Consider the following 72,089-nt stretch of genomic DNA (forward strand, 5'->3'; position numbering starts at 1 on the left):
CTTTGAGGATGATGACATGGATAGGGAGAAGGTCTAGGAGAGTTAAAAATGAGAAGTACACTCAAGTGTTGTTCCCTTATACTCCCTGTTTCATTTTCCTCTGTGTTTTCTCTTGAAGACTGTGAATTTTTTTTGAAAAATGATTTTTTTTTTTTAATGATGGCTGCAGGGGTGATCATGGTGGAGAGAGTTATGGTAATGAAGTTATGATGTATGTTTTCAATTTTTTTGACATGGGCATGTCATTTTATTTCCCTAGGGTTACTCATTTTAGGATTTCGAAGCCACTATAATTTCCACAGGATCATCGTGTAGGTTCTCAGGGGATCGTGTAGGTTTACAGCGAATCCTATAGAAAACATAGTACCCTTGCAAAATGAGACAAACGAGTGAAGAAGATGAAAGGAATGGTGGAATGATGAAGGGAAATGGATGGGGAAAACATATGAGTGGAATACGTCCCTTTTTTATTCCCCTTTGCTCTTTGATTGTCCTCCTGCTGACCTGTAAAAAAAAATTCATGACGTTTTTTTTTCTTTTTTCATTTTTTTTTTTAAACAACTAGCCTACCTTCAAGAGGTTTTCATTCTAGCTGCTTGCTCTCGACACCTCAAGAGAGGTTTTCACCCAAAGATCTTTTTATTTCTCTTTTTTTTTGACACCATTGGGCTGCCCCAAAAGGTTTTTAGCCCAGTAGTAGGACTCAGGCGCTTCATGCAAGTTTTCACCTAAGACCTTTTTTTTCTCCTTTTTTATCAGTGATTTGATGAGGCAAGAGATGAAACTTGCACCACCACCATCACTGCCTTATTGATACCATCAACAAACCCTTCCTTTGACAGTGGCCTCTTGTATACTTTCAGTCTGTGCACATTAACAAGTAAAGGGATGGGCTATGCATCTATGGTTCTGATCTACACTAAACCATTATCATGACACCTCTCTATAACATAAGGCCCTAACCATCTTGTCCCTAACCTGCCCTTAAAGTATTTATATATGGAATCATATAACAAAACCCATTCACCTTATTGAAATTTATTGTCCTTGATGTTCTTATCATGCTAGATCTTACTGTGAAGTTGAGTTACCTCTATGTGTAGGAGGGCCTGCATTTTGAACTCATCTAAACCATTCAACTGGAAAAACCTCTCTTTTGGTGCACTTTTGTGATCTATATCTAGTTGCATTGCCATCCTCAATGTGTTATACTCAAATTCAATCGATGTTAGGGCCTTTTCCCCATAGACTAGCTCATAGGGTATGAATCTAGTGGTGGTCTTCCAAGCGGTATTATAGGTCCAAGTGGCCTCAACTAGTCTATCTCCCCAATATTTCCTACTGCTTCTAACCACTTTGGTCAATGTGTCCTCCAACACTCTGCTGGTTACCTCCACTTTCCCATTAGCTTGTGGGCGATAGGGAGTGGAGGTCCTATGATTGATGTTGTGCTAGCTGAGCAAGTATTCAATTAGAGGGAAACTGGATGCCTTGATCAGTGACTAGTTCTCTAGGGTACCCAAATTTGTGAAATACATTCTCCCTTAAGAACTCAACCACCTTCTCCTTTGCTGCTACCTTAATTGCCTTGGTTTCAGCCCACTTAGTCAGATAGCCATTGCACACAATTATATACTACTTTTTCTTAGAAGGAGGGTCAATAGGTCAAACGAATTCCATGCCCCACTTATCAAATGGCTCAAAAGTCACTTGAGGTTGTAGAGGAATTTCATCTCTTGAAGTAGGCTTTCCCATCCTTTGGCATCGATCACAATGACTAGTAAATCTTTTCACATCCTGATGAGGAGTGGGCTATTAATACCCAGCTTGTAACACTTTAAATGTTCTCATATTTTTTGCAAAGTGAACTCCACAAGGCCCATCATGATAGGTCAGAAGGATGTCAAAGACTTCCTCCTCCTTGAAACATTTTTTTCAGAACTTGATTTGAGCCAAGTTTTAAGAGGTTGCCCCCAATGCAAGTGAAGGGGGTTCTCTTCCTCACAGCATTTCTTTTCTCTTTGGAGGACAAATTCAATGGGAATTGCTTAGATACCAAATAGTTTTCTATGTCAGCAAACCATGGAGAGAGAACTGAGATGGCGAACAAGTTCTTGGATGGTAACTAATCATCAACCATTCCCTCCTCATCTGCAGGCAAAGTTAATCTGGACAAAATGTCTGCAACAACATTTTCCTTGATAGGCTTATCAATAATAGCTAGATCAAACTGATGTAATAAAAGTAACATCTAATAATCTAGGCATTCACATCAGGTTTATTCATTAAATATTTGATTGCAGCATGGTCAGTATGTACAAATGTTTGATAGCGTATAATAGAATGCCTAAATTTGTCCAATGAATGCACAACATCCTGGAGTTCCTTTCTGATCACTATGTAGTTCAGTTCAGCCTTTGAAAAATTCTTATTGATAAAGTAAATGGCATAAGAAAATTTCTCATCTATCTGGCCTAGGTCTGCTCCTATGGATTTGTTTGAGGCATTAGCATGAATATGAAAAAGGAGGGCCCAATTTGGGCCTCAGACAATTAGTATAGTGGTTAACTTGTCCTTCAGGGTGTCCAGGGCCTCTGGAAAACTTCTTGACCATAAAAACTCAGAGTCGTTGGCCAATAACCCAAATAAAGGAGAAGACAACTTGTCGAAGTCTTTTATAAACATTCGGTAGTATCCTGCTAGCCCTAGGAAACTTTTGAAATCTCTCTGCTTTTGTGGAGGTGGGACCCTTTGGTTGATAGCTATTTTGTTTGGGTCCACCTATAGTTCTTGTTCAAATATTGAATGACCTAGCATGGTTCCTGTCATCAAGATTTCACATTTCTCGGGACTGAGAGATAGGTTCATTTCAATGCACTTGTGCATAACCTTTTCTATGTTGGATAGAGCCTCCTCAAAATCACTCCTCCATAAGGTGAGAAATCATCCATATAGATTTCTACCGCATCATGGACTAACTTGGCAAAGATACTCAAGACTACTCTCTCAAAAGTGGCAGGAGCATTGCATAAGCCAAAAGGAAGGACCATATAGGTGAAAGCACCCAAAGGACAAGTGAAGGTGGTTTTATCCTGGTCTTTCGGCTAATCTAGATTTGATTGGACCCAATGAATCCATCTAGGAAAGAGAAAAAATATTCCCTGTCAGGCCATCTTTCACTTGGTCGATGAAAGGTAGAGGGAAATGGTCCTTCTTTATGGATTTTTTAAACTCCTTATAATCGACACAAATCCTCCACATACCATTTTTCTTTGGAACCAACACCAAAGGAGAGACCCACTCACTATCTGTGATAGGGTAAATGAATCCTGCATCTAATAGTTTTTGCAATTCTTCTTTGACTATATATTTAAAAGCTGGATTCATCCTCCTTTGGGGTTGTTAGCATGGCTTGCAACCTTTCTTGATATAAATATGGTGAATACACACTGAGGGGTGAACTCCCTTCATTTCTTTGTAACTCCAAGCAAAGGCATCCACATGTTCCCTTAGCATGTTGCACAACTTTTCTTCTTGGAGAACAGAAAGAGATGGATTGATTTTCAAACTTCTCTCGGGGCTGAATTCTATGGTTTTGACACGGATAGAATTGGAATCGGCTAAGCATAGATCAATTTGATGATTGTTTTGGGTTTCCTTTACTGCTTCTTCTAAGGACAATGTACTGGGAGTTGGACTTTGGAGTATCTGTTCGATCAAATCATCTTCATCCTAATGTCCCACTCCCATGGTTGTTTCTAAAGTATAGAGTTGGGTAGAACAAACTTCATCTTTCTCCTCCTCTTCTAGCCACAAAGGTAATTCATGTTTCAGAGATCTCTAAGAAGGAGGGTATAGGACTAATTGCTTGTAGGAATTTACAGGGTAAGTTCCTCAGACAGAACACCAAAGGACACCGCTCACAAATAGATCACAGATCAATACACCAGTATTTTGATGTGGTTAAAACCCTCAAAGAGGGAAACAGTCCACGGCCTGAGCCAACGCTGCCACTTCAGGCAATTTATTAATAAAATAATGAAAATTTACATATGCTTCTCTCATAGACAGATTACCCTACAAATGACCCTCCATGCGCTTTAAATAGAAATCATGGACCAATCCGGTGTTAAGGCACGAAGCAAGTGTCAGTAATACCGAGGAGAGAATGAACCGTCAGATCACTACATATCGTGACCGTTGGATTGTAAGTTACAAAATGTACATAGTAAAGAAACACACTTTACCTAACTCTATACCTAACTCTATACTAGACCAAGTTGTACTTAACTATTTCCTATGTGTTGGAATATCCTAACATGCCCCCTTAGGAACAACTTGGGATAGGATTGAAGGATTTACAAATATGACCTAATAGGAGAAGGAAGGAGGCACTAGAGCCTATCCCCCCTTAGTGACAACTTCCTAAACTCCAACCATAAATCAAAGTTTAGTGAACTTCGCCTCTGTGAGAGCCTTTGTAAAGATGTCTGGAACTTGATCATCTGTTGAACAATATTTCACTTCAAGAACATGGTCGTGAATGAGCTTTCTGATGAAGTGCATGTGCAGTTCAATGTGTTTGCTACGCTGATGTTGGACTGGATCTTTGCATAGTTGAATGGCACTTTGATTATCACACCAAAGTGTAGTTGGATGCTACTGCTGAAAGCCAAACTCTGACAGGATCTGACGAACCCACAAGGCTTCCTTACTAGCTTCTATGGCACCACGATATTCTTCTTCTGCTGAAGAAAGAGAAATGGCACCTTGCTTCTTGCAAGCCCATGTAATAGGTCCTGAACCAAGAGTGAAAACATAACCTGCAATAAACTTCCAATCATCAGGGTCACCAGACCAATCGGAATCAGTGAAACCAACCAATAGAGGAGATGCTTCAGCACTGTAATGAATCCCAAACTAAACTGTACCTCGAACATAACGAAGTATTCTTTTAGCTTCTTTCCAATGACTTTCACGTGGGTTTTGCATAAACCGAGCAACAAGGCCAACAGCAAAGGAAGGGTCAGGACGAGTTTGGGTTAGATACAAAAGTTTTCCTACAAGTTGACAGTATAAGGTAGCATCAACTTTAGGAGAAGTACAAGTGACTGAAAGTTTGACTCCAGACTGAAAGGGAGAAGGGGCTGGCTTGCAGTCTTCCATGTGAATATGGCGTAGAATATCACAGGCATACTTGGATTGAGAAAGGGAAATACCTTCCTTGGATTGCAAGACTTGAAGACCGAGAAAATAATGTAAGCGTCCTAAGTCTGTCATTTCAAACTTCCTTTTAAGGCTAGACTTCACATGGTTTATAAGGTTGGGATCACTACCAGTCAGGATAAGATCGCCAGCATAAAGAACAAGAATGATAAGAGACTTTCCCACTTTCTTGGTGTAGACAGTATTGTCAGAGTGACACCTAGAGAAGCCGGATTCTAAAAGAAAGTTATCCATTTTGGCATACCAATCTCGAGGAGCTTGATTGAGACCATAAAGGGATTTCTTAAGCCGACATACAAGGTTGGAGTCTGTTTGTATAAAACCAATAGGTTGTTCCATATAGATTTCTTCATGCAAGTCGCCATGCAAGAAGGTGGATTTAACATCCATTTGATTGACTTCCCATTTGGAAGAGGCAGCAAGGGAAAGAACAAGGCAGATAGATTTCATTTTGGCAATGGGGGAGAAGGTTTCAGTATAGTCAATGCCTTCAACTTGTGAAAAACCCTTAGCAACAAGACGAGCTTTATGTTTATCAACTTTCCCATCTGGTCCATACTTGGTTCTGTAAACCCATTTGCATCTAACAAGTTTTCGTCCCTTTGGTAGAGGAACAAGATCCCATGTATCATTTGCCAATAATGAATGATATTCTTCATTCATAGCTGCTTCCCAATCTGGATGGCCTGAAGCTTCTGCAAAGGTGTCAGGATCATAATTCACTGAAGCTTGAGCCAATAAAGAAGAGGCTCTCTCGAACTGAGAACGTGTACGTCCTTGATCTGTAGGATCACCGGCAAGATCACCTGCTGCATCCCGAGTAGCACGGACCCATTTTAGAAGCTGAGGAGCTGAAGGAGGATCCTGAGAAGGTGGGGGAGGATTTTCATCCTCGCTTTCATCATCTGAAGAAGAAATATTTTCAAAAGTAGAAGGGATAGGGAGAGGTGGCACATCTGCCGAACTAGGCTCACAAGCCGATATATTTTCATCAAACTTTACATCTCTTCTAATGATAACATTTTTGGACTTAAGTGGAATAAGTCTATATCCTTTGACATTTTTAGAATATCCAACAAAAATACACTTTTCACTCTTAGGTTCTAAAGCTTTATGTTTCTCATCTGGAATATGGGCCCATGCTTCACTTCCAAAAATACGAAAGTGACTTACATCTGGTTTGATTGAGCTCCATGCTTCTTCTGGAGTGATATTCTTTAAAACCTTAGTAGGAGTGCGATTTATTATGTAATTTTCACAGTTGATTGCTTCTGCCCAATAATTAAGACTAAGTTCTTTAGATTGAAGCATACAATTAGCCATTTCCTTTAAGGTGCGATTCTTCCTTTCAACTACACCATTTTGTTGTGGAGTATATGGAACAATATGTTGCATTTGAATTCCATTCTCAGTGTAAAAGTTGATGAATGTGTTTTTAACATATTCTCCGCCATTATCAGATCTTAACTTAAGAATTTGATGTCTAGATTGTTTTTCAAGAAAGGCCTTAAAGGCCAAGAACATGTTAAATACTTCACTCTTGAGTTTTAAGAAGTATACACAAGTGCGTCTTGAGAAATCATCAATGAATTTTAAGAAATACTTGTAGCCAGATAATGAAGCAACTGGAAGTGGACCACATAAATCACTATGCACGAGCTGTAAAGGGGTTGAGGTGTGCCAAGAGGAACGTTTTTCAAAACTGTCCTGATGATGTTTTCCGAGTACACATCCGGAACAAACAACATCTCTGCAAGATACCATTGGAAGAGCTGTCACCATATTTTCTTTACATAGATTCTGAAGAGAGTGATAGTTTAAGTGACTAAATCGCTCATGCCAAAGTTTTCTCACTTCATCATTATGGGCAACAAATACTGAGGGAATATTCGATGACCCAAAGTTGTGAAACTTATACAACCTTGTAGAATCATCAACATTGCCAGTAGCTAAAATCTGTCTAGGATCTCTTAGGTCCTTAATTACAACATCGTGAGGTGAAAATTCAACAATTTTACGTTCACCTGAATGGGTTGTCTGATATACAGATAGAAGGTTGCAGGATAAGGTTGGAACACATAATACATCATTAAACTAACCATTGTCTAGATGAACAGTTCCAGTCCTTACAACACTAAGAGATCTATCATCACCAGCATATATATTTTTGGTGTTATAATCATTTAAAGAAGAAAACATGGCATTGTTTTTGGCCATGTGATAAGAAGATCCAGAATCAATGAGCCACTCATGAGAATGAGAAGAAGAAGATACATTTAGTGCATAGCCAGACCGAGATGCTTGACAACCACATGCAGAAAGTTCCATTCCTGAAGATGAAGTTGAAGTTGAAGATTGCTCCAAATGGATGTTGTGCTTCTTCATTGCTGCTTCCAAGGCCTCCATCTTCTTAAAGCATTTGGATTCTAAGTGGCCATCTCGATTACAAAAGTTGCAATGCCTATCAGTCTTCTTCCCTTTGTTTTTATTTGTCTTATCATTTTGTTGAAATGATTTTTCATTTTGAGGCCGAAATTGCTTAGGACCCTTTTTTGGTTTAGGACCATTCTTTTCAGGATACAACTTCTTAGGATTCTTTGGATTTGGTTTCTGCTGGGCGGCTAACGCTTTCTTAGAAGAGTTTCCAAGATGAAGAAGACCAAGGTGTAAGAGTTTTTCTTGTTCTCTTATCAAAGAATCACAAAAGGAAACAAAGGAAGGGGACTTGTAGGTATGTCCTTGAGAAATGAAGGCTTCTCTTGTAGAATGGAAGGTGGAAACAAACACAGAATAGGCTGGTCCCAACTTAGTAAGAATGGAGTAGATAAGGCTACTATCTTCTTTCTTAACCTTAACACCTTCCAAGATAAGTCTAAGGTCTTGAAATTGGACAAAAAATCTTCAATGCAAGAAAAATTATTGGGGTCCAATGTAAGCAATTCATTTTCAAGTTGATGGGCTTTAAGTTCATTTTTAATTCCAAAGACTTTAGTAATTTGTTGTAGTGCTTCATCAGGAGTATCAATTTCTGCAATATGGAATCTAAGATCCGAAGAAATAGACATCCCTATCAACACACGCGCTTGGTCTTGCCTATTTTCCCATTTAGCTTCCTTATCTTCATCTTTCGGTTTGGTCTCTTGGCCTGTGGCTATTCTGTAAATACCTTTACTTCTAAGTAAATCCACAATGTAGGACCACCATTGGAAGTAGTTAGTGCTATCAAGAATGACTTGGCATGGACTTTCCATTTTTAACAGAAACTGAAGCTGTAGATGCTGAAACTAAGTGTACAAATGGAAAGATCTCGAAAAATTAGGCCGTTTAAAAAAAACGGTTCTGAAAACGGCTTCTGGATGAAGAAGTTATGGCTTTTTGAAAAAAAAAAAATGAGGAAGTCGCCAACGAAGTGCGGGAATGTGCGGAAATGAAAAAATCCGCCCCCACAAAATGGAGACTTGAACCCAAGACCTCTACTCTGATAAATTAGCTTTGCGCCAAGTGAGCTATACAAAAAGTTTGAGAGAGAGAGAGGGGGGGGGGTTGATGCTTTGGGTTGCGCGCTTGCTTTGAGAAAGCTCTTTTTCCCTACAAAACAAAAAACACAAAACCCAACATGGACATACAAAAAGAACGAACCTTGCGCCTCGAAGTTAGCTTTAGCTAGAAACTAAATATTTTCCTTAATGTTTCTGATTTTCCGAGATCACACTAAGGCGTAGCGGAAAAGATCATACGCATGAGAAAAATCCTTCCTTTTTGTTTCTGATTTGCCCAGATTGCATAGAGTCGCAGGGCAAAGAGCATATGCAGAAATGAAAGGTATAGATCTGGTAATAAAAAAAGCTAAATAAACCAAAACCGAAATAAACAGAGAGAAAATAATTGTAAACTGCAAATAAACACTATATACCTCCAGATCTTGAAAATGACGTAGCTAAGGCTACCGGAAAGCTTTTTGCGTGAAATGAAAGGGGTTCCTCACTGGAACAGATGCTCCCAACACAACAGAGCAGTCCTCTAGGCCCGAAAGCAGTCAGAAACATTAGATCTAGGAAACGGCAGTCGGATGGAGTTCTATCGGCTTCAGATTTGGATCACCAACGGACGCGACCCTCAAATAGCTCTGATACCATGTAGGAATTTACAGGGTAAGTTCCTCAGATAGAACACCAAAGGACAACGCTCACAAACAAATCACAGATCAATACACCGGTATTTTGACGTGGTTAAAACCCTCAAAGAGGGAAACAGTCCACGGCCTGAGCCAACGCGGCCACTTCAGGCAATTTATTAATAAAAGAATGAAAATTTACATATGATTCTGTCGTAGATGGATTACCCTACAAATGACCCTCCATGAGCTTTAAATAGAAATCATGGACCAATCGAGTGTTAAGCCACGGATCAAGTGTCGGTAATACCGAGGAGAGAATGAACCGTCGGATCACTACATATCGTGACCGTCGGATTGTAAGTTACAAAATGTACATAGTAAAGAAACACACTTTACCTAACTCTATACCTAACTGTATGCTAGACCAAGTTGTACTTAACTATTTCCTATGTGTCAGAATATCCTAACATTGCTTAGACATATGCCCATTCTTGATGGTGAAATTTCCATCTCTGCAGCTAATGTAAGCATTGACAGTGGCTAACCAAGGCCTCCCAAGGATGAGAGGGTAACCAGTAAGCTTAGCCTTAAGCTGGAGAACTAGGAAATCTGCATGGTATTCCCAAGAATTAATGGAGATGATCACATCCTCCACAATCCCCTTAGGGGTCACTACGGAGTGGTCTAGAATTTGCAGAACTATTGTGGTCTTCCTCAATGAACCTTAGAGGTTGAGGTTGAGCATGTTTTCCTTGGTCATCACATTAATGGAAACCCTGAGATCAATCAAAGTGTGTGGGACAATGGTGCCATTGATGTTCACATCTACTACAGGGCTTCAGGGGTCCAAATATTTTGGAGAGATTACCTGCGCTAGCATTAAGTTAGACAGTTGTCCAATGATATTAATGGTAGGGACATCTCTTCTTTGCCTCCATGGATGCTTGAAGCACGTCTCCTTAATCAAACTTTTGTAAATAGCTACAAATTTTAATATCTTGGAGAAGTGGAGATTTCACACATAGGTTTTTCAATTCTCCTAGAAGTTCAGTCTCTTCTAGGATAGGCTAGAGTGGTTGGGTTAGTCTCTTAGGAAAGTGTCATGGATTTAATTTAAGCACACTTTCCTCTCCTTCTTCCTTAACCTCCCTACGTGGAGGTATAGGTTGGTTGTCTGAGAGTACTCTCCCATATCTCAGGTTGATTTCTTGAATCTCGCAACATAAGCTAGATATGATGTCTCTCCACTGTATACTTGTTGTGCTTGTCTATCGTTCGAGTTTAGATTTTGCTGGTGTTATAGACACATTTGTGCATTGAAACCCCAAACTCATATGTCCATAAAATAGGGGCTCCTTAAGTCCCTAAAAGTGTTGTTTCACACCCTGAAAGATCATGGTCAACCGATTACATCATTTCCCAAAAGTTCCACCTGAAAAACTACTCAGAACCGACCAAAACTGTACCATATAGACTGCTCCATGGGCAAGGTATGATGCATACTAACTGGCTAACTGGCTAGTTGTGATTCATACTCAAATGGCGTTGTGTGGGGTGCGATGAGCGAGTATAGACAAATGGCAAAGACAGTTTGCAAGGTGGATGATCATGGAATCTTCCAAAAACTTCTCCCGTGACACTTGCCTCTCTGAATTCACCCAGGGATGAGTAAGAGATCATGAAATCTCCAAGTCAAACCAAGAACTATCAATGAAATGACACTAATGAAAAACCCAGAGCTGACTCACACACTCGCAAGACATCTATAAATGGATCCCTCATCTGAGATATCTAGAGGCTGGAATTTTGTATTTTGTAAAGAAGTGTTGTTGGTTTGGTGAGAAGAGACATTGCATTGTTAGTTGATTTGCATGTTAATGAGGTGAAGAGGGCTTCTACAATTGGAAGAATGATGCTAGATTAGATAGCTAGGTTGTAATCCTCTCTTACATTACTATTAGTAAAGTTCTTTGAGTTTTCCTCCATGTGATATTGTATTTGTGAATCATATTGTTTATAAATGCAATTCTATGGTCAATGTGTTTCTGATTCCACATTATTTATGATGTCTTAGATAGAGATGCTTTGATACTTTACTATTACTTTGACTCTACAGGTACTCTTGGAAGCAGGAAAAATAGGAGGGGAGTGGAAAATTCTCTCAAGGGAAGGAGAAATCAAGCTAGGATCAAAGCAGAAGATCCAGGTTGGTCCTCTTTTCTTCTCTTCCATCAATCACACTTAAAGGAATTTTTGAAAAGCTTTCATTGTTTGTTTCTAAGATAGCTACCTTTCTTAGTGGGACTAGCAGTTCTAATCGACACTAGTATTCCCTATAGCAAAATGGTGACTCCACTGGGGAATGAATAGTTTGTTTTGTTTGTTTATTTTTTGATTTATAAACTACAGACAGAACCTGAAGTTAGCTAGCTAGCCTTTGAAATTCCTTTGCTATGAAATTGTGAAGTAGATAAACGCAACTTCAGTCAATCTCCAGGTTTTTTTATGAACCAGACATTTGACTTACAAAGCATCCTAAGTTCCCTTATGGTAGCTTAGAACCTCATCAGATCCTACCCTTATGCTTTGTGTTTACTGTCCATCATTACTCAGCCTAAATCACTGAACTTAGCTGCAAGTTTTGAGCAAAAATCAAGCTCAGTTTCACTCCCTGGCCCATCACACTATCTGTAACTATGCAACCTGGATGCATCGCACCTCCCGTGTGTTGCAGGTGAGATGCATCCCTGTTTCCCTATGTTGCAGGTGCGATGATTAAGTGAATTGTTTTTCTTCTCTGAAATTTGGTTTTTTTCTCTTTGTTTTCAGCTTTATTCAGTAGTTTTTCTATTCATGATTAGTACCATCTTGCTAAAACCATCTTCATTCACATATTTCAACCTCCATCAGTTAGGAATTGTAAATGTGTATTTTTCAATCATTTGCAGTCTTCCTTTGTCGAAAGTAGCCTAATCGAACTGTCGTCTTTGATGCAAGTGTCGTAATTGTCATTCTGAATCAAAAGAAGGGAGTCGTAAAGTCTTCCTCTTCTAGATAGCTGATTGTACTTTTGTCATTTGTATTTGATTTTGAAATTATTAGTATTTCAAACGTTGAAAACAATTTTAAATTTTAAATCGAGAAGTGTCGTCTTAGTCTTCCTTTCATTTTTGAAAAGAAAAATTGTTAGTACTGTCGCTTTGAAAGAAAATAGTTTAGATCTATACTTAGCTTTCTTTTTGTCATTCACACATTAAGAAAGCAGAAAACAAACACATGCATGTGCATCTGCATTTTGACTACTTAAGAAATTTTATTTAGGAAAGTGCATTTAGTGTGTGCTCTATGATCTATGCTGAAAGAAAATTGTTATCTTCTTTCCTTTGTAGCCAGGATTTTCATTGCTAAAAGAACATAAATGACTGTTTATCATTTTAGATTGCATATTTAGGAATTTCACATCTACATCACGCGGTGAACCTTGAAATACAAACTTCTAAGCAAGATCAACCATAAAATAAATCTCAATGAACATAAAAACGCTTTGGAATCTAATGCAGCACATCTAGAAGTCTAGGCTAGAGACGTGTTCTGACATCATAAAACCTGGTAGCTATCGTTTTCATCATAGGTTGTGTGATTGCTCCTCTTTGATACGACAAGTGCTAGTATGGACTTGTGCTCCCTGTACCGTCGAGTATATATTGGGAGACCACAATAGGCTGATATCCTTTATCCTTAGGAAGCCATGTCTACCACCCTATCGATCGTAATGCACTGAACATAGCATTTGGGAAGATTGACTGCCATACATAAGTCCTTGGTAATTTCTCTATCATTTATCACCAAGGTGTATTTTGCAGTTTTATGATCGATTTGGTAAACCCTCTGTCTAGACTTCCAGAGCAGTCACTTTCATTCCTTTTTGACTCCTTAAAAGAAAAGTTCCATCTGAGCACTTGTCACTTCAGGCTCATTAAAAATCGAAGGTGACTAGAGTCACCTTTAGCTTTTTCTCGACTCTTAAAAATTTAAAAAACAAGTTGCGTTAAAGTGTCTTTAAAATTTATTTTAAACGGAATAACATCCCTGTTCCTACGTTGATCTGAGGTTGAGTTAATGGAGTCTACCAATCAAGGAATCCCCCTTGGAGGGAATCCTAGTCCTTTATCCTCTTGGGGAGATATTGGTTCTCCATATATGGCCACATTTTCCCTTCCAGGAATCACAATCGACATGCCAGTATGGATTTTCTCAACCTCTGTCATTCAAAACACCGTAATTCCTCAACAATCTAATCAGCATCTAGATGATACTGAAGTTACCCCTTCACCTTCTACTTCATTTGTTTCTCCTTTCCCTTCTCCCTCTTCGCTTGGTGAAACTAGTGACACTAAAAACCAAGTAACTGAGAAGAAAAAGAAAGGGAAGGAGAAGAAGAAGAAGCCAGCTAAATAAGGGAACACCAATGTATCATCTGGCGAAAATCTGCAAACTAAAGTTTCCAAACCAAAAACTCCATGCGCGATTTGAAAGGAGAACCATTACCATCGAGATTTCCCTTGCATCCCGCAGATCTTGAGAGAATGGTCTCCCCGGTTGAACCATTCGATGTCATCAACCCTTGACAGTCAGGTTGACAACACACATTCAACTAGTGAGAACGAGGTTAGTAGACAAAATGGAAAAGTTAGAGTTCCACGTAGGTTATGTGAAGGTGATCATACTATTCACCGCCATCCTTTTCTAGATGAAGCCAAAAGCATTTTGGATAACTGTCCTGCCTCACCGTGGAAACTTCCAGCTAGATACAAGAAACTGTTGTCAAGTCGTTTGGTAGTTGAAAACCTGATTGCCATAACTCAATTGTCGATCAAATCGCCTATCATTGAAAGTGAACCTTCTGAGTCCATACTGGATCGAGTCAACCAGTTGAGATGACAGTTGACCCAGTCTTGCCTTCAAAAAATCCACCTTCAGATGATATAGTTTCCAAAGAGGATGAGAATGACACCGTTCAAATTCTTTTGTTGATATAGAGTCTAATTAACTTGGGGACAATCCGCCCATCCCTTCACAATAGGAAGAGACCTGCCTAGTTCATGAAGCTTATCCGGACATTTATCTAGTACCTCCTCTGAGCAGTCTAGTTGTTTTCTTTGATTGGAATCAACTAGCGAAACCTCGCCTTCCATCTAATGTACCATTTCAAATCATAGTACAGGTTTACAAAATGATTGTGTTTGGCACAATCATAGATGAAGGGGCTTCAGTGAGTATCCTTTCCTCAACTTCTTGGAAAGCGTTTGGTTCGCCATCACTTTTGCCTGAAAAACAAAAATTTTCAGCCTTTAACAAAGGAACCAGTCAACCATTAGGGATCCTTCCAAAGTTACCAATAACTTTGAGAAAGAAAACCATTTATTTGAACGTAATGTCACTCCAAGGTCCACTAGATTACAATGTACTCCTTGGATGTGATTATATATATAGTATGGAAGCCATTGTCTCCACATTATTTTAAGTGGTGTGTTTTCCACATGAAGGCAGATTGGTACAGCTTGTCGACCAACTTTCATTTCCTGGTTCAAACACAACTATAAATCACCCATCATCCCTAAATGTTCTCCTCACATCAAAAATGTCTCTTCAACCTTCATCCCATCCACCTAATTACTGCGAGTAGTTTGGTGAATGTGATGAAGGTTAGGAGGCATGCACCCTAGTCTGCTTCAGCAGGCGAACCCAGAGGAAAAGAGAGATTTTCCTTAAAGGTTATAATACTTGGACCGAGTAACATTCTTGTATAGGTTATGTGATCAATCTGACACGATTATTTCCTTTTTACAATTTGGAAGCTCACATCATTCATCTTCATATGTTATGTGATTAGAAGCTCACAACAATCACCTTTGTCTATTTTGATGGACATCACAAAGGCAGATTTTTTTTCTTCCAATAGAAGTCATCCTGCCTAACCGCAAGGACTTCCATTTGATAACCTGGAAACTCTCCTTTTACTGAAAGACCTGGGGGCATGAAAACCTTTGCATGCAAGTGAAAAACGGCCTCTGATTTTCTTAGTTTGCAGGTTCTTAACTGTTTAACCTTGTAGCTCAGTCGTTTCTAGCTTAGATAAAAACGTCATGAGCACATGTTATAGTAGTGATCAAGCTCATTAAAAAATAAATCTACCAAGAGACATTATCAAAATATTCGGAAGAGCAATGTTCCCGTAAGGTTCAAACTCATTAAAAAATCAACCTACACTGAGCACATGTTGACACAAGGTTCAAGATCATTTAAAAATAAACCCACCTTTGGTAAATAACCTTTGTGATCGCTTTGCTATCTGCCCTTTTTACCTTTGGTTGTGTTCCTTTCATCACCTCTATTTCATTTGGCCGACCATACACTTCCACTTGATTATTTACCCTTTTGAGGAACATCTGAAACAAGTGATTTTGATTGCCACCCCCTTCACACTGCCATGTTTTCAGAAGTTACAAACTTACCTAGAACCAGCTGCTACCCAGAAATATCACTCGTTCCTAAAAAATGAGCCTCTTTTAAACTCTTTTTAGACTCGTTAAATATAAAAATATTGTTGAGCTATTGGCCTTCAGAGCTCATTAAAGTAAGTGGAACACCATCCCTCTATTTTAATCTTTTCAGACTTGAGGGATCATTAAACAAAAAGATTGAGCACTTGTCTTTGTCGGCTCGTTAAGACTATCGAAAAGTCATCCCTTTCGTATTATTTTACACTTTTTCGGACTTAAGGGATTATGCCACAAAAAAGGACTATTGGAGTCTCCTTTTCATCCATTTTCAGACTCTATAAACAAGAAAAGGACCGAGTTATCCTTGTCGTTAAACTCATTAAAAAAATAGTGACAAACTTTTCCGCCCAGATAAGAACAAGTCTCACTGACGCTAGGCTCGCTAAACACAAAGCGACAGGTTTTCACGAAGGGAAAATTATAGACCAAGCATATGTTATCCTCCTCAATCTTGTCAAAAATAAACAGGTACTAGTCAGCAATGACTGGGGAAAAATGGGAAGAAAACTTGAAATATATTGGTAGCAAGTTGCTCTTGAAAATGACACTTTCACTCTATCACCATGATTGAGTTGGGTTGGGTTTTTCCATTCACCGTCACCATTGGTCTGTCATGCCATCCATGGGGTTAATGCTACCAATGCATATCAGTATCATCAATATGTTCAAGAGAAGTCATTCAGAGAATTTACCATCTAGAAAATGCCTCATCCACTACATTACATCCACACTTCATTTTTCATGACCACCATTCCTGAGCCTCATATCATCAGATCGTTTTCACCTCCACAAAAAATCATTTTCTCTGTTTCACATCGTAGATGTGGGATACATCAAGGCCCTCTTACAACAGGTCACTTCTTGTCGACATGAACTCATTATCCAAGAAGTTGACTTAGAAACAGCCCTTTCAATACCTTGAAGCTTGCATCCTCAATGGCAAGTTTCTCACTTCCCACGACCTGTTTACATCAATGACCTTCGACCGAAATACTTTGTGTGGTGTTCGACATCGACTCATATATTCAGACCACGTGAATTGTATTCTAGTACCTTGAGGATCATCATCATTATCAGTGACTCCTCTTTCATCCGTTAACAACTCATATTATTGGCTGGTAATCAGGCAATGTATTTCCATGTTCGACTTCAGAACATCTTTTCAAATGGATCAACTTGTACATCGGGCGAAGATTGGATGAGGTTTGAAGACCCCGGATCTAGTTTCATCCATCCGAGCTGTGATATGTTCAGGAAAATAAAGACATCAATTGTACACAAAAGCTGAACAGATAGTCATCTAAGCCAAGGAAGATGACTCTTCATGCAGAGAATCACCAGTCTGCAATAGCAGATGATTGTCTGTCCTATGTACATGAAAATTAATGTATAGAGCTAAGCATGGGAATGCACACCTCAGCTAGATCATGAGAATAATATGATGATGATGTATTTTATTGTATCTTATATAGGTCACCTTCCAGTTCGAATCGCTCGGGTCCTCATGAATAAATCATTTCACCCGACATCAGAAGATTTACAACCTCATGCTTTAGGGGGCAGCTATTATAGACATATTTGGGCACTGCAAGCCCAAACTCATATGTCCATAAACTAAGGGCTCCTTAAGTCCCTAAAAGTGTTGTTTCGCACCCTAAAGGACCATGGTCAATAGATTACATCATTTCCCAGAAATTCCACCTGAAAAACTACTCAGAACTGGCCAAAACTAGACCATAGAGACTGCTCCATGGGAAAGGTGTGATGCATACTGATTGCCTAACTAACCAGGTGCGATGCATACTCAAATGGCCTTCTGTGGGGTACGATGAGCGAGAATAGACAAATGGTAGAGACTATTTGCAAGGTGGATGATCATGGAATCTTCCAGAAACTTCTCTTGTGACACTTTCCTCTCTGAATTTGCCCAGGGATGAGTAAAAGATCATGAAATCTTCAAGTGGAAACAAGAACTATTAGTGAAGTGACACTAATCAAAAACCCAGAGATGACTCACACCCTTGCAAGACATCTATAAATGGATCCCTCATCTGAGAGATCTAGAGGCTGGAATATTGTATTTTGTAAGTGTTGTAGGTTTGGTGAGAAGAGACATTGCATTGTTAGGTGATTTTCTTGTTCATGAGGTGAAGAGGGCTTCTACAACTGGGTTGTAATCCTCTCTTACATTACTATTAATAAAGTTCTTTGAGCTTTTCCTCCATATGATATTATATTTGTGAATCATATTGTTTATGAATGCAATTGTATGGTCAATGTGTTTCTAATTCCGCATAATTTATGATGTTTTAGATAGAGTTTCTTTGATAGTTTGCTATTACTTTGACTCTACAAGTACTCTTTGAAGCAAAACAAATAGGAGTGGAGTGTCAAATTCTATCAAGGGAAGGAGAAATCAAGCTAGGATCAAAGCGGAAGATCCAAGTTGGTCCTCTTTTCTTCTCTGCCATCTATCACACTTAATGAAATTATTGCAAAGCTTTCATTGTTTTTTTCTAAGATAGCTACCCGTCTTAGTGGGACTAGCAGTTCGAATTGACACTAGCTTTCCCTGTAATAGCTGGGCAAGCATCTGGGGTCTTTTAGGTTGAGCAGAGTGTGAAAATTGTGGTTAGGCAGGTGTTGAAGGCAATAAAGCTGGAACATTGTTGTATGGGGGCCTCCACCCCTCAGACAATGAATTCCATTGTGGTTGTGGCATATAATATACTTGAAATGACTAGCTGGTTGGCTAGGAATGATACTAAGGTGCAAATAACCAAGGAGGAGGTGTATACCAAGAAGGATGAGCAGGGGGTCCCCAATAAGGTATGGATGTGGTCTCGTTGGGTTGTAATATGCATGGGATGACCCTTTCATGCCTTGCTGGTATGGCCAGGCCCATGAGGTCTCCTTTGGTTTATGTAACAGAGCTTCTCAGTGACCCCTTTAGCTCCTTGATATACAACTTTGAGTCCAGGTAAAGAGGTGCACTTGTCTGTGGAGTAGTTTTCTTCACAGACTAAGAAAATTTCAATACAATTCAATGGACATTCATTCCTAGCATGCCTCTTGGTGCATCTAGGATATAAAATGGCCAAGGCTCTCTCTGCTTCCTCATGCTTTCTTTTAATGTACATAGTCTCCATCTTTAGGGAAAGGGTTTGCAGTATCTCACTTTTGAAATCCTCCAATATGTTTCCAATTTCACCATTGATGGATGAATTGGAAGAGGATGGGTTGACTAAAGGTTGACTACCCCTGCCCTTTTTCTTGGCTTCCCTATAATGGTTTCTATAGACACTCTTGATATCCTCATAGGGTAACTAGTAGATATCCCCTCTTGCTAAAAAGTGTAAGGTATCAAGAAGATCTTCCCTTACTCCTCTAAGCAGGACCAACTTTAGTGACTCAAGGTCAAGTGTGTACCTAGCCCTTTGTAGCTAAGCTAGAATATTTCTTCGTAATCCTGTAGGGATTCATCATTGCCTAAGGTCATCCTACAAATTTCCTCTTTAGTGTCTTTAGACCTAGAATAGTCCCGATACTTGTTGTTGAAGGCTTCTTACATCTGAGCCCAAGTTGAGATGCTATCTCTAGGTAAACCCTTCAACCAGCACAAAGGTACATCCCTGATAGTGGATGGAAATAGTTTCAGCTTATGCTCATCATTTGTATATTCATAGGTTTGACATATGAGAGTAAAAGAAAATAAGCAAGTGTCTAGGTCTTTTGTGCTCAGGCCATCAATGATGGTGGATGGTTGGGAGGTTTAGGAGATCGTTGGAAGGTTTGGGAGACCCTTGGGTGACCTGGTGTGGCTTCCTATAGGTTTTCCCTCAATTTGACATCAAAACATGCCACTACAGGAAAACCTACACGATGTACTAGAAGCCTATAGGATTCCCTAGATTTCTACATGATACAGTCGAGAAAAAATGACGGTTCCTGGAGGTGATGGAAGGCTTAGGGAAGGTGGTGGATGGGTGGAATGGAGTGATAAAATTCCTAAGATCACTCAGAACTCAAAACCAAGGTTAGGAGATGGTTGGATTCACTCAACATGCTTGGAAGGATTTATATGTAAAATGATGAGATTGGTGAAGATATTGGTGAAAGAAAGGAATGATTATGGATGGATGAAGTTGGAAGGTGGTTGCCTTCAATGAGATTTCTTTATATTTCTGAAGCACCTACTTTGCATCAAACATTTATAATTTCCAAAAAGTCATGTAAACAGTAAGAATTCTAACAAGCTAGAAAATTAGAATTTTATGAACTAGCTGTCTACTTCATGCATGAGGAAAATTGTTGAATGAAATGGAATTAAGGATGAGATCTACTGTAAGACTGAAGGTGGAAGAGATTGCAATTAAATCCTAAAATTTCAAAACCAAGCAAATGCTGGTTCTAGTACAATAAACTCTAAATCTTATGAGAAAATATAAATCTGTTTTTTTTGGGGCTGCATAAGGGTCTTTCCTCAAATAATGATCCCTGAGGGAAGAGGTGAGGCCAAGACACCTAGTAAGAGCTTTTTGGTGCTCCTTTTATCCCTTCAAACCTGATACTGAAATAAAGCACAAATGGAAGCAAATTATTAAACAACTAATCAAATATACATTACTTGTAATGAAAATACTTCTAAAGACAATTTAACCATGGATATATGAAACTAAGCAAAACATACATCTAAAAGAAAAGGATCCTTTACTACTAGCATTGGGCCTTAACCCAATAGCTTCAGCCCTCTGAGTTAACTCAGTGCTGGATCAAGAAAAAGCTCATTTTCATTATCAAAACAGAAAATTACATCAATGTAATCCACAAGTTTGGAGCTCGAAAATAACTAGTGTTTTTACAACAAAAATTCAAATTGTAATGAGGCTCTAGGCCTCTCTACTTATAAAACTGAAGTCCCCAACGAATTCTTTAAATCTAGGGAGGCGAGGCTCCCAAACTTGAGACGAACTAACTCTTTGACTATCACTTGCTCGACTACTCTTTGATCTTCTTGACTTGGCTAATTACACTCCGAGCTTGTGTAATTAATGGAGGAATATTTGAATGGGGGAGGAGTAAATGAGGAGGATTTACCTCCTACAATATATCTCCCTTGTTTCATTCAAGGTTCAAACCTTAGTCTTGCCAAAATTCCTTGATTTTCTCTTCCAACCCTGCATTCAGTGCATATTAGTCCCCTAAGCATAATATCTCACTTTAACTCATCTCATTAAACAAAATATAATCAAAACATGTAATAAATTGTGAGAAGAGTTGATTTCACTAGCTAGGAGGTGAATTAAGGCCCATATAACTACCCAATGATGAGCCTCATCAGAGACTAATAGTGCGCATGTGCCACAACTGAAAAAAAGTAACCATTCCTTTTATTATCGAAGTAGGTTACGTATGGAAGCCACATAAGTAAATACTTTTATGCTGATTTTGATAAATTATTTCGGATTAATCACATCATGAGTTTTTGGTCGACATTTTGAACCTTTGTCCTGATGATGAACCACATTAGATGGTTCAAAACATCGACCAAAAACTCATTACATGATTAATGTGAAAGAATTTATCAAAATCAATATGGATCACAAAAGTCTAAAATCAAGCATACTTTTATGCTTTTAATGAAATGAAAATTGGAAAAATAACTTTTGGAGCAATGTGAAAGCTACATACAAATGGAATAGAAATAGTCATAAATGTTGTACATTGAATGAACCCTGATACCAAAACAATAACAATGAAGTGATGAACGAAATTAAGAAAAATAATATTAACTCTCACAGAACAACAAAACAACAATATTAACTTTTATGAGAAGAAAATATAGAGCATAGTGCTCACAATTGGCACCTAGTGTAAATTAGTACATAAATTATACAGTCATAGTAGAGTTAAGCAGATGCCCAAAAGACAGAGGTATATGCTTCACGTAATAGGGCCCCTTGAATTAATCTATTAACACCCTAACATTACAAAGAAAATCCCATAATAAAGAAAACGAGGGTTGTACATTTGAAGAGGATAATTTTGAGATGGAATTTTTCTCAACCCAGGAGTTTGCCTCAAGAAGAAAAGTAAAGTTGGGGTTACTGTAAAACGCTAAATTATCATCCACTAACATAAATTCTTACTACTCAGAAAGGAAGCAGTATTAAAAACCCCAATTTCAAATAAATCAACATATTTGAAAACCCCAGTAGTGGAATTTTCTACCGACTTGTACCAAAAAGAATACAGAAACTTTAGACACAAGCTTTGAGTTTTGTCGTGCTTAAAAAGAACTGGATGCAGACCATAATTAACTCAATACTTGGAAAATAGTGGAAAGAGCATAAAATAATATCTAAACCAGTTAGAAGGACCATATTAAATATTTTGACTAATATAGTAGAAGAGAAGGTAATGTGTTGACCTGGTTAGGACTAGAAACCAAAAAGTGTAATGGTTCACACCCACCAAACCTGTAGTTGAATAAAAAGACACAACAAGGGTTGTACTTTGAATACAAAAGAAATACATTAGGGTGAGAAACAGAGGAACTTGAAATGTAATACAAAACCTCATCCACATTATCATGTGGAATAATGTTTTAAGGGTTCTTGTTATGAGTCAAAAATAAAGCATCGATCCTTTTTTAAAACCCTAGCCACAATTCAACAATCCATTTATTAATTCTAAAATCACTAGAATAATGAGGCGCATGCAATAGGAAAAATTATATCTCACAAGGGAAAGGTGAAGCCCTGGAAATCACATAACTATAGGTAAGTTCCAAGCTGGAGGAAGACAACACCCTCAGGAGTGCAGCCTCAAAAACATTCAGGAGAGCTGAATGGAGAATCCTGTAAAGAAAGGAATCCCTCTAGCATGAATGGAACTGAGAGATGGAATATTAAACAAATCACCTGTGTGACAATGAATACATTTAAGTCACCACAGATAATCAAAATTACAGAAAACTTCAACTGACCATAATCCATGTAGGAGCCAAGCGCAATCAGATAGTTCCAGAAGGAGGTTACAGGGCCACCTGGCAAGAAAGGTAGCGAGAAAATCATCAATTGATAAACCACCCATGGATTTGAGAGGTTAGGGTTTGAGGAGAAAATCGCGACTCTGGATCCTTTAGAAATTTTGGTAGCCATGGAAGAGGTGGTCACAGAGCACTTACATTCACGTGAAACTTACATATGTGGCAAGTGCAGTGTGGACGTCTCAAAACCCAAGGTGGAGTGTGACAATTGGAAATAAAATACATGCACAGAGATCGTATCATCATAATTATTATGGTTTGGGTGCTCAGAGTTGGTTAAAGGGGTCAAGAATATTAGTGTTGATACATTCTAGGTCGAGTGACCCCCAAGCACATCATCTCTAATCAAATACGCATTATACAATAGCTATATGATTAATAACATAAGAATTACAAGAATACTATATCATGTTTACTAATGTGTGACCATTTAGATATGAACATAAGGTTGGAGCCAAAATGATAATGGTGCTCCATTAAAATAACAAAATTTAAGACTGTAATGTGAAAAAAATACATTCGTATATCTATAGAAAAAAAGATTGTCATTAGGATTGAGTTCGTAGAGACATGACATCACAACCATTCATTGTGTGAATAACTAATCATTATGAAGAAAATGGATAGTTTTCCATTCACCAAAATAATGTATTAACATTGAACCAATATATATATAAGGACGACATGCTAGAGTATAATTATTATCTCGAAAAGAATGGAAAATTATAAAATAGTTGAGGGTTGAAGGTGTGGTCTCTAAAATAAATATTCACATGCAATGAAAACAACTCAACCTTTCCTAAAAAATTATAATTACCTACCCATATATTTTTTGTAAAACATAGAACGTGACTTCAATTCTCAATAGTACAACAGTATTAACTTTTATGAGAAGAAAATACAAACTATAGTATTCACAATTGGCACCTAGTGCAAATTAGCACATAAATTATACAGTCATAGTAGAGTTAAGCATATGCCCAAAATACAGAGGTATACGCTTCATGCACTAGGGCCTCTTGAATTAATATGTTAACACCATAAAATTACAAAGATATTCCCATTATAAAGAAAATGAGGATTGTACATTTGAGGAGGATAATTATGAGATGGATTTTTTCTCAACCCAGGAGTTTTCCTCAAGAAGAAAATTAAAGTTGGGGTTATTGTAAACCACTAAATTATCATCCACTAACATAAATTCTTACTACTCAGAATGAAAACAGTATTAAAAACCCCAATTTCAAATAAATCAACATATCTGGAATCCCCAACAGTGGAATTTTCTATCAACTTGTACCAAAAAGAATTGAGAAACTTTAGACACAAGCTTTGAGTCTTGTCATGCTTAGAAAGAACTGGAAGCAGACCATGATCAACTCAATACTTGGAAAATAGAGGAAAGAGCATAAAATAATATCTAAACTAGTTAGAAGAACCATATTCACTATTTTGACTAATATAATAGAAGAGAAGGTAATGTGTTGACCTAGTTAGGACTAGAAACAAAAAAGTGTAATGGTTCCTACCCACCAAGCCTGTAGCTCAATAAAAAGACACAACAAGGGTGCTATTTTTAATACATAAAAATACATTAGGGAGAGAAACAGAGGAACTTGAAATGTAATACAAAACCTCATCCACATTACCATGTGGAATAACGTTTTAAGGGTTATTGTTATCAGCCAGCGACAAAGCATCAATCCTTTTGCAAAACCCTAGCCACAATTCAACAATCCATTTATTAATTCTAAAATCACTAGAATAATGAGGTGCATGTAGTAGGAAAAAAAATATATCTCACAAGGGAAGGGTGAATCCCTGGAAATCATATACCTATAGGTAAGTTTTGAGCTGGAGGAAGACAACACCCTCAGGAGTGCAGCCTCAAAATCATTGGCAGAGAACAGAATGGAGAATCCTGTAAAGAAAGGAATCCCTCGAGCATGAATGGAACCAAAAGATGGAATATTAAAAAAATCACCTGTGTGACAAGGAAGACATTTAAGTCGCCATAGGTAATCAAAATTACGGAAACCTTCAACTGACCATAATCCATCTAGGAGCCAAGTGCAGTTGATGGTTCCAAAGGGAGGTTGCAGAGCCACCCAGCAAGAAAGGTAGCGAGAAAATCATCGATTGATAAACCAAACATGGATTTGAGAGGTTAGGGTTTTAGGATCAAATCGTGACTCTTAATCCTCTAGAACTTTTGGCAGCCATGGAAAAGGTGGTCATTAATCACCTACATTCACATGAAACTTACATATGTAGCAAGTGCAGAGTGGACCTCTCAAAACCTAAGGTTGAGTGTAACAGTTGGAAATAAAATACTTGCACAGAGATCGTAACATCATAATTATTATGGTTTGGGTACCCAGAGTTGGTTAAAGGCGTCAATAATATTAGTATTGATACATTTTAGGTCGAGTGACCCCAAAGCACATCATCTCTAATAAAATACACATTATACCATAGCGATATGATTAACATAAGCATTACAAGAATACTATATCATGTTTCCTAACGTGTGACCATTTAGATATGAACATAAGGTTAGAGCCAAAATGATAATGGTGCTCCATTTAAATAACAAAAGGTAAGACTGTAATGTGAAAAAAATACATTCGTATATCTATATAAAAAATAAAATAAAAAATTGTCATTAGGATTAAGTTCATAGAGACATGACATCAACAACCATTTGTTGTGTCAATAACTAATCATTATGAAGAAAATGGATAGTTTTCCATTCAGAAAAATAATGTACTAACATTGAACAAGTATATATAGCCATACAAGCTAAGGAAGACATGCTAGAGTATAATTATTATTTGCAAAAGAATGGAAAAATGTAAAATAGTTGAGGGTTAAAGGTGTGGTCTCTAAAATAAATATTCACATGCAATGAAAACAACTCGAACTTTCCTGAAAAATTATGATTAACCTACCCATGTATTTCTTGTAAAACATAGAACGTAACTTCGATTGTCAACAGTACAACAGTATTAACTTTTATGAGAAGAAAATACAAAGCATAGTATTCACAATTGGCACCTAGTGCAAATTAGCACATAAATTATACTGTCATAGTAGAGTTAAGAAGATGTCCAAGAGGCAGAGGTATACGCTTCACACAATAGGGCCTCTTGAGTTAATCTATTAACACCCTAACATTACAAAGAAAATCCCATTATAAAGAAAATGAGGGTTGTACATTTGAAGAGGATAATTATGAGATGGATTTTTTCTCAACCCAGGAGTTTTCCTCAAGAAGAAAATTAAAGTTGGGATTACTGTAAACCGCCAAATTATCATCCATTGAGATAAATTCTTACTACTCAGAAAGAAAGCAGTATTAAGAACCCCAATTTCAAGTAAATCAACATATATAGAAACCCCAGAAGTGGAATTTTCTACCAACTTGTACTAAAAAGAATCGAGAAACTTTAGACACAAGATTTGAGTCTTGTCATGCTTAGAAGGAACTGGAAGAAAACCATGATCAACTCAATACCTAGAAAATAGGAGAAAGAGCATAAAATAATATCTAAACCATTTAGAAGCACCATGTTCACTATTTTGACTAATATAGTAGAAGAGAAGGTAGTGTGTTGACCTGGTTAGGACTAGAAACCAAAAAGTGTAATGGTTCATACCCACGAAACCTATACCTCAATAAAAAGACACAACAAGGGTTGTATTTTGAATACAGAAAAATACATTAGGGTGAGAAACAGAGGAACTTGAAATGTAATACAAATCCTCATCCACATTACCATGTGGAATAACGTTTTAAGGGTTCTTGTTATGAGTGAGTGACAAAGCATTGATCCTTTTGCAAAACCCTAGCCACAATTCAACAATCCATTTATTAATTCTAAAATCACTAGAATAATGAGGTGCATGTAGTAGGAAAAAAATATATCTCACAAGGGAAGGGTGAAGCCATGGAAATCATATACCTATAGGTATGTTCCAAGTCGAGGAAAGACAACACCCTCAGGAGTGTGGCCTCAAAAACATTGACGGAGAACTGAATGGAGAATCCTGTAAATAAAGGAATCCCTCAAGCATGAATGGAACTGAGAGATGGAATATTAAACAAATCACCTATGTGACAAGGAAGACATGTAAGTCACCACAGATAATCAAAATTACAAAAACCTTCAACTGACCATAATCTGTCTAGGAGCCAAGCACAGTCAGATGGTTCCAGACGGAGGTTGCAGAGCCACCCAACAGGAAAGGTATCGAGAAAATAATAGATTGATATACCACACATGGATTTGAGAGGTTAGGGTTTGAGAAGCAAATCGTGATCCTTGTTCCTCTAGAACTTTTGGAAAAAATGGAAGAGGTGGTCATTGAGCACCTACATTCATGTGAAACCTACATATGTGGGAAGGGCAGAGTGGACCTCTCAAAACCCAAGGTGGAGTGCGACAATTGGAAATAAAATACATGCACAAAGATCGTATCATCATAATTATTATGGTTTGGGTGCCCAGATTTTGTTAAAGGGGTCAAGAATATTAGTTTGATACGTTCTCAGTAGAGTGACCCCAAGCGCATCATCTCTAATCAAATATGCATTATACCATAGCGATGTGATTAACATAAGCATTACAAGAATACTATATCATGTTTCCTAACATGTGACCTTTTAGATATGAACATAAGGTTAGAGCCAAAAGGATAATGGTGCTCTAGTTAGATAAGAAAACGTAAGACCGAAATGTGAAAAAAATACATTCGTATATCTATATATAAAAAAAGAAGCAAAATTGTCATTAGGATTGAGTTCGTAGAGACATGGCATCAACAACAATTCATTGTGTCAATAACTAATTATTATGAAGGAAATGGATACTTTTCCATTCACCAAAATAATGTATTAACATTGAACGAGTATATATAGCCATGCAAGCTAAGGAAGACACGCTAGAGTATAATTGTTATTTGCAAAAGAATGACAAACTGTAAAATAGTCGAGGGTTGAAGTTGTGGTCTCTAAAATAAATATTGACATGCAATGAAAACAACTCGAACTTTCGTGAAAAATTATAATTACCCTACCCATATATTTCAAGTAAAACATAGAACGTAGCTTTGATTCTTAGAGGGTTCTGAGTGTTTTCAAAAGAAGATAATAATTTATACATGGCCCGTCAAGGGAAAAATGTCATAGTTTATATTTAAAATGGAATCTATCAATAACTAGCTCCACAAGTTCATATCTGAACCTTGAACGAAAATCTAATGATGTGAACCTTTTGAACAGAAAAGGGGTAGAAACCCAATAACCTCGTGATTTTAATGATCAAACTACGTTTTGAATTATATGCAAAATACTAGTAACATAAATCCTTGAAGAAACCCAGAACCCTAACAAGAATATCAGAGTTGGCACTCGAGAAGATGTCTTGGAAAGTGACGACCATAGGAGAAATTGCTAGTGTTAGGATAAGGGTTAGTAGTATAAAGGAAAGATAATGAGATTATAAAAAAAGCGTATGAGGAATAAACCAATAAAACTCCATTATGTGGAAATGAGAGACCCCACCACATGTTGGTAAAGGAATGCGTGAGGAAAGGTAAGGGTTAAACAGAATTATCTTTTCAATTTGTACCATGGAGCGAAAACCTTAATAAACACTTGAACTATAGAGCATACATAAAGTGTGGACCAACGGTTTGAAAAGAAAAAAAATCATAAAAGTGTTAATTCTAGAAGTTAGATAATGATTCAAGTAGTAACTATAGTTATTGATCCATCTTGAATCTCATGTATGTCTAACCAAGATTAAATGATAACTATATAAAAAAAAATTACATATTGCCTAAGTAATATTTGATATATATATAACTTTTGGATAGTAAATGGGTGTTATATTGTATGCTTGAATTCTAAAAACAAAGCTCATACAAAAAAATTAAATCAATAATTTTCCATAAAAAATCCCATAATTACAAAGTAATAAAAATAAATAGAACTAAAAATAAGAAAAAATTCTTTTTTAAATTTTATTGAATTTTTATCGGTATTTATTTAATTAAATATTGAAGTGAAATAAAATTAAAAGTCAATTACATTACTTCCGAAAGTTAAATGAAATCCTCTCACATTTTTAATCATATTTAAAATATTCATTTAAATAAACGTACCATTTTAGATAATAAAAATAACATTGGCAAGTAGTCAATTACATTATTTTGAAAGTACGAAGTTAAGAGTTCATGACATTCGATAACCAAAATGAAAATGTGTAAATTTTTTAAATCAAAATTTTCCCACATTCATTTGGGCAAATGTATCCGTTTGTTTTCTTTAGCCAATTTATCATAAACGCCAGAGTTATGTCGGCCGCCGACCCAAAACCTACACTGCGAAGTGTCTATATTTCATTCCTATTAATGATACTGTGTTCCTCGCTCATGATCAAATCAATCTGGGTTCTTCGTTCATGATCCAATCAATTAACAAAGTGATTCTTTGGCTACTGAGCGTTATAGTTTAGTAGGTAAAGGCACCGTCTCCTGGAGAAGGATACTCAGCCGTGTTTTGAAAAGTGTACTGAGATATGGCGCAGCCAGATGAGTATGAGCCTGAAATGATTATTTCTGATGAAGATACAGAAGTTGAATATGATATTGTAATGGATGCTTCTGATGATGATGTTGAATATGATATTGTAATGGATGCTTCTGATGATGATGTTGAATATGATATTGTCACGGATGCTTCTGATGATGATGATGATGTCGAGGAAGATGATGACACTTCTGCTGCAGAAGTCAGAAGAGGAAAAGATATTCAAGGAATTGAATGGCAGCGGATAAACTTTACAAGGCAGAAATACAGAGAATATAGGATGACAGCGTATGAAAGTCCGAGGGATGTTCCTCAATCTCAACTTCGCATGGATCAACTACGTGAGATTTGTTTAAATATCGAGAATGGGGGGAATTTCTACGAATTTCAGAGCAATACGAAGTCAGTGAAACCTACGTATGGACACTTTCAACTAAGGGAATTGGTGTGGGCAAGATCAAAGCACGACGTATATCTTTCATCGGCTAATTCTATTGTTCACTGGTCTGCGCTAAGTCGTAGATTAGTTAATGTGATTGGTCCAGTCATTGCACCGGGAACCCATTTAGGGGCTGCCCTGGCTGATTTCCGACAAGACCCGATAACATGCATGGCTGTCAAGGATAATTTACTTGTGCTTGGCGGGTGTGGGGGAGAGTTTATCTGTAAATATTTGGATAGAGAAGATGTCAGTTATTGTTCGAAGATAACTGAAATTGAAGATGGTGAAAATGCCAATATGACTTCAATAGAGATCTATCAGAGTCTTGGTGGTGCAACTCGTGTAATGACTGCAAGTAATGATTGTTGTGTGCGAGTATTTGATCCAAGTGATGGATTTGCACGCATTCAGCACTTCTCCATTCCCTGGGCTGTTAATCGTGCCTCCGTAAGTCCCGATAACAAGTTGTTTGTTGCCGTTGGGGACAATGTTGAGCGATTTCATTCAGACTGCCAAACAGGAAAGGTAGTTGCAACTCTTCAAGGTCATTTGGATTACTCCTTTTCCTCTGCTTGGCATCCAGATGGTACAGTATTTGCTACCGGGAACCAAGACACAACATGCAGGCTGTGGGATGTTCGAAACACCTCAACCTCTCTTGAAGTTCTGAAGGGCCACATGGCTGCCATAAGATCTATCAGGTTCTCCTCAGATGGACAGTTTATGGCTATGGCCGAGCAAGCTGATTTTGTCCATATATTTGATACGTCGAAGCACATGTCTAACAAGAGGCAGGAAATTGATTTCTTTGGGGAGACAACCGGAATTTCATTCAGTCCAGACAGGGAATCACTTTTTATCGGTATCCAATATGGAAGGTTGAGTAGCCTGCTTGAATATAAAAGAAGGCAACAGTCTTTTTATCTTGATTGCCTAATGTGAAATGTCTGGTTAGGTTAATAGTTATAGGGATAGGGTTTTCCTCTGCCATGGCTGGTGAGCGCTTTTAGTTTCCAAAGTTTCCAAATTTTTCAAATTACATATCACATTTTGAACCTCAAAGGTGCAAGCTGTTATCGGGCGAAACGAATGCATTTCATTTATGTAGGCTCTCAAGAGTGGAGGCGTTAAGGAAGTTATTGGAATTTCAATTTATTGGAGATACTTAATTATTTTTTTGATGGGTGCCAAAGAAGAAAAGATAGGTAGATTGCTTGAATATAAAACAATGTATCAAATTTGATTAGATAATGTGAATTTTTCTTGTACAATTAATATATAGGCGCAGTTATTAGGGTGACTTTTTCCTTTGACATGTCTATAGCGTACTCTTATTTTTCAAATTCCTCAAATTACATATCACATTTTGATTTGAAGATGAAACTCAAAAAAGTTCAAGCTGTTCCGAAATGAAAAAGACTTATTTCATTTAGGTAGCTCTAGACCGTGGAGGTTTTAAGACGATTGGAATCTTAATTTTATTTTAAATATTTTTAGCTGTATTTATGTTAGAAATTGGGTAATAACTCCAAAAAAAAAAATCACTCTTAAAGACTACTCCTAAAAAATATTGAATAAAAATTAATAATAAAATTTAATAAAACAATGTAAATTATCATTTCAAAATATTAGATCTTCAAAAATATTTACATTTTTATTTAATAATAATATAATATGTATTTAATTAACCTTTTGTGAATTATAAATTATATTAAAATATTATTTATAAAAATATGTAAGTTTTATATTAAAAAATATTTAGAAGCTAATAATTATAATAATTGAATCGTTTGTAATGAACCTATAAATGGAAAAGTTTTCCTATTAAGTTTTTCTCTATGGTTATAGTATCTTGAATACAAATTTGTTAATAGGATATTTGCATTAGATATGATTGTCACTTATCCGGAGTTATGTTCAGTATGATTTTTATTTTTATTTTTTATATCCCGGTTCTTTTGGTTTTTCTAATTTAATGTGACCAACAATCCTTCAACATTTTTGCACTAAACTACTTGATCCTAAAGATACTCTATACAGAGTATCTTTGTGCACTCCTAATTCAAGCAACCCATGTATTTCATGTTGGGTAATACAATTTACTTGGCACTCCCATGTGTTGGAACTACTACACACCTACATGCAGACTCTTAGTTAGAGCATGTGACTGCATGCAAGATTCCTTTTGCATGTTGGAACTACTACACATCTACATGCAGACTTTTAGTTAGAGCATGGGATTGCATGCAAAATTCCTTTTGCATGATTTACTCCTTGATCTACTCCTTGATTTGCTCCTTCTTTAACTCCACCAACTGACTAGTTATCTCCAGAACTTGTTGTAGGTGTTGAGTCTTCTCATTGATCACCACTATAGTCATTACCTTGGGATCTTCACCCAGTAATGCTATGTCATTACCTTGGGATCTTCTTTCGATTTTCTTTTAGTGTTTTTGCTCTGCAAAGATGTGTGTTCAACCTTTACTAGCTAGATTCATCTGTGCAGGTTTTCTAACACATTTATATGGTATCAGAGCCCACAGATTGCTAGATAAAAGGCACACCAGTACTTTATTTTGCAAGTATTACAGCTTGGAGATCGAAGATTGACAGAAAAATGGAGTTTCCCAAAGCATTGATCCTAACACCATACAACTATCATGAATGGAAGGACCAAATGGCTCGATACCTTCGTCATAAAGGGTTGTACAGGATTACCATGGCTACAGAAGTGGAACCCACTTCAGCCATAGAGAAATCCAAATACCTCAACCGTATGGATGAGGCCCACGGATCCATATGCATGTGCATCTCTTCAGAGTTGCAGTTTCATCTATCTGCCTGCAATACTCCCAATGAGATTTGGAAAAAGGTTGAAGATCTCTACGGGAAACAGGATGAGATGAAAGGACATCTGCTCGAAGTGGAGCTGCTATCATTGGATCCACGGAACTATGGCAGAATTCAAGATTTCTTCACCAAATATAATGATCTATTGCTGCAACTCAAGGGTTGTGGAATTGACAAATCCAAGGAGGAGAGTCGCCAAGTTCTCTCTATTATGTCAAAGCTCGGACCGGAATACTCCATCTTTGTGTCTACATTTCATTGAGTAAGGCTCGCAACAGGTAAATCCTACACTATGCCTTCTCTCAAAGAATTTATGGAGTCTCTTATTTTTGAGCAAGATAAACTCATTGGCATGGGGAAAATCAAACCTCCAAAAGCACATGCACTTGCTGTGCATGATGGCAGCCACAATAAAAATCACAGATCTGATTCAAATCAGAAAAATTAGCAGCAAAAAGACAAAGGAAAAGCACATTCCCATCCAAAGAAGGAAGGGTACACCAAGCCCTTCAATGACTCCTCCGACTCGAGAAATGAGAAAGGGAAGAAAGGAAACAAATGCACCTACTGTCAAAGAGGATTCCATCCAGAATCCTCTTGCATGAAGAAACAAATTGACCAAATGGCAGTAATCCTTCAGAAGCACAACCTTGGGGACCACATCCCTCAGGGCGCCAAGAAGAAAACTGAGGATCCGCCACACGGGAAAGGTAACAATTTTCATGCTTTAGTTGCAATTAATTCTTCTCCTGATGCATGGATTATAGATTCTGGTGCATCACATCATATGGTTGCTACAAAGGAAGTCTATTCCTCTTTGGATGCATGGAAAGGACCTCCCATCCTCATGGGAGATGACTCACCTATTGAGGTCACCGGAAAAGGTAGAGTGGAACTTTTACACGGAAGCTTTGAATATGTGCTTCATGTTCCAAAACTTTTGGTAAACCTGCTTTCAGTTTATCAGATCACTCATTCCGGCACCAGAAAGAGAGTGGAATTCACTCCAGATGCAGTGAACATATATGATCTACGTAGCAATGCCAAAATTGAAACTGGTGAGGTAAACAATGGAGCCAGACTGTATACATTTTCTGAATTTATTGAATCTGAATCCTCCTTATTGCTTACACATGCTGATGATAGTAGTAGGCTTTGGCACGAGAGGTTTGGTCACTTAAATTACAGGTATATGCAGCAGCTAAGCAAGAATGAGATGGTGGAAGGCTTGCCAAATATCAGTTTCTCCAAAGGAGTTTGTGAAGGGTGTGTTCTTGGCAAACATCCCAGAGAAAAGTTTGACACCTGCAAGACTCACAGAGCATCCTCTCCTCTAGATCTGATCCATAGTGATCTCATGGGGCCTTTTCCTCATCCTTCCATCAACAAAGCAAGGTATGTGCTTACATTTATTGATGATTTCTCACGGTATACTTGGGTGTATCTTCTCAGGAACAAATCTGAAGTTTTTGAGCACTTTGAAGATTTCAAAGCACTAGTTGAGACACAGTTTGAGAGAAAGAATCAATCTCTCAAAGAGATGGCTTCCTGCATGTTGCATGCCAAGTCACTGCCTCATAAGCTTTGGGCCGAAGCACTTAATTGTGCTAACTACATCCAGAACAGATCTCCTCATAGGTCTGTCAAGGACCAGACCCCCTTTGAGGCTTGGAGCGGCACTAAACCAGAGGTCACTCACCTCCGTGTTTTCGGCTCTCGAGCATGGGCCCGGATTCCCTCTGAAAAGAGGAAAGCTCTTGATCCACAGAGCATTGAGTGCATATTTGTTGGATACCCTGATGGTGTGAAGGGATATCGACTTCTGATTCCCTCTACGGATAAGCTCATCATTGAGCGAAGTGTCAAATTTGAGGAAAGTCTCTCGCATGCACCTCAAGCACCGTATGCAGACACTTTTTATATACCTCATGTCCGAGATGATGACTCAGTGCATTCAGATGCCGATACAGATCATGCAGATGCCGAGGAAGAGCATGCAGATGCAAAGACAGAGTCTTCAGATACAAATCTAGTGCATGCAAATGATGATCCACATCCAAGCCCAGATCGGGCTTCCAGCAGTGAATCATATTCCCCTGTCATAAATCAGAGAACAAGGAGCTTACGTGAGATATATGCACAAGACCAACCAGCTGCTAGAAATGGTCTTGTGGGGGATAATTCTAATCTACAGAGGACTAGCTCAGAGTTTATTGAGCCTCCTCTTGTCCTCACTGCCACTGAACCATCGCCCTCCTGGAATTGTCATTTGGTTCAGTCTTCTGATCCACAGTCTTATGCTGAGGCTGCTAGGCATCCATCTTGGGAGTCCGCCATGGAGGAGGAGTATAACTCCCTCCTCGAGAACCAGACTTGGGATCTGGTCCCCCTTCCTTCAGGAAGGAAACTTGTTTGATGCAAATGGGTCTACAGGACCAAGAGTGCTGCAGATGGGCAAATCACCAGACGGAAAGCAAGGCTAGTAGCCAAAGGCTTCCAACAAGTGCATGGCATTGATTATGACGAGACCTTTGCTCCAGTAGCAAAGATGGATTCCATACGCCTTACACTTGCCATTGTGGCTGCCCAGCGGTGGGAAGTACATCAGATGGATGTGAAGAATGCCTTTCTTCATGGAGACCTATCTGAGGAGACCTACATGGAGCAGCCACATGGTTTCATTCAGGATTCATCTTTGGTATGCAGACTGAAGAAATATCTCTACGGCCTTAAGCAAGCCCCGAGAGCTTGGTACGCGAAGATGGATTATTTTCTCTTATCACAAAACTTTGAAAGATGTAAGTCTGATCCGAATGTTTACATGCTTAGGACACATGATTCTCTTCTTATCTTAGTTTTGTATGTAGATGATCTCCTAATCACTGGCAGCTCGGCTTCAGCCATTGCTACAGTCAAGAGGGCCTTGCATGATAGGTTCTTGATGATGGACATGGGTCCATTACACTTCTTTCTTGGTCTTGAGATCAGCCAGAATGCCACAGGCATCAAACTCTCTCAGGCTAAGTATGCACAGGATCTCCTCAAGAGATTTCGCATGACTGACTGCAAGCCAGCACCGACTCCTTTTCTGTCTGGGGTCCGCCTTGAGGATGGAGGTGACACTCCATTAGTTGACAACACTCTCTACCGACAGCTAGTGGGGAGCTTATTGTACCTCACCCACTCCAGACCAGATCTCTCATATGCAGTAGAGGCAGTTTCCAGATACATGCAGGAGTCGCATGAGCTACACTGGAATGCTGCCAAGCGCATCCTCCGATATGTGCAGGGCACCATCACCTTCAGGATTCACTATGCAGTAGGCACTACATTGAATCTCCTTGGCTTCACAAATTCTGATTGGGCGGGAGACAGCATTGATCGCAAGTCCACCTCCAGATATTCACTCAGTCTAGGATCTGGCCCTATCTGTTGGTCGAGCAAGAAGCAAGCTGCTATTGCTCTCTCTTCAGTTGAGGCTGAGTACAGAGGAGTAGTCAACATCACCATTCAGGCTCTGTGGCTACAACACTTCCTCACTGAGTTGGGCGTCCAGTTCCACCAGCCCATTGTCATCTGGTGTGACAACTAGAGCACTCTCAAATTTTGCAGGGATCCAGTACAGCGGCAACGGACGAAGCACATAGAGATCCATATGCACTACATCAGAGACTTAGTACATGATCGGGTCATTGATTTGCAGTTCTTTCCTTCAGCAGAACAGACTGCAGACATCTTCACCAAGACATTCACTAAGCAGAAGTTTCGCTCTTTGCGTGATCGTCTTGGAGTGAAGGACACGATTGCTTAGCAACTGTATTTTTCTTCCTCTTCTCTTTTGATTACATTGTATTTTGAGGGGGGTTTTTCCCACGAGGTTTTCCCTCTTTCCTCAACTTTAGTACAAGTTGCACTGTATTTTGGGTGACCTTTGGCCTTAGTTGCCAGGGCCCATTTTCTATTTTTCCCCATAGTGGTGTTCAGGGGGGTGTTGGAACTACTACACACCTACATGCAGACTCTTAGTTAGAGCATGTGACTGCATGCAAGATTCCTTTTGCATGTTGGAACTACTACACATCTACATGCAGACTTTTAGTTAGAGCATGGGATTGCATGCAAAATTCCTTTTGCATGATTTACTCCTTGATTTACTCCTTGATTTGCTCCTTCTTTAACTCCACCAACTGACTAGTTATCTCCGGAACTTGTTGTAGGTGTTGAGTCTTCTCATTGATCACCACTATAGTCATTACCTTGGGATCTTCACCCAGTAATGCTATATCATGAGCATTGTAACATAATTTTCTATAGAATCATTCTTTTCTTCTTTCGATTTTCTTTTAGTGTTTTTGCTCTGCAAAGCTGTGTGTTCAACCTTTACTAGCTAGATTCATCTGTGCAGGTTTTCTAACACATTTACACCATGCAAAGTTCCGGTAATCTCTACTCTCAACTATTCGGACTTTTATGTATTTAATTTCCATAACTTTATGAAGTTTGGTAAAATGTATGCCCCTCCTTGTCCATTGTAATATATGAAAAGGTGGGGGTGAATAATTATCGCGCTGTTCTGAGTTAATTGGTGTGCCTCCCCGTCCCACCTGAGCACAGTAAGCTATCTGTAATATGGTATCGTGGACAGTTCGGATGGTGTCCTTCATGAGTAGAACCTTATAAGGCTCTACTCTATAGCTAGATTGCTTTAGTTGTTTCCTTTTTAACTGAATGATTATTTCACTGATATGCTGTGTATATATTATGACGTTAGAGAGTTTATGTATATATATGATAAATTGTTTGCATAGTTACTTTACATTCTTGTCGATTTTTTTTTCTGTATTGGGAAGGCAGTTTTTTGGCTGAGTTTATGAATTTTCTTTATTTCTATGGTATACATAATTATTGGGAAGGGAGTTTCTTGGCTGAGTTTATGATTTTTGTTTATTTCTATGGTATACACAATTAGGTCTGTAGGAGCATCGAATTATTCTTGTTCCATCGAATTGACTTGTTCCTCATTTTTGTTGTTTCAAAGCATATTGTCTGATGGTTACTTTTTCTACTAACAATCAATGCGTTGATATTTAAATATACTTGTAAAGTGAGGATTTATTACTTATTCTTTTATGCACCTTTGATGGTCAGTATTAACCATAAAATTTAATTACTTCTCACCCATTCCTGAAACAACCACTGGCCTCTAATAGTGATTTGTTGACGGGATCTGGTTCCTTCCTATGCAGTTCTCAATTCTATTTCTTGTTTTCGGAGGAGCGTGCTAGGAGACGAAATAGATTTGGGGATATATTTGGTGGTTTTATTTTTATCCCTTACCTATTTATTCACTGAGTATGAAATTGGGTAACTGCCCATCCGTTAGATTAACTTTTCCTTTCTTAAATTATATATCGTTGGTTTACTTATTCTAGTCCATTAATTGATTTAATTTTTCTTTTATATGTGATGTGCTGGGGGCTCATCGAACTACGTAAGTTATAATTATGTATTTGCTTAAAAATAGACTCCTTAACCCTAAATCAACTATTCTCAACTTTGTTAATTTATTTTGACACATACATCTAGGCACCTATTTCAGACCCTATAGCATCATTAATGCTATGTCCTTACCCCGTCACCGCGAGCGCCCATCATGCATCCATGCATCCCTCACCTGACAGGAGCTTGTCATCACCGCGAGCATTGATCATGCATCCATGCATCCATCTCTTATCTTCCAGCGAATACCCCTCACCCAGCTCCGCTGATGCGTGTTCCTGCCCGCCCCCAGCTCCGGCGATGCCGTGTTCCTGCCCGCCTCCACTTTGTGTCTTAATGGGGTTTACCAACCCCACGCTTCGAGGCTCATAAACTCTGCACCAACCACCCTCAATACACCAACCATCCTCAACACGTTATCGTTATCTAGACTAATCCCAACAATTCAAAGAGTGCAACCTTCGTACAGCCTTCGAACGCTCTGGCGAACAGACATTGGTGATCCCCTGCAACACTTCGAGCTCCCGCGAAGAGACGTTGGTGATCCCGTGCAGCACTTCGAAACTGGTAAAGCTCTACCCTTGCGCCAAATTGTGCTTTGAATTATGGATTGAAGACCATGAAATTTATATCATAATCCTGTACCCACCCCCCTCCGGCTATTACTATTCTGAGCCTATCGCCAACCCTTAAAGAGGTTCTGAGCTTATCCTGATAGAACCTCTTTGTCATAATCCGGTTCACCTGGCTTAACAACCAAGAAACCCGCCGTGTAAGGGACATGAACCTTCCCGACGAGAACAGTCTCCGTATCGGCTACAATGAAAGGCTGCCTTTCCTTACTCATAGGTTTGAGGGCTGGTATATGCCCGCGATAACGACGCTCCTTAAACACTCATATCTTTCACTGCTTGTGGTGGAGCACCACCTATGCTGGAATGAATTAATTCCCTCAGTTTGGTATCAATTTCCTCGTTGCTAAGAGGGGACTATTTTTCAAGCCTACCAACATAATACACTTGCAGGAATAACCCTAATAGAACCTCTTTGTCATAATCTGCAATCAACTCCTCTTTGCTTCAATTTACCCCAATGAAATTGAAAAATTTGCACTACGCTTATTAACTCCATTTAAAAGGAATCCTCTTGGAACTCATGGAACTGGGCGTATATATAATCTGATTCAAGTTTCTTATTAGTTTTATATCAACCTGTTCAAATACGGCACGCCCTCAATTATAACCAAGTGAAATTCGACGATGCCAATAATGTTCTCAGCGATTTGAATAAATCTCGCCAGAGTGTAAAATCTCAGCAATACTACTATGTAGTTAAGCATATTATAAGCAGCATTTAACATGTAGTGAAATATATTAAAAATACCCAGATTAGAAGATTAGTCGGTATAAAATGCCTAGCCAATGTTAAGAAAAATTATTCGGTCCCCTGAATGCCATCCATCCTATGGAACATGGCAGAGCTCCGGCGAACAGACGTTGGTGATCCCCTGCAGTGCTTCGAGCTCCGGCGAACAGATGTTGGTGATCCCCTAATCCGGTTCACGTGGCTTAACAACCAAGAAACCCGCTGTGTAAGGGACATGGACCTTCTGGATGGCTCTTAAAAAAGCAGATAATAATTAGTCCAGAATACAAACACAAATCCAGAATCTGAAAAGAAAACATCTACTGAAACTAAAATTTTTAACCTTACACGTGTGGGTCAACAAATTTGAATCTTCATCAACCTGGAATGATGGGAGATCCAGGGATTCCACTGCTTTACGAAAAGCAAAATTGGCTTGAATTGGTGTCAAGGTCTTCGAGCTCTGTCTTGTATTTTCTAATTGTAATTTCTTATAACAAATACAAAAATAGATCCTCACCTAAATGGTTTTCACCCACTCAGTCAGACTGCCAAGTTCCTTCACACCCAAATCTGTGCTTTTTGCACTTTATATCATCTTCTGCCAAAGGCAAACCGCCCATTTTTCACTGCCATTGATTCATGGCCTATCATCATAGATTCATGAGCTGTTTTTTGACTAATTAAATTGTTTCATGTCTCGAGGTTATAGGCAAACTCTGTAAACAAAATCTTGTTGAAATTGTTGTATAATTTTAATACTCTGAGTTGTATATCACTACTAGATGAAGACGTGTAGAACTTAAAAAACAAACAAATTCAGTAAATGATTAACCCACAAGTTATTTTGCATTTTTTATGATTTGCAGAGCATTACCAAACATTTTGGAGGTTGTCCTTATTTTGTGATTATATCACTTCTGGACGCAGACATGCCTAGAACTTAAAAAACAAATCATTTCAGTCAATGATTAACACACAAGTTATTTGGTTGGTAAGCTATTGCCAATCTTTTTAGCGTAGTTATAGCTTCAAATGGAATTTGAAGTAGATCAAGTTGTCCTTAAACGAAGTAATTGCAATTTTTTATTTTATTTTAAATTATTTGTTTATACACAAATAAATAGCAATTTGTTTATGTTTACCAAATTGCCACTTTAATAATAGTTTTCAAATTATGTATCATCCAAATATTCTCAATTTTCAATGAAAATTCGAGGGAATGTTCTATTTTAACTTCATAAAAAATGCCTTGTTTTTCGGCAATGATAGGAACATTATAATTAGGCATCTCTACCGTTTCTTCTTTGGAGTCAAACAAATTGTGTTTTTCAAACTATGTGAATATAGTTTGTTAATTTAAAACGATGTTAATTTTATTTATTTTTTATATATTTGAATATATATAAGATGTACACTTTCAATTGTTTTTGTTATTGGGTTTTAGATAGTCTAATTTTTTAGTAATCAAATCTGAGTTTGAATTTAATAGCTATAGTTTATGAATGTAAATTTCTAGATGCGCCAAATTTATTTATACTTTTAAAAACTCAATTTATATAATAAATTATGTTATTAAAATTAAATTAAAATATTAAACAGTTATATTGCATTGTTTGTCGAACACAGTTTGAGATAGATTAAGCTTACTGGACTGTAGATAGGGAAGATAACAGAGAGGCTTGAATATTACTGAATTCACCTATTTTGCTAACTCTGTTCTTTCAGCGAATATACTCACGTAGCTCATCTGATTGTTTGGTAAACTGAAACTAGATTTGTGGATGCCACTTCATAAACGCAACAGTGGTATTGGAAAATATTTTGTGTTAAACATACCTTTATATAAAAAGAGTGTGTTAAGTTTTTATCATCTAGATAAAAAGTGGAGTTGCAACAAATAGATATGTTTTATGTCCAGTAACATATTATATATAACTTTTTAAATATATCAAGGATTTAAGAACATTTTATTCCATTCCAGTTTTCAAAATTTTAGTGTTTAAAATGGATTTTAGTGTTTATTCTATTATTATGTTGTTGTTTTTAGATTATGGTATATGGAGAGCATTAGTGTCTTTACTCTCTTGGTTATGTTTGCAGGGAAAAAATATGTCATGTAAATAAATGGCATCCTATTTTTCCTTTGTTGAAGAGTTCATAGAGCCCTCCCCCATGGAGTGTGTGGGTTACGAGCAGTATGTGCATCTCCCCGAGCTCAGTGCCATGTGGAAATTCAAGGAATGGCCTGGTTGGTCTAGAGAGGGGTTGGTAAAGGCTGCCTTATAGTAATTGGAGATTAATTTTCGGTTTGTTCTGTATGTCCTCTGTGACACAAGGACTTACATTGACAAAGAGGAATGGAAGAGAAGGCTTGAATCCTTAATTAGTTCCCAGATTGAGTTGATTTCAATGATTTGTAAAAATGACAAGCAGGTTCCCACTCTTCAGTTGTCAGTAAGTAGTGGTGTTCTTGCTAGGAAAGTTTTCCATGAGGTATGGCAGGGACCTGGTGCTTTACCTGTGGTTAGCAGAACAAGTGAAGAGAGCTTACTTCCTCGTTTGGGTACATGGAAAAGCGTTGAAGCTATGGTTTCTAGAATATGGCTTGCCATTGAAGGCCATATGTAGAGGACTCCCTTCACTTTAGGTCTGGGGGAACCAAATATGTCAGGTAAGCCTCTTCTTGAATATGATAGAATCTGCAAGCCAAGATATTTGCACTCTTTAAAACAACATAAACAGTTTCATAATCCAGAAGATGCCAAAATTTGCAATGTCCTCGAGATATTTGAGGCTTGGGTATTTGTAGGCCAAGAATTGTTGCAGAGAGTATATGAAAGAATAGAATTTGGGGATTTCATAGGAGCATCCACAGACTATTGGATGGTTGAAAGGATGTGGAACATGCTCACATAAATTGTGAATTTGCTTCTAGTGATGGACCAAAATGATTTCCTTTGCCTTAAACACCAGTTGACAATTAGCAGCACTAGTACGCTTGCAGGCGCATATTGCCTTCGGTCTACCCCCTTAGAGACCTTACAAATGCATGCAAGGAACTAAGGCATCTAGTTCCCAAAGTCATGGGTGTTGAGGTTGATCTAAAGGGTGGACCAAGGCTCCAGGAGGCACTTATGCATTTGTTTCATTCACATGGACTTCGCTCACATAACACTTCAGGTGCTTACCATGTTGCAACAATACATGTTTTGTTGGCCTTCCAGGCAATAGAAGCCGCGGTGAAAAGGTTTTTCTTCTCATATCAGCAGCTCGTAGTAACAACCATGGGTAGCATTGAAATGAAGGGTCCATCATATCTAGGTGCTTGTGATGCCCCGCGTCAGATATATTTTGAACCACCTTATTTCCCTAGTGTGGATGGTGCAAATACATTTTTAGGTTACTATTGGCACTAAAAGTCTACAACTATGGTGGATGGTACACTGGAAGATCTACAGATAAATCATGTGAAGTTTACAAGACAAAGAACAGTGCCTTCAGTTTTTCAATGTATTACCCCAAATTCATACATACACTTTTTACATTGACAGTTTTGAATACTATACATAGAATTATATTGGATATAGGATTAGACTCATTTTTGTTCATCCCCATCAGTAGGAGAAATCAATAGAATAGTGCTAGAAATTTGAACAATTTTTTTTTCCCTCTCCAACATGGATAGGATACTAAGGATTCATAGTGTGCAATTCCTCCTTAGTTAAATACTGTAAAAGATTGTCCAAAATTAAAAAGGTAATTATTAAAATTATTAAATTTTACGAATTGTTTCTTTTTTTAATTTTTTAATTCTTTACCTAAATTCTATGATGAGTTTAATGATATTTATATAATTCATTATATAAAAAGATTGTGAGAAACAAATAAATTATATTAATAAAATTATAAAAAAAAAAAACTATGTGTTTTATATGGAAAACGTTGTAAAAAAAATTGCATTTCCTGCATTTTCATGATAGCTATTATCAAGTTAGATAATAGGAATTACAAGGATTGAGAAATAATGCAAAATCATGATAATGTTATGGAATTCATTCGGAGAGATTTATTTCTGATAGACTATTACAAAAAAAATTGACACTGTTTTGGTTATGGTTAAATAAATTTCTATTCGAGAGATAAATACAGAGAAATTTTAACCGTAATGAAAAACCTGTTAACTTCAATATCAAGCCTTCCTACAATTATCTAAGGCTACCTAAACTTTAAATTTAATATGCTTCATAAAATTCAAGTTTCAATAACTCCGCCTATTAAACCCACAGCCACTTGAAATACTAAACTAATACGTGCTTGCGTTCCTTTTTGTTAAGCCAAATTGAATTTGCTTGGTAAGCTATTGCCAATCTTTTTAGTTGTAGTTATAGCTTTAAATGGAATCGGAAGTAGATCCAGTTGTCCTTAGATGAAGTAATTTCTATTTTTTATTTTATTTTAAATATTTTGTTTTATTTTTTTATCGACAAATAAATAGCAATTTGTTTATATTTACCAAATTGAATTTGGTTGGTAAGCTATTGCCAATCTTTTTAACTGTAGTTATAGCTTCAAATGGAATCCGAAGTAGATCAAGTTGTCCTTAAATGAAGTAATTGCAATTTTTTATTTTATTTTAAATATTTTGTTTTATTTGTTTATCAACAAATAAATAGCAATTTGTTTATGTTTACCAAATTTCCACTTTAATAATAGTTCTCAAATTATGTATCATCGAAATATTCTCAATTTTCTATGAAAATTCAAGGGAATGTTCTATTTTAACTTCATAAAAAATGCCTTGTTTTCCGGCAATGATAGGAACATTATAATTAGGCATCTCTACCGTGTCTTCTGTGGAGTAAGACAAATTGTGTTTTTCACACTGTGTGAATATAGTTCATTAATTTAAAACGATGTTAATTTTATTTATTTTTTATATATTTGAATATATATAAGATGTACACTTTCAATTGTTTTTGTTATTGGGTTTTAGATAGTCCAATTTTTTAGTAATCAAATCTGAATTTGAATTTAATAGCTATAATTTATGAATGTAAATTTCTAGATGCTCTAAATTTATTTATACTTTTAAAAACTCAATTTATATAATAAATTAGATTATTAAAATTAAATCAAAATATTAAACAATTATATTGCATTGTTTGTCGAACACAGTTTGAGATAGATTAAGCTTACTGGACTGTAGATAGGGAAGATAACAGAGAGGCTTGAATATTACTGAATTCACCTATTTTGCTAACTCTGCTCTTTCAGTGAATATACTCAAGTAGCTCATCTGATTGTTTGGTAAACTGAAACTAGATTTGTGGATGCCACTTCATAAACGCAACAGTGGTATTGGAAAATATTTTTTCATCCTTCTAAATAAATACCTTTGCTTTTATATGGCACCTTTTAAAACGAGGATACCGAACATCCCAGCAATGGAATTCGAGCAAACATAAGACATCTTTCTTTTTCTTGTTTTAGTTGTAAATGCCACACTTGTTTCTAGCACTTGGTTTATATATGTAAATATATCTATATCTATATCTATATATATGTGTGTGTGTGTGTGTGTGTGTGTGTGTTGGGGGTGTGTTTATATCTATTTGATATAAGTCGTAAAGCTGTCATGTTAAGTGAAACACAAATTTAGTAAAAAAAAAATTATAAACAATATCTTAACCATATATCTCATCATCAACTAATCTAAATTATAAATTAACTATAATATCTAATCCCTCTTTTTATTTTCCAAGAGCCGCCGATCCCGACGGCAGCTAAAGTATAATATTACTTCCAGTTTCTGAAAAGGAATGCTTGCTCGATAAATGAGTTTAATGTGTAGGGTGTTTGAAAGAAAGTTGCAAATATGGTTGTAAGTGTTAATGTACACGGTTATAGTGAGACCAAAGGTAAAGCGCCCCAACTTTCATCCCAACCCAACTAAATTATAATATAGGTATAGTTGTTGAAAAGGAGTATTGTCCTAAAAATGAGTCCTCAAAAATGAGTTTAATGACCATGATATTAGAGGGAAGGTAGTAGATATGCCTATAAGGGTTAATGTACATAGTTATAATTGTAGGTGAAGATAATAATTAATTATTATTTTTTTTGGTAAAATTTAATGATTTTTGTTTTTTTTATAAGATTGTAAGTTCTTTATTAAATTATATCCAAAATTTTTATATTGCAATTTTTTATTGGGTAAATTATATTTTTGAATGTATAAATAAATTTAGTTCTTCAATACTAATTTGTTTTAGTGAGATTGTAAATTTTAGTCAAATTATTTATAGTATAGTATCATTTATAAAATACGTTGTTCTTTAATCATATAATTTTAAAGTTAGAACATTGATAATGCATATTGCTTATAATCATTCTCACTCCTAATATCTATAATTTGGCTTAACACTTATCATTTTCTTGTAGATTGACACATGGTTCGCTCGCTTGTGCAGAGCCTAACCCCACAGTTTACAGAGAACAAAAACAATCACTGTAATTTTTCTTTCGTGGGTGACTGGCAACCTTTAGTGAATTTCCTTCACCTCTGCAATTTTTTTCCATATAGTTCAGATTGTTTTAATAATCAGTATTAGTAGGGCAATTACTTAGCCTTTACTTTAAAATTTTTACATTTCACACATAGCTTAATTAAGGGGAAAAGTAAGTGGCCATAATCCACACATTTTTTCAATTTGTTTTGCTATTTGACCAAGTCACATAACTTAATTAGCAAAGGAGTAAGTGGCCCATAATTCACTCATATTTTTTACTAACCAAAGCATCTTTACTTCATTAGCATTGGGACTAGGAACTGGTGTTATTAAAGAAAGGGAGTAGCCCCTACTTCCTTGTGTCTTTTAGATGATCCTGGGCTTGCATCTGAAATCTTTCTCAAAGCACTCAGTTTTTCATCTCCCTTTTTAGGCTCACATAGTGTAATAGGAAGGAAGTAAGTGGCCCATCAACCACACATTATTTTATTTGCAGGTAAGGAACAAACATCATTTAGTGTAAGTAGACGAATTTGAAAAGGATCATGGAATATCCACATGACTACAAACTTTGTATGTTCACTCTGTCACTTACACACACATTTCACTACACACACTAAACTACTCTAAACTTTGAACAAAGGGAATCAAGTGTAAAAACCTTTTGTTCTTATTTTATTTAAGCTTAATTTTTCACACCATAAGTGAAGGAAGCCACGTAAAAGCACTCATAACTTGAACAAACTAAATTTCCCCACATGGGCCACAAAATAATTTATAGTTTAGGTTAGGACTGTTGGGGGTAGGCATCCAATAAGCCGCCATGGTCATGTTACATTTTGAAACATAGAAGTTGTCTTTTAGGGTGCTTCAAATCCTTCAATCAGTCCACGAAAAGACAACCCAGGCAGCACAGGGACCCGATTCAGAGGGGGTTCGGCTTAGGCTCAGTGCGTGCGGTCCTATATGGGGCTACCCAACCTGTATAGTGCTCCATACTGATAACCGATTACCAAGAAGCTAAAGACTCGACTGCCTCCGTGAGACGAAGGTATCCTGTTGGCCAAATTTTAGGGCATCTTTCCCTATAGGTGGAGGTGTGGGAATCACTAAAGCCTCATTCAATACCTTGGTTGATTCTTTTTGTTGCTAGAAGCGTCACCAGTTCTTTCGAGACGTAGCCCCAGTACCCATCATTTTTTGGCTGTTGGAAGTGTCACCAGTTCTTTCGGGACGTAGTGCCAGTACCCATCACAAAAGATATCTCTGCAAGGCCCAGATACTTATAGAGTGGAAAGGATGGATATGTCTTTATAGGACCTATTATCATATGCAAAAGAAAATAAAATATTTTCCTTGTTTGATTGATCACATAGCTTAACTTAAAGGGAAAGTAACACTTTATTTTTCATTTTGCTTTATGTATGTAATTTCTTTTTATACACATTCCTCTCCTCACCACAAAAGTGACACACATTCCATTTTAAGAATACATAAATACTTTACTTTTTCATATTAAGAATAACAAGACAATGCTACACAAAACATTCCAATTCTTCTTTCACCTGAATATACATTAAAATAAATTCTACAAATAAAAAATGAAATGAAACATTTTTTTTAACTGATTTAGAATGAATTATTGGATAATTTTTTATTTATTTTGATATTTTTTGGGTAGAAAAATTGGAGGAATTATCTTTTGTGACATATTTTATGATATGTCTTAATTTTGAGATTTAGAATTTAAAGCCCTCTAAAGTTATTTTGGGATATGAAATGAGTGAAAGCTTTGTGAGCATATCTCTCTGCCTCTTGATGTCGTTTTACACACCAATTCTAGCTTTCAAACAATGTGAAAATCACCTCAATCAAATCTCATATGTAGAAGCTATGCCTCCCACAAGTTCAGGTAACTTGTTCATACGGTGGTACCAAGTGGACGCTGCATCAACGCCATTACTTAGATATGTGGAGTTAGTCACATGTGGACATTCAAGAAGATCCTAAAAGGTCCAAGACCGTAACACTAATAGTGGCTTGAAAAATCTGAAAACCCTAAACCTTAAATAGTTTCCAATCTATGTTAAATACTACGTCACAAGGAAGAGAAGGGGTTCCATCTTTTTAGGATTGTATTAAAACATAGTTGAGCACAACATCTAGGAGTGGGATTTGAGATCAAAACAAAGGAGAAAGATAATATGCAACAACCATATAGACAACAATGTCATAGCCAACTCGATAGTCAATACCCCTTTCTTTGTATTTGTATTTCCATAATTAAATAAAAAATAGTAGAGCATAAGCCTCACCTTCTAATTAGGTTTTCTTTTATATGATATCCCCTCAATTATATCTTGTATTAAATTATATGATTTTTATATTCACTTTCATTTTCTTCTTTTATGGGTTTCAATATTTATATGTATTTAACACTAATGAAGTGTTGAGACATGTGAAAACCCTAATCTGAAATCATTATCAAGCTATGTTAAACACCAGGCCACTAGAAAGAGGGGGTTCCATCTTTCTAGCATTGTATTGTCTCGTGGTAGAGTAGAGCATCTAAGAGTTAGATTTAAGAGCATAACATAAGAACCATTTAGAATACAATGTCAGAAAAAACTCTGTAATAAATACTCATTTTCTTGTATGTAAAGTTTCGTAATTAAATAAAATATAATAGAATATAAGTCTGCTTTTTAATTAGATTTCTCTAATATCATATTTTATAAATTACATCTTTTATTAAATCATATAACTAATATTTCCATTTACTTATTATTTTTTTAAATTATTTTCAAATATTTGAATAATAAAATAATAAACAATTAAAATTCAAAAAATAAATTAAATAATAAAAATTCAAAAATGACAATGTGGGCTATAATAAATTACTTCGTGTGAATATCTACAATAATTTATATATTGTTTCACAATAACTTAAACTTAATATTAGTTTTTGAAAAATTCACTCCCAACTTTCAATACCATGACATCTTATGGTGAAGACCTCTCCAATCTACTTATGTAAAAAACAAAAAAATGAGGGGTATTATTAGACTCGAGAAGCCTCAACCTATGGTTTTACACTTAAAAGTTACCTTTCTCAATGACTCATTATCATCTATAACCACATACCTTGAGATCTAGTAAAGGACTCTCCATAATCTACTTAATTAAAAAAGAGGGGTGTTATTAGGCTAAATAAGCCTCTAACTTAAGCTTCTAATAAAGCAAAGATGTGGGGTGCATCAGCTTATGTTAAGTTGGTTCATTGTTTAATATTAAGTATGTAAGCTAGGGTGAGCAATGATATTATGTGGACGACTAAATTAAATTCTTTTTTTTGCTGAAGCAAGATTCGTACCTTCTATTCATTAGAAACAAAGAAACAAATTACATATAATACAACTACCCAAAGAGACCTGAGGGACATAGAGTAAACTATCCACTCAGTGCCTCGGTACCAAGTCTGGGCCATGGGCCCACAAATTTAATTGTGAGACCTTCAAAATACAAACAAAAGCCTAATCTGGCCAATCTGTTTGCAAAGTTCTGACAGATGAGACACAAATCAGAGCCAAAAAAGGCATATTCTTAGATTCCAAAAACAGACCCGATGAAATAATAGAAACCGTACTAAATGGATTTCGAATTCGAATGGTGGAATAAACTTCGCGCATGTGAATCTCCCGAAATCCACCAATTCCAACCTCAAGCCTCAACATGCATGGAAGATAACAGTGAATTCGGACCCGAATTCAAAATAACCTAAAATTGCCACCAGCCCCGAGTAGCCCGCGAGATCTCCCGCAATTCAGTCTCTGGCAGAGTCCCTTTGATACGAACAATCTTGACCATTGATCCACATAAAGAAATCCAACGGAAGAGCATAATATCGCACCAAACAAGCAGACTAGACGTTAGTGTGCGATGGAGGGTGGTTTTCCAAACCCTCTCTCTGCCACGTGTAGGATGTTGGATGGGATCGCTGCAAAATTCCTAAAACCGTTTCCCACTATAGAGGGATGTGAACATCCAAAAACAGCCAAGGAAGCGGTTTTACTCTACGAGGCCCAAAAATGTAAAGATTCCGGTTTTCGGTAAAACAAGGATTCCTTCCATGCCTGCTCAACTTTCTTGCCTGAACCTGGATCCCAGAAAAGAAGAGAGTCTCTCCATTAATTAAAGAACTATGGTATCCACTGCGCTCGCACCAATGAATAGTGATGTTCATCTGACTGACTCTAGGTATTTTAGCGGCCAGCCTATGATTTCCATAGAAACAACTGTTGTATTTTATTGAGTTCTTCTTGTGGTAACGAATCTACTCCTCCTATGGTTCCCTGTATAAAAAACCTTCCAGATCTAGGTTTTCTTTATCACAAATTTCTTGTAGTTCATGATCCTCTAGGTCCATCTCATTTTGGGTAATTTCCTGATCCATCTCCAGTTCTGCATCACTCATTATGGCTTCCTTCTGATAATCGATGTCCTGTGTGTTTTCCCAGTTTTCTTTAGATTCCTTGTCTGCAGGACTTCCTTCCATTGCTTGATCTTCTTTTGAGATCTCTTCATCTTCCTCAAGCACTTGGAATTTGTTCTGACTGATTTTTTGACCTTCATCTTGATGTTGTTTTGGTCCTCTTTTGTTGCCCTTTCCACGATTCACCACTTTCTGAAATCTGTAGGTTTCCTTCATTGTGTTATTTTTGCTCTTGCTTACTACTTTGCTGAGTGGACAATCTCTGAAAAGGTGTCCATGTTCATGATATCTACGACATCTGAACGGAATGTGCTCATAATCTACTGTTTGCACCCATTCTTCATCAAAAACTTCCAAGATCACCTCATCCGGTAGAGCTCCCGATAAATCCATTTCCACACATATTTTGGCAAAGGAAGTATGTTTTCCTTTTGTTGTGGCTTCAGAAGCTTTAACAAAACAACCTAATTTATTGCCGATAGCGGTTAACGATTCATTTTGCCAGTAATCAAGAGGTAGAGAATAGAGCCTTACCCAGACCGATACTGAAGTAAAATCTAAATAATGAGTTTTTATTTTAAATGTTAATATTAGTTGTTTTAAATCAATGCCACCCTTTATTCTTCAAGGATGATGGTTATAGGCTTTGGCTTTTTAGCTACAAGAACTAGATTGCAAAATGAGGTGTGGTTTCGTGAGACTTGTCTTTTTGAGCTAGTTGATCCTATTCTTTCCTAGTTGAGTCCCTATCCTATTCTATAACATTACTAAGTCACCACCACCATGTATTTTTTTCTCAAAGAAAATTTAATAGAGGGGATTTCCTCTTGTTTTAATTCACAAATTTTTTTTAGTGCTTTTACTCTTGATATTGGGGGGTTTGTTGGGGAGAGGTTTTATGTCTCTCCCTTTCATCCCTATTTGAAGGGACCCATTAGCACACCATCTTATGTGCCAGTGTTAGGTAGTTCCCTTTGACCCATTCCAGCTCAGCGACTCATCACAAGTCGCCGCTCGACAATAACATGGTGGCCCCACCTCCAGAAAGAATTCATATGTCATACATGGTTAGTCTAAACTTGTCAAAGATATTTAAGCTTATTAATGACCCAATTTATTATGATCTTACTTATCGTACAATGTCATCTAAGATCCCCTGAATATTACTTAATCCCAAAGTGGTTTACGTGAAAAGTATAAAATATTTACTTAAGAATGAGACTTCCATATTTAGTACGCTATGCATTGATCAAGACCATAATGTTTACTCAAACTAAATTATTTTTAATGCAATTTGTACATGTATTTTAAGAATGAATAAGTGGGGGAAGATTTACGAGTTGGAAGTTGAAGACTCGGAAGATATGATACAATTTTCAGCAGAAGACTTAACATGGACAGAGATTGGGGGGGACCAAGTTGCGGTGATTCCATATTGTCGACTTGATGATTTCATAAGTGGAGAGGAATCAAATGAAAGTGCACCCACTCAATTTCTTCTTAAGAAACATTGAAGTAGAGGAATAGAGGATATCACACACACCAATTACTCAACATACCTGGAGTACAGTGTGTGAGTCTCTATATGCTTTTTCAAGATACGTCTAATTTTTTCAATATGCATAAATATTATATCTAATTTGTAGTAATTTTTTTATGTATAGTTATTGGTGTTCATATGGTCCACAGTCAACAAGGATAATTAGGATTGCATCATCAGATCCAAAGACAAACCGCAATCGACATGAAAGTATTAAAGTTGGTTGCCAATGTCACTTCTTTGTGCGACGACTTCAAATGAGACCAGATGATGCTGTAATAATATATACTGCATGTAGACATATTGATAAATCCAATTTTATTTGTCATGGGACAGATGCAATCGGTAGGCCCATGAGATTCAATTATGCACCACATTTAAGTTGGGATATGCGATCTAGTGTCCAACATTTCGTTAAAAGAGGTTTTAATGTTACAATGATATGGGACAAGTTCATCTCTGATGTGAAGGATGGATCTGGTGAGTTATACACAAGGATACCTCGAGATACATACATGACAAAAAAAGATATAAGTAACATTTACAATGATATCATAAGGCTAGAGTATGCTAAAGATCAAAGTGATCCAAAGAGTGTAGAGTGCTGGTATAAGGAAAACCCAGAGAGTTTTTTCTTCTACCAAAAACACGATCTTGTTGAAAATATCCCTTTTATCATAGGCATACAAACAAAGTGGATGTGTTCAATGATGCTGAAATACTCTCATAATCATATTATCTCAATGGATTCAACCTTCAGTACAAATAAGTACGGGGTGAGTACATATTTATCCTAAATCCGATTCATTTATTTAACCTCATATTAATGCATGTATCTTATATAAATATAATTATGCACATTTTTTGTAATGCAGTATCAACTTTACACCTTAATGGTTTTCGACGAACATCACAATGGGGTCCCAATAGCTTGGGTGATATCATCACGCAATACTATAGCTAATATTTCTAAATGGATGTTGGCCTTACTTGCAATTGGAAACAAAGAGCGACCAGATTGGCATGTTCTTGCCTTCATCACAGATGATGCTACTGTCAAAATTGAAGCATTGAGGTGATGTGTTTATTATTTTTACAAGAGGCATAAAAAATATTGTTAATGTATAATCTCACTAAAAATTATGTTATTGCAGGTCTTCAATCAAGTGCAAAGTATTATTATGTGTGTGTCATGTTCGTCGCACATGGTTGAAAAATGTTTGAAACAAGGTACAAGGGAGGGAAAACCAAATAAGAATTTTTCATGGTTTAGGAGAAATTATGCACCTGTTTAAAGATGATGAATCTGTGAGAAAGAAAGTTGAAAGCTTATTTGAAGAATTCAATGAACAAAAAAATATTTTTGGAATATTTTAGAAATACTTGGTTAGCCAAAGACAAAATATGTAAGCTTCTTATTGGTGGTTTTAATGACTCTATTTTTCATGTCATATGTATACTTATTAATATATAACTAATAAATTTCTTTCTACAGATATGTGGGCAAAAGCATACAGAAATTTTCCACATTCAAATCAAGATACGAACAATGCCATTGAATCTTACCATTGGTATATCAAGGAAAGGTACCTATGTGAGAAACACAATGCATGCCATAGAAGGGTTGATTGGTTAATCTATGTTTTGTTGAAAAAGGTTGTATTATATTACAATCATATGCACCATTTAAAAGAAGCTGGTTTTGTACGACCCAGAAAAATACAGGAACAAATGAATTCATCCAAGTGTAGAGCTAAGAAAATCCCAAATGAAGATTGTGTGCCTGATGAAAAGAGTAATGACTATTGGGTTCGTAGCCAAAATAAGGATACTCGTGACATTTGGTACAATGTCATATATAAGGGTCCTAATCTACACTTCTGCAATTGCAATTGGGCCCTGAATGGAAATATCTGTAAACATGTATTGAAAGTTGAGATGTTAGTGAGTAACACTATTTTGGGTGAAAATGTAGCACCTGGTGTCACTGATCCCAGGACAGAAAGGCCTAGAATTTTATTTGATTTGAATGAAACACCTATATTGGGCCCAGAAATCCAAACAGAGCTTTCGCCATGCTTTGATTCTCCTCCCAATCTGAATTATCATAATGAAACAAGCATTGATAATTTAGAGAATTTCTCATGCAATGTTGAATCGACCAATGTACGACAAGATAGTGCATTCTCTGAACATGATGAGATGAAACATGTTAACTCATCAACCCTTGAGAAATTGAGATCCATAATACCTACAAATTTGGAACAGGCATATGCATTATGATTGAACAACTTGGTAGACAAAGCATGTCAAGAATACAACAAAATGTTTTTCAATACTATAACTCCATCCAAGATCACTACCAAGAGAAAACATAGTTTCTTGAGTCCAGTAAATAAAAAGAGGCGATGTGGTCGCAAGTCAAAATCAGGGACAGATAATCTACAATTTGAAAGGGTTGGATGAGTTCATGCAAGGAAAAAAAGAATGGATGAACAATTGGAGTCATCTTCTCAAAAACAAAGAAATGTGGACCACGTGCCTGAGATAATGCAAGATTCTATTATACCCAATATTGGTATGGAAATTTCATGCTATGCATTGTTTTACGTTAAATGCGATATATTAGCATGTTCAACACATTTGCATGACTATATGAACTATTTTTATTGTTACAGCTGAGGGACCCACATCTCACAACATTCCAAATTGTTGAATTCGTTTATTTGATGAACATGCTATTGAAAAAAGATCTAGCATTGGGAACACTGCTTCAGCCATTAACACCCCAATATCCTCCCCAAGGGTGCTCCCCCTATTGTTGAACCAATTAGGATGTATCATCGCCCACACCCACCACCTTTTTCCTCCATAAATTCTTCCATGCCTATAACCACCTCTGTAATACCTTCCCAATGCTCACCCCTACCCTCCAGTCATCCACCATTCTCATTTTTTCAATCGTCCACCCTTAACATTCCAATTTCGCCCCTAGGTTAATCCCCTGGCCTACAGTGATTCCCACTATCGTACAACTGGTGGGGGTGTATTGTCGCCCACACCCACTACCTTTTCCCTATTTCACATCCACCATGCCTTTATCCAGCACCCCTGAACCATGCCTATATCCATCACCAAGTGCTCCGCCATCTACCCAGGAAGGGCTGTCTTCTCCATTGCCTCAAATCCTCATGGTGAGAATGAGTATTTGATCAAAATATCATCATGAATTAATGAAATTGATTACATGTCTTTCAATTTTTACAACTAATTGATTATTCTAATTTTTTGCAGAGATATCAATTTGAAAATCCACCTGGGAGTGCCAAGAGGGACGAGGGTGACTTATAGACCCATACTTTAGATCGATCATGATGTTGTTTTTCCATTATGTCATTTATGGGCATGAGATTCCATTATTTATGTTGGAAATGAAGTTCTATTTTGTAAAAAAGAAACATGTATAGTTGGACCTATTTTGAATAAAAATACATAAATTTATACTTGTGTTGATGACAACATCTTCATTGAATTTTAAATCCTTATGTGGATGCGATGTTATATTCTATCAATGTTACATTACTTTTGATGAATAGTTGTAACAGATTTTTCTTTTATTATTTACAAATTATCAAGTTTATAAGTTAAGTTACTTTTATATTTATATCTTATTTGATGTTTAAAATGTAATCTTAAGACTTATACCTCGCACCTCAAGATTAATCTGTCTAAAAATACATATGCCTTTCAAACTTGATACTAGATAAAAAAACAATAACCACACATTACAATCCAATATCACTTTAAAAATATTCTTACCAAGTCTCTTAACAAATATGTAACCGTAGATATTTTTATCATAAGCTACCATACAATAACGACTCTTAAGTATAAACAAAATATATATCGAAAAAAATATGAAAGCTTAAATATATTTTCACATCCTCGACCCTAGAATATTCATTTATTTCTTTACATATGAATTATAGTTTATAGTTTATAGTTTATGTTCATATTCCATAGATTTTACATGTGAGAATCAACCCATTTAATAAACATGTACTTGTTATTTAACCTCTTTAACCTTTATTGATTTTTTTTTTGTTTTATGGGGTTAAGGGTGTGATTGGAGAAGAGGGAATATTAAGATTACCAAAATAAAATTACAATTGAAATAGTAAGGAAGTATAAAGTTAAAAGTTGTAAATTTAAATTTTGAAATGGTTAATATTCTAAAGTGAAATGTTGATTTTTAAGAGTGGAAATATTGATGGATAGAAGTATGTATTTGGAATCAAAAAATGTGAATTCCACAAATTTCAAACCTCCAAATTGCGAATTTTGATTTCTAAAGCGTTGAGTGTCATGTTTTGTTTCAAAAATATAAATTTTGATTTCAAAGTTGTTAATTTAAATTAAAAAAAAAAAAATGAATTTCAAAGTAGCTGTTTTGAAGTGTAAATTTGGATTTTCATAGTAGTGATATTGGTTTTCGAAATGCCAATTTTTAAAATAATTTCAAATTACAAAATCGACATGCATATACGTAAGATATGCACATATACGGAAATTACGGATATCTTCCGTATATCCCTAACTTTCCTGTATGTGGATATCTTCCGTATATGCACGTCGTTCATGTATCTGCATCATAGATGTGAAAATTCCATATACAGAAATTGCGCATATATGGAAACTGTGCATATACAGAAGATGTGTGCATCACCCCAAGAAACTCACCTAGGTTGCATATCGGTGATGCTCGGGAACATTACAAATTCAACAAAATAGTTGGATAAATGGTGGATGAATGAAACAAATGCTACATATTCAAGCCAGATAACCACTTCTACTATGATTGACCCCAGACATGGGTGAACACCCCCAGAATACAAGGCTTTTAACCACAAATTACTCACAGTTTGAGGATAACATGATAATGGAGAAGACTGACCACACCAGCAGATGCACACGACCCTGTGATACAAATCTGGCTATGTTGTAAATGGATTTGACCCTTCTGGTACTCTCCAGTCCCCCTCTGAGTAGGTGGCGTGAAATACCAATGGAACCATAACCATTGAATGCTCTGATCACATAAGCGGTGTCCTGCTTCCTCCTCAGCCATGCTGTAGATTAATTGCGGCTGCTACGGAAGATGTGCGCATATACGGAAGATGTGCGCATATACGGAAACTGTGCATATACGGAAGATATGCATGCATCTCTTCCGTATATGCGCAGTTTCCGTATATGCCCAATTTCTGTATATGGAATTTGCGCATCTGCGATGCAGATACACGAACGACGTGCAAAATCGAGAGGTATGCACATACAGGAAAGTTAGGGATATACGGAAGATATGCGCATGTCTTCCGTATATCCCTAACTTTCCTGTATGTGCACATCTTCCGTATATGCACAGTTTCCGTATATGCGCAGTTTCTGTAACATAAACGAAGATACATGAGGGACGTGCATATACGAAAGATATGCACATACAGGAAAGTTGGATATACGGAAGACATGCACATATCTTCTATATATGCCCAATTTCCGTATATGTGCACATCTTTCGTATATGCACAGTTTCCGTATATGCGCAATTTCTATATATGGAATTTGTGCATATACGATGTAGAAGCATAAACGAAGATGTGTACAAATTCCATATACAGAAATTGTGCATATACGGAAACTGTGCATATACGAAAGATGTGCGCATATACGGAAACTGGGCATATACGAAAGACATGCGCATGTCTTCCGTATATCCCTAACTTTCCTGTATGTGCATACCTCTCGATTATGCACGTCGTTCGTGTATCTGCATCGTAGATGCGCAAACTCCATATACAAAAATTGGGCATATACGGAAACTGTGCACATACGGAAGAGATGCACGCATATCTTCCTTATATGCCCAGTTTCCGTATATGCGCACATCTTCCGTATATGCACAGTTTCCGTATATGCGCAATTTCTGTATATGAAATTTGTACACATCTTCGTTTATGCTTTTGCATTGTATATGCGCAAATTCCATATACATAAATTGCGCATATATGGAAACTGTGATATACGGAATATGTGCGCATATACAGAAACTCGGCATATACGGAAGATATGCGCATGTCTTCCGTATATCCCTAACTTTTCTGTATGTGCATATCTTCCGTATATGCACATTGTTCATGTATCTTCGTTTATGTTACAGAAATTGCGCATATACGGAAACTGTGCATATACGGAAGATGTGCGCATATACGGAAGACATGCGCATGTCTTTCGTATATCCCTAACTTTCCTCTATGTGCATACCTCTCGATTATGCACGTCGTTCGAGTATCTGCATCACAGTTGTGCAAATTCCATATACAAAAATTGGGCATATACGAAACTGTGCATACACGGAAAATATGCGTGCATGTCTATACAGTTTCCGTATATGCGCAATTTTTGTATATTGAATTTATGCGTATACGATGCAGATACATGAACGACATGCATAATCGAGAGGTATGCACATACAGGAAAGTTAGGGATATAGGAAGACATGCGCTTGTCTTCCATATATGCCCAGTTTCTGTATATGTGCACATCTTCCGTATATGCACAGTTTCCGTGTATGCGCAATTTCTGTATATGGAATTTGTACACATCTTCGTTTATGTTACAAAAGTTGTGCATTTACGGAAGATGTGCGCATATAAGGAAACTGGGCATATACGGAAGATATGGGCGTGTCTTCCGTATATGCACAGTTTCCATATATGCGCAATTTCTTTATATGGAATTTGCGCATCTGCGATGCAGATACATGAACGATGTGCATAATCGAGAGGTATGCACATACAGGAAAGTTAGGCATATACGGAAGACATGCGCATATATTCTGTATATGCCAAGTTTCTGTATATGCGCACATCTTCCGTATATGCACAGTTTCCGTATATGTTCAGTTTCTGTAACATAAACGAAGATACATGAGGGACGTGCATATACGGAAGATATGCACATACAGCAAAGTTAGGGATATACGGAAGACATGCGCATATCTACCTTATATGCCTAGTTTCCGTATATGCGCACATCTTCCATATATGCACAGTTTCTGTATATGCACAATTTCTGTATATGGAATTTGTACACATCTTCGTTTATGCTTCTGCATCGTATATATGCAAATTCCATATACATAAATTGCACATATACGGAAACTGTACATATAAGGAAACTGGGCATATACGGAAGACATGCGCATGTCTTCCGTATATCCCTAACTTTCTTGTATGTGCATATCTTCCGTATATGCACGTCGTTCATGTATCTTCATTTATGTTACAGAAATTGCGCATATACGGAAACTGTGCATATACGGAAGATGTGTGCATATACGGAAACTGGGCATATACGGAAGATATGCGCATGTCTTCCATATATCCCTAACTTTCCTGTATGTGCATACCCCTCGATTATGCACATCGTTCGTGTATCTGCATCGCAGATGCGCAAATTCCATATACAGAAATTGCGCATATATGGAAACTGTGCATATACGGAAGAGATGCACGCATACCTTCCGTATATGCACAGTTTCCATATATGCGCAATTTCTGTATATTGAATTTGCGCGTATACGATGCAGATACATGAACGACGTGCATATACGGAAGATATGCTCCAGGTTCTGGCCTACAGCGGGTCTGTGGTCTTGTTATGCTGAGGGTCGTGATGGTAGGCTAGTCTATGCAATTGGTGGCAAGCTTTTAATTGCCCCTGAGTTTCGAATTGGGCTGCACTCTCAGGCCCGTCTTGAGCGAACGAAGAGGTCCCTTGTGTTGTTCTATAGCCCTCCAGCCATTGCCCCTAGTCTCATTGTGCGCTCCCCTCACCGCCTCAACATGGTGCGTCAGAGTATGAGGAGTCGCTCCGGGGGACGCCGAGGTAGCCGAAGGCGTTCGAAGGTTAGCGGTTCTGTGGATCCTGCCCTGCCTCCTGTTACTATCCCCTCCTCTCCGGTGGTTTCGCCTCCTCATAGCCCTTCTCGCAGGCCGACCCCGAACAGTGCGTTCCAGACCACTCACTTCAAATTTCAGAGCAATCTCAGTAGGCCAATGATCACCGCTCATATACAAATTATAATAATTTAATATTGGCTATACAAATTATAATGTTTAATTTTGAGAAATAAATATTTATTTTGAAAATATTTAAAAAAAATCAAACATTTAATTAAATTACTCATTAAATAATCTAAATTAATTTAGACACAATAATTTTATATACAATTTATCTGAACTTATAATTTATAACCTAAATAACCAGAACTAAACTACCTTATAACAATTATTAATGTATTATTTTCAATTTATTATTTATAATAAAACTTAAAAAATATTAACCAATATTTAATAACTCAAACTAACTTCTCAAATTAATTACATAACCTCAGATGATTTCACAATATCGTATGGATTTTCATTCAGTTATGAAAGTAAATTCAATATAGAATCTAGGATGAAAAGTTATGTATCATAATAACATGCAATGAATGTTGCTATAAACATTAATCATAGTGTAAATTATTTATAACAATATGGAATCAGTGTTGCTTTTAATATTAATTACAGATTAAATGGATAAAAAGTTATTTTATCATAATAACGGAATGAATGTTGCTTTAAACAGTAATCACATATATAACTTATTTATAACAATAATATAGAATAATGTTGCTTTTAAATGTAAATTATTTATAATAATCACATGGAACCAAATTTTCCTTCAACATTAATCACATGTTTTTACAACCCGAATTTTCTAAAAACCTATAAATAAATAAAAAATTATTTTATTATTTATTTAGTATTCCACACACAAAAGCATTTGACCCATTATCATTGGTTTAGGCCTGACTCATCTAAGTCCACATTGTAAAAGCCATTCGCATTTGTTTAATGTTTTTTTTTGAAGAATTATCATATATATAATAATGGCTAAGAGTTTATTAATGATTATTGGTAAGAATTTTCTAAATTAATATTAATTTTAGTTATAATTTTTTACAACTAAATAACGAGAACTAAACTACCTTATAACAATTATTAATGTATTATTTTCAATTTATTATTTATAGTAAAACTTAAAAAATATTAACCAATATTTAATAACTCAAACTAATTTCTCAAATTAATTACATAACCTCAGATGATTTCACAATATCGTATGGATTTTCATTCAGTTATGAAAGTAAATTCAATATAGAATTTAGGATGAAAAGTTATGTATCATAATAACATGGAATGAATGTTGCTATAAAAATTAATCACAGTGTAAATTATTTATAACAATATGGAACCATTGTTGCTTTTAATATTAATTACAGATTAAATGGATAAAAAGTTATTTTATCATAATAACGGAATGAATGTTTCTTTAAACAGTAATCACATATATAAATTATTTATAGCAATAATATAGAGTCAATGTTGCTTTTAAATGTAAATTATTTATAATAATCACATGGAACCAAATTTGCCTTCGACATTGATCACATGTTTTTACAACCCGAATTTTATAAAAACCTATAAATAAATAAAAAAATAAAACATTATTTTATTATTTATTTAGTATTCCACACACAAAAGCATTTGACACATTATCATTGGTTTAGGCCGGACTCATCTAAGTCCACATTGTAAAAGCCATTCGCATTTGTTTAATATTTTTTTTAAAGAATTATCATATATAATAATAGCTAAAAGTTTATTAACGATTATGGTTAGAATTTCCTAAATTAATATTAATTTTAGTTATAATTTTTTACAACTAAATATTCAGAACTAAACTACCTTATAACAATTATTAATGTATTATTTTCAATTTATTATTTATAATAAAACTTAAAAATATTAACCAATATTTAATAACTCAAACTAACTTCTCAAATTAATTACATAACCTCAGATGATTTCACAATATCGTATGGATTTTCATTCACAATATCGTATGGATTTTCATTCAGTTATGAAAGTAAATTCAATATAGAATCTAGGATGAAAAGTTATGTATCATAATAACATGGAATGTTTGCTATAAACATTAATCACAGTGTAATTTATTTATAACAATATGGAATGAGTGTTGCTTTTAATATCAATTACAGATTAAATAGATAAAAAGTTATTTTATCATAATAACGGAATGAATGTTGCTTTAAACAGTAATCACATATATAAATTATTTATAACAATAATATAGAATTAATTTGTTTAAATGTAAATTATTTATAATAATCACATGGAACCAAATTGCCTTCAACATTAATCACATGTTTTTACAACCCGAATTTTCTAAAAACCTATAAATAAATAAAAAACAAAACATTATTTTATTATTTATTTAGTATTCCACACACAAAAGCATTTGACCATTATCATTGGTTTAGGCCGGACTCATCTAAGTCCACATTGTAAAAGCCATTCGCATTTGTTTAATGTTTTTTTTAAAGAATTATCATATATATAATAATGACTAAAAGTTTATTAATGATTATTGGTTAGAATTTTCTAAATTAATATTAATTTTAGTTATAATTTTTACAATTTTTTTAATTTAGATAATATTGTTTTAATTTTTATATGAAGTTAGGAAATGTTAAATTAATTATATTATTAAAAATATATATAATTAATAGAAGTTTTTAGGTTATTAATAATTAGGGTTCCAAAGATTTATATATTTCATAAAAACAAAATTAAGATGTAAATTTGTAAATTTAATATTTAAATTTTATCTTTCATGATATCTGTTTTCTGTAATAGAATTTCTTGCTAGCATTTTAATTTTATGATATCTTCCTTATTGCTTCTTAGAGCATTAAGTATGGGCTTGGAATAATAACTAGATGATATATATTTGCACTATGTGGTGGACAATACAAAAGCAAGGAGATATGGTGTGATATCAAATGATTAGAGGTTTTTCTAGAGAGAATGTAGAAATACATGCACATATGGAGAGATATCTATTAGACAATGTCATTATTGGAGATAGGGGAGAGCTAAGGTGTTTCTAAGAAGTGGAAGCAATATATGACATCACCTTTAGTGAGTGTGTAAAGGTAGTGTGAGAGTCATACATCATGAACCATGAAAAGTAGTCGAAATACCTAGAAATAAAGTAACACAATTGATGTGTTATATCATAGAAAATGTACCCATGAAATGATTGACAATATCAAAAGTGACATAAAATTATTATAATGACACCCATGATAATCTTATTTGACACAAATAAGATGGTTTCTCCCTGAATGAAGGGCGACTAGAACAGATAAACCTTGATAAAGGAAATAGAGATCAAATTCTTTTTATTTTTATGTCCATCATTAACTAAACCACATGATTTAAATTTTGTAAGTAAGAATAAAGATAATTTAACAAGCTCAAACAGTTCAAGGATCAGTGATAAGTACTAGCTAGGAATCTAGTTTAGTTGGATTCTCTACATCAATCACATCTTCATGAGGTACAATAAATGCAAGTAGCTTGGAGTATAATGTTCTAATGAAGTGTGTAATATTGAAAAAGGTAGCATTGTAAAAACTTTAGTATTTGTCGTGTGGGACGGAACGAAAAGCAACGGAGGTGGTCATTAGATTGGGAAAAAAAATTGAAAGGACACTTACCTATAATTTAATTTTATGTTTCAAAGATGATGAAAATACCTAAATACAAACATGTATTTGTTTCCCATTACAAGGTTAGGAAGAGTTATTTTACAGTCCTAATGCAATTCAGAAGAGGACAATCACATAAGATTACAAATAATCAGATCTGGGATTCGATTGACTAAATTAATGATCACTTAGTTATATTATTGGATAATTTATGTTGTCGTAAGGATTGTTTAAATATTTTTTTGTAAAAATTACTTTGGTATATTTGCAAATGAGACACCGTTATTGTCAAAAGTTTTAAGAGATGGCATGTGAGGATATTATCTCATGTGAGGATATAGGCTAATAGTGAATTTTTATTTATTTACTTTTAAATTTATTGTTGTTTGTCGGAGCAAATGTTAAAGGGAATCCATGCTCGTTAGATTTTAGACTATTAATAATGGATATAAATGATGTTATCCTATATATGAAAATTAAGATTAAAACTTTATATCAACGAAAAAGAATGAAATAATTTAGAATAATTTAGAAATTCACGAGGTTGTTACTCTATTGTTCATAATTTTTTTAAATATAAATTTGTTAATAATTCATTTCTTAAATAATTTTCATTTTTTAATCTAAAAAATATATGTATTGTTTATATTTTTTTTCTAAATATATATAAATTGTCTATTAGTTAATATAAATCGGGAGTATGTTTTAAGTTATTTATGTTTGGTGGAGAGTTTGTTTTTCTAGGACATAAAGAAATAGGTTATCAATCGCAAGTAATTCTAGCTAGCTTCCATATTTTTTTAAACAATCACCTTGTATTTGCTAATAACAGCAAGTAATGACTATCCCACTATTAGTTTGACAACTAATAATTCCTCACTTTACAACAATAAAATAAAAAAATTGAATTATTGAATTAATATTTAAAAATACTTTTAATTTTATTTTTAATTTATGTTCTATACCCATGTAAATTTGATAATGCTCCTAATTATATTTGATAGTGCTTCTAATTAAATATTATTCCTGTAACTATTTCTCTATCAATATAAATTTGAATAGATTAGCATTATAAACATATGAGGGGCACAGTAAACAACCTCCTGCAACATCTTATGCCCTCCCACAATAGTACAGAAAGTAGTTGACATCTTCCTTTCAACAATTACATGTTTGATCTTGAAATATCAAATAAATCTATCTAATAAGCAAATTCAATGACAAAGGTTGGTCAAACAAATCCACATATTAAGAAAATTCAATGACAAGCTTGTTCGCCAGAGTATATTTCCAAATATTCAACGTTGAAACTTGATTTAAAAGATTTGACAACGATGATATTTCTTTCACCAATTGCAAGGCTCATCTTGCATTATGCAGGTAAATACATATATTATGTAAATTCAATAACAAGGTTGTTCTCCCGAGTATATTTGCACCAATTTTAGATTTATTTCTAAGATTTGAGCTTGTAACTTCCTCCAATCACAACTTGCTGGAATGTTTAGCCTTCAAAGTAGCAAACCTAGTGGGTTTAGTGAGAGCAATGCTAGTTGAGCATATATGCTCTATGTATTGTTTGCGTGACTTGAACCCACATGCTTTGAAGTCCTTTGGCGTGATTTTGGTCCTTTTACCATAGCATCAACATTTATCTTTTTTGTTTTCTGTGGAAATTAAAACATTATCAATAAATATCAAAATCCACATAGATATAATGAAAATATGCGGACCATGTAACGAATATGAAAAGACAATGCATTGACTAGCTATCAATAAATATCAAAATCTATATAGATATAATGAGAATATGGGGAACATGTAAGAATATGAAAAGAAAATGCATTAACTAGTCATAAAAAAATATGTCAATGTTATTATGAGCTAAGATATGTAGTATATAACTTATCTCTTAATTTATCTTGAAGTCTAAGTGAATGCCGCAATGGTTGAGGAGAATGTGATTTTTGCTGAGTATCATGTCCACCATCATACATGTGCAAAGGTGTTTTAGGAGATGTATATTCATTACTCTGAACATTAGATTATACATAGTATAAATATCACTCAAATAGAATTAAATGTAAAAATATGATAAATTTATAAGAGTATAAATAAATATAATCTTACCTTGCATTGTGACATTGGACGTGAAGATGGTTCTAGCATTTGAACCATTTCATTTCCATTCTTCTTAAGACTTCGACAAGGGATTTTCATTGATTGTGATGGTTCAAAGGGAACACCTGCACCATAAATAAGAAATAACACACACACACATATAATCAAAACAAATCAAGGATAACGATATATAATACAAAACATCCATTTCTCATCCCATCATTATGGTAAAACATAACAATTTATATATTAATGTTTTTAGTGGAATAGGTTATATGGATTAAAAACTTACTGGCCCAATAACCCCTTGAAAACCTTGAAATCTAGGTGAGCGCCGTAATAGTTGGTGGCTTGAACTTGGGGAATTTTGTTGATTAGGCTATGCATATCAATAACAATGAGAAATTAGTATACAATTATAATAAATATAAATATTATTTAATGTTAAAATGTCTAAAAAATTAATATATGCAAAAAAATGGACTCAACTGTGTTGTCATTGTCCTGATTAGTTTCATCAAAGTTTAATATATGGTTGTGCCCATCTAATCCTTCTTCCCCCACATCATCAGGAACCTCAGTCCTTACTTTCTCTTTTAAAGCAATATCTATGCGCTTCATTGTCTCCATACGTCTACGAGGTAGACTCTGATCCCAACGTTGAATTTTTTCACAAATCCTTTGCTTTGAAGTATCATTAAGCTGATCAAATGTAACAACTGACTGTGAAAACAAGTTTCAATGAATTTAGTCCACAACAATAAATTAATATTAATAAAAAACATATACAGATAAATACTAATAAATACTTACAGCTGAAAGAATTTCTTCATTGACAATATTAATAAAAAAAGCATATACAAATAAATACTAATAAATACTTACAGCTGAAAGAATTTCTTCATTGACAAATCTTTTATATGCTTGTTGTCGTGCACGACATAGCCTTGCATCTAAATCATATTGTATTTTGGCATTTTGCCTTTTAACTGCACTTGTAGATTTGACCACCCATGTAGCATTTGCATCTCTTACTCGACCTCTTTGACGTGGAGGAATTGGTGGGAGATTGTGGGTGGTAGCCCGATGATGATTAAGGCCAGATAGCTTAGATCGACTCAAGTTCCCCGCACACCACCAACAAGACAAGTGAACACTTGCTCTGTGCCTTTGATAGTTATCTCCCATTCATGTCTATTTTCCTCCATTTTCTTACTTCCTTATAAATGAATATGTAAACAATAGTGTTGTTAAAAACATCATAAAAACACTTTAAATTAAAATCAATATTCATATCTATTTTTTTGTGGTTACCATAACTATCAACTTTTATAAAATATAGGCCAAAATATTTACAGCATATCTACTACCTTCCTCCAATACCCTTGTAGGCATATCTACTACATTAACCCTTATAGGCATATCTACTACCTTCCCTCTAATACCATGGTCATTAAACTCATTTTTGAGGACTCATTTTTTAGGACATACTCCTTTTCAACAATTGCACCTATATTATAATTTAGTTGGGTTGGGATGAAAGTTGGGGCGCTTTACCTTTGGTCTCAACTATAATCGTGTACATTAACACTTACAACCATATTTGCAACCTTCTTTCAAACACCCTGCACATTAAACTCATTTACCGAGCAAGAATTCCTTTTCAAAAACTGGAAGTAATATTATACGTTAGCTGGGATGGGCGGCTCTTGGAAAATAAAAAAAAGAGGGATTAGATATTATAGTTAATTTATAATTTAGATTAGTTGATGATGAAATATATGGTTAAGATATTGTTTATAATTTATTTTTTTACTAAATCTGTGTTTCACTTAACATGACAGCTTTACGGCTTATATCAAACAGATATAAACACGCGCCCCAACACACACACACACACACACACACACACACATATATATATATATATACATATATAAACCATATATGCTAAAAAAAACAAGTGTGGCATTTACAACTAAAACAAACAAAGGAAAGATGTCTTATGTTTGTTCGAATTCCATTGTTGGGACGTTTGGTATCCTCGTTTTGAAAGGTGCCATATAAAAGCAAGGTATTTATTTAGAAGGATGACAAAATATTTTCCAATACCACTGTTGCATTTATGAAGTGGCATCCACAAATCTAGTTTCAGTTTACCAAACAATCAGATGAACTACGTGAGTATATTCGCTGAAAGAACAGAGTTAGCAAAATAGGTGAATTCAGTAATATTCAAGCCTCTCTGTTATCTTTCCTATCTACAGTCCAGTAAGCTTAATCTATCTCAAACTGTGTTCGACAAACAATGCAATATAATTGTTTAATATTTTGATTTAATTTTAATAATGTAATTTATTATATAAATTGAGTTTTTAAAAGTATAAATAAATTTTGCGCATCTAGAAATTTACATTCATAAACTATAGCTATTAAATTCAAATTCAGATTTGATTACTAAAAAATTAGACTATCTAAAACCCAATAACAAAAACAATTGAAAGTGTACATCTTATTATATATATTCAAATATATAAAAAATAAATAAAATTAACATCGTTTTAAATTAATGAACTATATTCACACAGTTTGAAAAACACAATTTGTCTAACTCCAAAGAAGACATGATAGAGATGCTAATTATAATGTTCCTATCATTGCGGAAAACAAGGCATTTTTTATGAAGTTAAAATAGAAAATTCCCTGGAATTTTCATTGAAAATTGAGAATATTTCGATGATACATAATTTGAAAACTATTATTAAAGTGGCAATTTGGTAAACATAAACAAATTGCTATTTATTTGTTGATAAACAAATAAAACAAAATATTTAAAATAAAATAAAAAATTGTAATTACTTCGTTTAAGGACAACTTGATCTACTTCAGATTCCATTTGAAGCTATAACTACAGCTAAAAAGATTGGCAATAGCATACCAACCAAATAACTTGTGCGTTAATCATTGACTGAAATGATTTGTTTTTTAAGTTCTAGGCATGTCTGCATCCAGAAGTGATATAATCACAAAATAAGGACAACCTCCAAAATGTTTGGTAATGCTCTGCAAATCATAAAAAATGCAAAATAACTTGTGGGTTAATCATTTACTGAATTCTTTTGTTTTTTAAGTTCTACACGTCTTCATCCAGTAGTGATATACAACTCAGAGTATTAAAATTATACAACAATTCAAGAAGATTTTGTTTACAGACTTTCCCTATAACCTCCAGACATGAAACAATTTAATTAGTCAAAAAACAACTCATGAATCTATGATGATAGGCCATGAATCAATTGCAGTGAAAAAGGGGCGGTTTGCCTTTGGCAGAAGATGATATAAAGTGCAAAAAGCACAGATTTGGGTGTGAAGGAACTTGGCAGTCTGACTGAGTGGGTGCAAACCATTTAGGTGAGGATCTATTTTTGTATTTGTTATAAGAAATTACAATTAGAAAATACAAGACAGAGCTCGAAGACCTTGACACCAATTCAAGCCACTTTTGCTTTTCGTAAAGCAGTGGAATCCTTGGATCTCCCATCATTCCAGGTTAATGAAGATTCAAATTTGTTGACCCACACGTGTAAGGTTAAAAATTCTAGTTTCAGTCGATGTTTTCTTTTCAGATTCTGGATTTGTGTTTGTATTCTGGACTAATTATTATCTGCTTTTTTAAGGGTTGGCGATAAGCTCAGAATAGTAATAGCCATCCAGAAGGTTCATGTCCCTTACACGACGGGTTTCTTGGTTGTTAAGCCACGTGAACGGATTAGGGGATCACCAACATCTGTTCGCCGGAGCTCGAAGCACTGTAGGGGATCACCAACGTCTGTTCGCGGAGCTGAGCTATGCCGTCTGTTCACCGGAGCTCTGCCGTGTTCCACAGGATGGATGGCATTCAGGCGACCGAATAAATTTTCTTAACATTGGCTAGGCATTTTATACCGACTAATCTTCTAATCTGGGTATTTTTAATATATTTCACTACATGTTAAATGTTGCTTATAATATGCTTAACTACATAGTAGTATTGCTGAGATTTTACGCTCCGGCGAGATTTATTCAAATCGCTGAGAATATTATTGGCATCGTCGAATTTCACTTGGTTATAATTGAAGGCGTGCCGTATTTGAACAGGTTGATATAAAACTAATAAGAAACTTGAATCAGATTATATATGCGCCCAGTTCCAGGAGGATTCCTTTTAAATGGAGTTAATAAGCGTACAGAGACACATTACGTGCAAATTTTTCAATTTCATTGGGGTAAATTGAAGCAAAGAGTAGTTGATTGCGGATTATGACAAAGAGGTTCTATCAGGGTTATTCCTGCGAGTGCATTATGTTGGTAGGCTTGAAAAAGAGTCCCCTCTGAGCAACGAGGAAATTGATACCAAACTGAGGGAATTAATTCATTCCAACATAGGTGGTGGTTCACCACAAGCAGTGAAAGATATGAGTGTTTAAGGAGCGTCGTTATCGCGGGCATATACCAGCCCTCAAACCTATGAGTAAGGAAAGGCAGCCTTTCATTGTAGCCGATACAGAGACTGTTCTCGTCCAGAAGGTTCATGTCCCTTACACGGCGGGTTTCTTGGTTGTTAAGCCAGGTGAACCGGATTATGACAAAGAGGTTCTATCAGGATAAGCTCAGAACCTCTTTAAGGGTTGGCGATAGGCTCAGAATAGTAATAGCCGGAGGGGGGTGGGTACAGGATTATGATATAAATTTCATGGTCTTCAATCCGTAATTCAAAGCACAATTTGGCGCAAGGGTAGAGCGTTACCGATTTCAAAGCGCTGCAGGGGATCACCAACGTTTGTTCGCGGGAGCTCGAAGCGCTGCAAGGGATCACCAAGGTCTGTTCGTCGGAGCTCTGCCATGTTCCTGTTCGAAGGTTGTTCGAAGGTTGCACTCTTTGAATTGTCGGGATTAGTCCAGATAACGATAACGTGTTGAGGATGGTTGGTGTATTGAGGGTGGTTGGTGCAGAGTTTATGAGCCTCGAAGCGTGGGTTGGTAAACCTCATTAAGACACCAAACTGGAGGCGCAAGAACACAGCATCGCCGGAGCTGGGGGCGGGAGGAACACGCATCGTCGGAGCTGGGTGAGGGTATTCGCCGGAAGATAAGAGATGGATGCATGGATGCATGATCAATGCTCGCGGTGACATCAAGCTCCTGTCAGGTGAGGGATGCATGGATGCATGATCGGCGCTCGCGGTGACGTCAAGCTCCTGTCAGGCGAGGGTAAGGACATAGCATTAATGATGCTATAGGGTCTGAAATAGAACTGCCCTGTCCATCGGCGCTCGCGGTGACGTCAAGCTCCTGTCAGGCGAGGGTAAGGACATAGCATTAATGATGCTATAGGGTCTGAAATTGGAACTGCCAACTGCGAAGGCCACGACATTACGACATTACATTTCTTGAGGTCCGTGTTATTTTTTCGTCGACAACTTAACGCTGAGAAGGTTTTATGCTCTCAATTTTCTGAATAAAGTTTATTTTCTCAGGCTTTTACGATTGCATACTTGCGGCTCCGTGGGGGTTTTTGATGGTTCTGTGTCCGGTGCTCTTTGTAGGGTCAGTGGCAAATATGCGGTTCAATCGGTTAAGGTAACAGAAAACCTACTCCGACTCCATCGAGGTTCGTTATGCTCTATTTCTTTTAGGGAAAATACCTTTGCAACTCCGAAGGCCATGGCATTACGACATTACATTTCCTCACGACAATGCTCTTTCTTGCTCAACAGCTTTACGCCGAAATGGTTTTTATGCTCTCAATTTTATGCATAAAGTTCATTTTCTCCGGCTTTTACGATTTCATACTGGCAGGTTCGCGGTGGTTTCTGATGGTTCTGTGTCCGACCTCTCTTTGGAGGGTCAGGGGAAAATGCTTTTCATGAAAGCTTCGACATTGAATAGGGTTACGCCATTGCGGTATTCATATGGCTCCACTGTTGCCCAACTGCCAGGTGTCTGTACATGTTTCGACAACTGGTAACCTAATCTCTGCAACTGAACGTAGCA

At 36.1% G+C, this 72,089-nt stretch overlaps 1 protein-coding gene across 1 annotated transcript; it reads left to right on the forward strand.

Moving 5' to 3' along the window:
• The first annotated feature begins 29,541 nt into the window (after positions 1 to 29,541).
• Positions 29,542 to 30,936, forward strand: LOC149160620 (putative WD repeat-containing protein C2A9.03). The gene has a single exon (XM_089434658.1). The coding sequence runs from the start codon at positions 29,542 to 29,544 to the stop codon at positions 30,934 to 30,936; it is 1,395 nt and encodes a 464-aa protein (XP_089290784.1).
• Positions 30,937 to 72,089: the final 41,153 nt, after the last annotated feature.

This window comes from Pinus tabuliformis, chromosome 5_2, assembly GCF_031772625.1.
Source record: "Pinus tabuliformis cultivar Carrire ecotype Pingquan chromosome 5_2, CPIR1, whole genome shotgun sequence".
In the NCBI taxonomy this organism is placed as follows: domain Eukaryota; kingdom Viridiplantae; phylum Streptophyta; class Pinopsida; order Pinales; family Pinaceae; genus Pinus; species Pinus tabuliformis.

What these genes read in the sequence shown, in the direction of transcription:
- LOC149160620 (XM_089434658.1), top strand. Translation starts at nt 29,542, where the DNA reads ATGGCGCAGCCAGATGAGTATGAGCCTGAAATGATTATTTCTGATGAA.